General features: G+C 32.4%; 6 protein-coding genes and 1 pseudogene across 12 annotated transcripts; 3 read left to right on the top strand and 4 right to left on the bottom strand.

Moving 5' to 3' along the window:
- Positions 1-537: 537 nt before the first annotated feature.
- On the bottom strand, positions 538-2,560 carry LOC114398957. The gene is made up of 3 exons (XM_028361047.1): positions 2,248-2,560; positions 1,917-2,002; positions 538-1,797 (listed from the first exon to the last, which is right to left on the bottom strand). Exons 1-3 carry the CDS (start codon positions 2,317-2,319, stop codon positions 831-833), a joined length of 1,125 nt encoding a protein of 374 aa, XP_028216848.1. The 5' UTR covers positions 2,320-2,560; the 3' UTR covers positions 538-830.
- A 3,656-nt stretch (positions 2,561-6,216) lies between these two features.
- On the top strand, positions 6,217-9,756 carry LOC114398850 (annotated as a pseudogene).
- Positions 9,757-10,635: 879 nt separating this feature from the next.
- Positions 10,636-14,545, top strand: LOC114399852 (protein NRT1/ PTR FAMILY 5.2-like). The gene is made up of 4 exons (XM_028362069.1): positions 10,636-10,893; positions 11,283-11,500; positions 12,075-12,634; positions 13,458-14,545. The coding sequence occupies exons 1-4, from the start codon at positions 10,761-10,763 to the stop codon at positions 14,359-14,361; spliced, it is 1,815 nt and encodes a 604-aa protein (XP_028217870.1). The 5' UTR covers positions 10,636-10,760; the 3' UTR covers positions 14,362-14,545.
- Positions 14,546-14,923: 378 nt separating this feature from the next.
- LOC114399851 (BRCA1-associated RING domain protein 1-like) lies at positions 14,924-21,516 on the bottom strand. Its single transcript, XM_028362068.1, has 13 exons — positions 20,496-21,516; positions 20,318-20,371; positions 20,130-20,200; positions 19,559-19,654; positions 19,107-19,453; positions 18,756-19,010; positions 18,508-18,608; positions 18,099-18,285; positions 17,895-18,001; positions 17,413-17,503; positions 16,959-17,124; positions 15,819-15,937; positions 14,924-15,522 (listed from the first exon to the last, which is right to left on the bottom strand). Exons 1-13 carry the CDS (start codon positions 20,582-20,584, stop codon positions 15,178-15,180), a joined length of 2,028 nt encoding a protein of 675 aa, XP_028217869.1. The 5' UTR covers positions 20,585-21,516; the 3' UTR covers positions 14,924-15,177.
- Positions 21,517-25,114: 3,598 nt separating this feature from the next.
- Positions 25,115-37,602, top strand: LOC114397928 (phospholipid--sterol O-acyltransferase-like). 4 transcript variants are annotated; one of them, XR_003663484.1, is made up of 17 exons: positions 25,118-25,491; positions 26,210-26,345; positions 26,457-26,601; positions 27,138-27,307; positions 27,404-27,480; positions 29,829-30,042; positions 30,134-30,308; positions 30,841-30,940; positions 32,497-32,591; positions 32,855-32,906; positions 33,077-33,148; positions 33,596-33,764; positions 34,708-34,812; positions 34,888-34,972; positions 35,261-35,350; positions 36,759-36,883; positions 36,996-37,602. XR_003663484.1 is itself a non-coding variant. In XM_028359996.1 (16 exons), the coding sequence occupies exons 1-15, from the start codon at positions 25,225-25,227 to the stop codon at positions 35,340-35,342; spliced, it is 1,917 nt and encodes a 638-aa protein (XP_028215797.1). In that variant the 5' UTR covers positions 25,117-25,224; the 3' UTR covers positions 35,343-35,350; positions 36,759-37,602. The 4 variants fall into 4 exon arrangements, 2 of the variants coding, with proteins under 2 accessions (XP_028215797.1, XP_028215796.1); XM_028359996.1 differs by having other exon boundaries at positions 25,117-25,491; positions 30,161-30,308; positions 36,759-37,602; XM_028359995.1 differs by having other exon boundaries at positions 36,759-37,602.
- Positions 37,603-40,067: 2,465 nt separating this feature from the next.
- LOC114398478 (rho GDP-dissociation inhibitor 1-like) lies at positions 40,068-43,857 on the bottom strand. The gene is made up of 5 exons (XM_028360684.1): positions 43,337-43,857; positions 42,906-42,969; positions 42,605-42,826; positions 41,221-41,345; positions 40,068-40,294 (listed from the first exon to the last, which is right to left on the bottom strand). Exons 1-5 carry the CDS (start codon positions 43,556-43,558, stop codon positions 40,226-40,228), a joined length of 702 nt encoding a protein of 233 aa, XP_028216485.1. The 5' UTR covers positions 43,559-43,857; the 3' UTR covers positions 40,068-40,225.
- A 1,142-nt stretch (positions 43,858-44,999) lies between these two features.
- LOC114400731 (protein NPGR2-like) lies at positions 45,000-52,381 on the bottom strand. Of its 4 annotated transcripts, XM_028363346.1 has the most exons (7): positions 50,129-50,399; positions 49,413-49,708; positions 48,592-48,844; positions 46,678-47,894; positions 46,431-46,584; positions 46,244-46,309; positions 45,424-45,550 (listed from the first exon to the last, which is right to left on the bottom strand). In XM_028363346.1, the coding sequence occupies exons 2-6, from the start codon at positions 49,668-49,670 to the stop codon at positions 46,290-46,292; spliced, it is 1,902 nt and encodes a 633-aa protein (XP_028219147.1). In that variant the 5' UTR covers positions 49,671-49,708; positions 50,129-50,399; the 3' UTR covers positions 45,424-45,550; positions 46,244-46,289. The 4 variants fall into 4 exon arrangements, with proteins under 4 accessions (XP_028219146.1, XP_028219148.1, XP_028219145.1 ...); XM_028363345.1 differs by lacking the exons at positions 46,244-46,309; positions 50,129-50,399 and adding an exon at positions 52,165-52,381 and having other exon boundaries at positions 45,000-45,550; XM_028363347.1 differs by lacking the exon at positions 46,244-46,309 and having other exon boundaries at positions 45,000-45,550; positions 46,492-46,584; positions 50,129-50,398.
- Positions 52,382-60,948: the final 8,567 nt, after the last annotated feature.

Here is a 60,948-nt window from a genome sequence, read left to right as displayed (position 1 = left end):
GCCAAGGTAATAATAAGATTGAGTTAATAAACATATAAGTGGTTGGTAGGTCTCATCATTAATTTGAACTAAAATTTCCAAGGTGTGTATAGAGCAAAGAGAATCTTGGGTGTATGAAATATTTTTCAACCTGAGGAAAGGTCGAAGCGTTAAACTAAGTTTGAAATACAGAGAAGCGATAATAAAAAGTCAAAACAGTATTTCAGGGAGTATAGAGACTTATAGGCAAGTCTTATCCCAGGGAGTATAAAAAAAAAAATGGTAAGTCTTATAGGTTAGATCAACCATTTTAAAATATATGAATTACCCTATCTAATTAAATTAGATTTTTCTTGCCTAAGCCTGAGTTATTATTTTAGTACTAAATAAAATAGTCTACGGTAAATTGAGCCGAAGATCATAATAAGTTTTTCTTTTTCAAGGTTACTTAACCTAATTCAATGCCTTCATATTATGTCTCAGGGTAAGTTATGTTCACCCTACATGTAACGTTGTTCTCTCCCCTATAACTTCATCAATCATCAGCTTGGAAGAGAATGCGGAGACAGTGCACAGTGCACAGATAAAAACTACATGACAAATAGTATATCCAACCGCATATTACAAAAGAAAAGCAAACAAACACACTATCACATTCACAAAAGAATAAAAAAAAATGCACCCCCAACACAGCACACTCCACAAAATCACATCATTGGAAGCTTGTCTAACATTCACAAGGAACAACTCTCTCTCTCTCTAATACTGTCTCAGATGGAGCTGAGTGCCAATTCACTCTGTTATTCCGCACAATCAAAATTGACCCTCCCCACCAATACTTGATCCAAACTTCACTTCAAATGTACCCTTCTTGATCTTACTCGATTTGCTGAGCCAGAATCCTCGGCATAGCCCCCAACACTGCCTATAATGGGCATCTCATCCTTTGGTGATTTTCTTGGCGAAGAAGAAGCGGAAAAATGTTTGAGCTCTTCAACTGTCAATGCACCTAAAATAGGCCTATTTTCATGGCTCACCACTGAATTTGAGCCTTGTGAGCTGCTCCTCTCCAGGGTACCCACGTACAAACCTTTGCTAACAGGTGTAGTTTCTGATGAACCCAGCCAATTTGAAAGGCTAGCATCAACCGCGATTTCTCGGTTCAACTTCTTAGGAGTTTCTGCAGCAAATGCAGATCTAGACTCTTGATTCAAAACCAAATTCTCCTTCTGAGACGCCAATGGGGGTGCCCTTTTAGCCTTAACTGCTTTCCATTGAGTGAGGTTCTCCACAGGGTTCATCACAGAAAGAACATACACACTCCTATCTCGAACATTTGGGTTCAACCCAATTGACTTCAAATCCTTATCATGCATTAGAATTGGACTTTCCACCTCTCCAACAACCACTTGATTATCACCATTTCTTGACCTTGAGTACACTATTCCATCTTCAAAGTCCTCTTCCACTTCATCATACTCTTCTCCCATGTCACTATCACCACCATCATCATCCTCATCCTCATCCTCATCAGTAACATCACTATCCCAATACTCCATTGCTCCATCTTCATCATCACTACACGTACAATTGTGGTACCTATGGTTTGTAGTGTAAGACCCCGCTGAAGTCACCGAACTTTCTTCAGAGTAAGACTTTGTTCGGCTTAACTTTTCAACCAAAGCACTTTCCTCTCCACCCTCTTCACTTTTCTCAAGTTGGAAATCAGCAACTTCATCAGGCTCGTACGTTTTCACATTGACATCAAAAGTTACTTTCTTTTTGGGGCTCACGTTTATCTGCTCCAAAGGTTTAGCCCTAGACCCCAAACCCATTTATCAGAATCATAAAAAAAAAACTTCAATTCCAAAATCAAACATGCTTTGTTGTGAGGACAAAAATTACAATATTAGAAACTCAATTAGTAAATTACTTACTGGACTTCTTGTGATGCAGTGCCAATTACCACCGTTTCGGAGTAATCCTGAATAGAGCATTGCTCTAACCTGTCTCTAGCGAGTCGCTGCAACAACATTGAAAAGATTCAATTAGGTTAGAAAAATGCTCATCAAATAAGCTCTGTTTGGCCAATTAAAAGAAAAAATCAAAAGCCAAATTGAGAAAGGTGCAAGTGTTAAACTTTATAAATAATAATAACGATTAAGGCCTTTTCCATGCAGTTTCGGATCAAACGAACAAAAGGGTAATGGGATTTGAGAAAAAGATAGAAGCTTTGAAGAAGAGAAGGTAAAGGGTATTTGTTGTTACATGGTGATGGTGTGCCTTGCGCCTAGGTTTTGTGCTCTTGGAGGAACCAAAGCAATGAAGAAAACAACCCATTGTTGAGCACAAGAAGAAGGCTAAGGCAATAAGGTCTTCATGTCATGGCAATGGCATCATCCACAAACGCAGAGGGAGTGTTTAGACTTCAGAGTGCAAAGCTCTTTCTTCAAATTGGAAGTAGCAATTTTGTTTTATTTATTTGATAATAAAAAGAAAAAGTGGGAGAAGTGACCGTTGTGATGACAGGCTGTAATGGTTGTAAGTACATGCAATGTTTTGTTGTTTTTATGTGGAAACTGAAAGAAAGAGAAAGACCAGGGAGTTGATCGTTCGGCTCGAGGAGGACACTGGAAGAACAGTGACTTCAACTATTTATGCAACGTGTTCTTCACCTAAACTCCAATTTCTAATTGTATCAATTTTTTTCATTGTTTGGAATTCATTGATACTTTAATAAAGTGTTCATAATACTTACTGTACTGTGGAATAAAAAATTTATTTATGTTCCAAATAACAATAATAAATAAAGAAATTTAGAACTATTCTTCGAGTGTGTGTGAAAAATGTACGCCTATCCACATTTGAGATTTGAGATTGATGTTTCTACCTTTCAGGACACTAGACTGTTATTGATTTTTTCTAATTACTTTGCTCTTATTTATAGTATTAAAAAAATAGATTTAGATTTTTAAAAAAATATATTTAATTTAAAATAATGTCATATCTTTTTTATTTTAAGATAAAACCAAGCATAGTAATCGTTATTGTGCATTTGTGATGTGCCGCGTTCTCTAGAAAAAATTCCAATTTCTAGTTGCGTCAATTGGTAATTGAATTCAATTACGGACCAGTGTCGAATTACTTAGACTAGATTATTTTTAGTTGAGAAATCTAATATCTATTATTATCTAATAATCTGATATTAAATTTAATCTAATCTAATATTTTTTGTGAAATAATCTAATATAGTCCAATTTAATTTAACTAATCAAATCTATCTATAATTATAAATTTATGAATCAATTTATAAGTTAAAATTACATGTGTGGTGATTCAATAAAAAAGTTTCAAGGCTCAGAATACACTTATAAGCTACAAAGAAGATTGAATAACATATATTTATGATATGTTGTTTCGTCAACATTTGATTCAGTTATGAAATATTACTACATTCATAAGTTTTGAAGAGTGAGGTTAGAATTTAAAATTTAAAAATATTTCAACATACACAAATCTATTTATAATTATAAATTTATGAATCCATTTATAGGTTATGAACACACGTAACGATTCAAGAGTGATTTTTTTTCCTTCCATTAGAAATTGGTAGTAATTTATTTAATATTTTTGTCCGGTCACTATTTGAATATCCAAAATATGTTATTTGTTCTGAGTTTTAATGACATGTATGTTTTATATTTTTATGATTTTTTTTTCCATTTTCAGACCCTACTGCGCCTAGTAATAAATTATGGAATGTTAATATTTCCATTACTCCTTGCTTTGTCTATTTATTAACTTTCCACTCTCTGTACATCGAAATTCTATATATTTTACGGTTAAATGTAATTTTGATATTTTTATTTTTTAAAATTCATAATTTTGATATCTCTATTTTAAAATAAAGATATTTAGTTGTTGTATTTTCAAAATCGATAATATTAATTCTCTTATTTTAAAATAGAGATATTTATTTCTCAATTTTATAAAATATATGATTTTAATCTTTCTGTCAAACTAAAAGTATTAATTATTAATACATTAATATTAAGTATGACATTAATTAAATAAATAATTTTAAATCATATCACTAAATTTGAATCGTGATTAATTTCTTCACCGATCAATATTTTAAATTTAATGAAATAATTAAAATAGTAAATTTTATATAATTATAGGATTAAATATTTTTATTAAATATGAAAACTAAAATTATGAATATAGAAAGATAGAAACATTGACGAGTTTAATATCTATACAGTAAAACATAAAACAGTCTTATCCAATCAAATTATTTAAGATAATTACGTCAGTAAACTTATTTACTAATTAATGATTGTGTAAATCTTTTTTCTAAGATAACTATGTAATAAGTTGGTTACATTTTCAATGTTACAAGGCGACTTCTACGTGTGTGTGTGTGTGTGGGGGGGGGGGGGAATACCACTTCGATAATCCAAGTTAATTTCTTGAGCAAACCTTTTTATATTATTAAGATAAACTTTTAGTTTTAATTAAAGAATAACGCCAAAAAAAATACCTATAAAATTGCATCCTATTTCATTTCTATATTAACATAATGGTAGAAAGAATACTAAATTGTGTTTAGACTTCAAGCTATTGGCTTTAATCATGGCAATAATCCAAAATTACTGATTAATAGAGAATCAAAATGGATTACGCGCTAGCCAAATGCACCACCACCCCGTTTACTTTGTTACGTGAAAACAAACTATTAATTCTTAAAATCAAATATGTGGTCGTTACCAAAGCGTTATTTGTCTACCACGGAACACGTATCAACTAACACCAGATTACTTGATCAACCTAATCAATAGTTTCGAGATATTGTCCTAAATATATAATTAATGTAAGACTTATTCTTTAATCAATAGTTTGGAGATATTGTCCTAAATATATAATGTAACACTTATTCTTTAAATAATTATTATTATTAAAATACTTCTAAGTTCTAACAAGATGCAGTTCTAATATGACATCTTTAGTATTTTTTATTGTCCTTGTATATATTTTGCTTTGATGTACGGTTGATTTTCAACTTCGGACCATTATACATCTCGAAGTTGGACATAATTAATTTTTTAATGTTATTTTTTTTTTAATCAACATAACTATTCCGACTTTGAGCCTTTGACGCGATGTACATGGATGTATCCACAAAGAATAAATACTTATGGAAATTACAATTTTCTTATTTGAGTCTCTAACTCATTATTTTATATACACAAAAGGCCTGTATAAGCCAGTAACTAATAAATGAAAGGGGACAAAATTAACATATCAATTGTTTCTTTATTTAGGCATCAAAATCACATTACCTTTGAGAAAAATAAATCTAAATGATAGCTTATTTGTTTCACTGTTTTAGTAAAATTAACTCGTATGATTTATAGGCAGTAAAATTGATTTTGTAAGCAGTAATTTTTATTTTTTTAGTGAATAAAATTTTGCAGAACTCATTTCTTTTTATAAATATGGTTATTATTATATTTTAAAATTAATTTTATTTTATTATCCAAATAGAAGTAAAGTTAATTATTTTAGTTTTTTTAACACAATAATTTTTTAAATTAATTCATTCAATATAAAAATTTAAAATTAATTAATATATATCCAAATTAAATTAATTTTATTTTATTATCAGAACAATTTTTTTCGCTTATAGATCGTAATTTAGTGACATGTCTATTTACATGTTTAAATTAAAGTTCACAAAGCTAAGTTTAGATTAAATTTAAGCTTGTAAATTGAATTTACAAAAGTATTTTAAGTCTTACTTTTTTTAAAATTAGACTTTTAGATAAAATTTTACTTTCATACATATTTTTAAAAGATAATTAAACATAACTCTAAACTAATTTTATTCTCAAAAATATTTTTAGAACTCACCTGAAATTCAAACATACCCTATAATTTAAAGGTACAATGAGCAAAGATTGTAAATATATGGGACGGACGAGGAGAGACTTTTGGGACATTAAAATCAATGAGACGGACAATGTGTAAGAAAATGACAAAAAAGACCAAAAAAAATGTGTCTTTTATATTAGATTTATTTGGCAGTTTAGCTAATGTAATTGAGTAATTGATGTATGTTATGACTTTATTAGGCTAAGGAAACCAAAATTCTAAAATCCTATTCCTATGCCCCATATATATATATATAAAAGATGTTCAGGAAAAGCTAAAAACTTCACAAAATTCTACAGTATCATGGCGGTGGTAGAAGAAAAGGGCCTTGCAAGTGGAAGAGAGGATTACACCCAAGATGGCACAGTGGACCTCAAAGGTAGACCCGTTTTAAGATCAAATACTGGAAGATGGAGAGCTTGTTCCTTCATAGTAGGTAAATGCAATGCAACCATTGGGGCCTTAATAATGTCATGTCATTTTGAAATTGACTAGTTTAATTTGAGCCCTTTTACTCCTTCATATAATATTGTTTTCGGTGATTACTAGCTTATTCATAATTTTTTAGAGTATTATATGTCATTTTATATATAATTATCTCAAAGAGGCCACTTTTTTGTTGTCACAAATTTGTGTGTTTTTCTCCTTTAATTAGTGCTTTTAAACATTTTCAATAAAAGTAACTAAAGCAAATTATAATAACATCTTTTAAAATTTCGTGTAATTACACAAATACTTATGTTTTTTTAATCATTACATTCTTCTTTATTGGGAGTTTAGTATAAGATTTAAAGGGAGAGATTCAACATAATATTTTTAAACACATAAGGAGGTGTTAATATAATATTGTTAAACTTAAAAAGGGGATTAGTGTAGAAAAATTAAAAAAAAATAGGATTATGTGTAATTTTATAAAAATTTAGGAGATGTTGCTCTAATTTCATCAACTAATTATTTTACAAGTGACAATTTTTACATGTAAAGAAACTGAGTGTCACTTTTGAACATGTTGTTACATTGACGTGTTTATAGCATCAAACCTAGTGCAGTATCTAACAAAGAAGCTCCACGAGGGCACTGTGACATCTTCAAACAACGTTACCAACTGGTCTGGTACAGTGTGGATTATGCCAGTTGCTGGGGCTTACATAGCCGATGCCTATCTTGGCCGTTATTGGACCTTTGTTACAGCATCAACTATTTACCTTCTGGTATGAAACATGTATTGGCACACCTTAATTTAGATTATCATTTACACGTTTCAAATCTTAATTTGGAAAATATAAATTATACAAGTATCATTCATAACATAAGTATCATATTTGACAAAATCATGGTTTAGTAGATTTGAACGTGATTTTAAGTCTCAAAATATGGTTCGAGTAAAAGTTGTAAAAAAATTACTTCTAGATTATACCAAATTTTCCAACTATGTTTTCTGTAAGGGTGTGTTTCATATATATGACAAGATTGTGAACAACGTAAATTTTATCAACATAGTCATCTCCATTGGATTGTACTCGTGTATGTTGCAAAAAATTATTACATAGTCTAAGATCACGTATCCATATTCTTGGCTAATTCTATGTGATACATAACAGTTTTTCAATAAGTCAATTATGTGTCACATGGAAAATGTATGGACCACACTAACCATTTAATAATTTTTCATATATTGCAATATCTTGCATTTTAAGGAACACGGTCTTGTATTTTTCGTCGTAGGGAACGTGTTTCTTGACTCAAGCAGTGTCACTAGCAGCATTGAGACAGCCACCATGTGCTCCAGGCGTAGCAGACAAGGAATGCCAATGAGCATCGTCGTTGCAAGTGGGAATTTTCTTCTTTGCCTTGTACATCATTGCAGCAGGCACAGGGGGAACCAAGCCCAACATTACTACAATGGGAGCTGACCAATTTGATGGCTTTGAGCCCAAGGAGAGGCTTTCCTTCTTCAACTGGTGGGTGTTTAATATTCTAATTGGAACCATGACCGCCCAAACTCTCTTGGTTTACATACAAGACAAGGTTGGTTTTGGACTTGGTTATGGGATCCCAACCATTGGGCTAGTCGTTTCAGTTTTGGTGTTTCTTTTAGGAACTCCACTTTATAGGCATAGATTGCCATCAGGTAGCCCCTTTACAAGGATGGTTCAGGTTTTTGTGGCTGCTATGAGGAAGTGGAAGGTACATGTCCCAGATCATCTAATTGCTCTTCGTTAAGGCTAGTAATCTAATTGCTCTTTAAATTAGTAAAAATGCTATTTTTTGGTCTAGAACACGGGTATCTCTCCACCAGAGACCATCTAGTTCGAATTAGGTAAGATCATTTTGAGCGGCAAAGTTTTTCCTTCAAATATTTAACGCAGCTGCAAGTAAAAATGTTATTATCATCACAAATAAATATCAATCAAATTTGGTAACTAACTTAAGCAATTTGGTCTTCAAGTTGGTGTGTATCAGGCAACTAAATTGACTGGCTCAGAACTTTATTTTTCAATATTAAGGATAAATTTACCTAAATATTAATTTCTCAAACTAAATTGAAAATTTTAAAAGTTAATGATTAAATTCATTTTTGTAATATGAAAAGGATTTAAATTGATTAATAGAACTAGTATCAAAGCCACCAAATTGATGCAGTGCAGCTTCTAGAACAGCACAACAATCTTATTCTTATAACCTTGACAAGTAAAGACAGGCCAAAAATCACCATGGATGCTTTGCATTGTGACTCAAGTTGAGGAAACCAACCAAATGATGAAAATGGTTCCGGTTTTGATTACTACATGCATTCCAAGCATCATCATAGCTCAAACCACCACACTCTTTATCAGACAAGGCACCACACTGGACAGGAGAATGGGACCCCATTTTGAAATCCCTCCAGCATGTCTCATAGCACTTGTAAGCATCTTCTTGCTGACAAGCGTTGTGATCTATGACCGCCTTTTCGTTCCTGCGATCCAGCGCTACACAAAGAACCCCAGAGGGATCTCCTTGCTGCAGAGACTTGGAATTGGCCTTGTGCTACATGTTATTGTAATGCTCACTGCATGCTTTGTTGAGAGAAAGAGACTCAGTGTTGCTAGACAAAAACACCTCTTAGATCAGGACGATACAATTCCTCTTACTATTTTCATCCTCCTCCTTCAGTTTGCTTTGACAGCTGATACCTTTGTTGATGTTGCCAAGTTGGAGTTCTTCTATGATCAAGCACCAGAAGCCATTAAAAGCTTGGGAACATCATATTGCACAACCACCATAAGCATTGGAAATTTTCTTAATAGTTTTCTTCTTTCAACTGTTGCTGATCTCACCCTTAGACATGCTCATAAGGGTTGAATCTTGGATAATCTAAATGTCTCCCATTTAGATTATTATTATGCATTCTTGGCCGCGCTGAGCGCTATCGATTTACTTTGCTTTGTGGTAATTGCCATGTTATATGTCTACAATGATGATGTAACACAAACCAAAATGGAGTTGGATATGAACCATGCTTCATCTAAGGACAAAACTGAAATAAGCCAAAGTACTCCACAACCAGATGCCAAGTCCTAGGGAATACAGCTTCTCTGTTCTTGCTGTAAAGAAATTAAGCTTCAATTCTATAAGCTGTGACTCCTTTTTTCTCTGTTTATCATGCGCTTGCTGCTTGCCAATGTGCTTTTGTTGTTTAAAAGTCAATGAAGCTAACGTGAATTTTCGTGTTTCCTTTTTGTTAATCATCTCCTGCTTCTTATCATCTTATGCTTTGCTTTCTCCAAAGACGGACTATGTTTTCTTGGGTGTAATTTGTAGGTTCTAAGACAGCAAGTCAACAACCTTGTATATTTGATAGATATCATCCTGCAAGGTTTTTGTGCCTCCAATTGATTCATCATCACTTTCTACATAGAAATCTCACGTTTTTTCTTCATGTAAACATGTTAGGCTTGTCATCTCATATACCCTTAATATTTTATTCAATGAGAAATGTTAGCACCAAACCCAAAACCATCTTTTTAATATACTCTTTATTATCAACTAAAATTTATTAAAATTACAAAATTTTATAAGTCTCACTTCTTATTTTATAAGCTTTACTCATAATTTTGTAATCTTCAATAAATTATAAATAATAATAAAAAATGTATTGAAAGGAGTGTATTAAAGAATATGTTAGTAACACTCTTATTTTATTATTACTAGCAAAGCTATTAACTGACGTCAATGTTTAAGGCCGTGTATACATATCCTATATCTATATGGACGTATTTGCATAAAGAATATGCTTTCGGCAATTACATTTTATTGATCACTTTCAGTTTCAAAAGTTTATGATAGGAATAGCACTCTGAAAGTAAGAATGAAGCATAAGATAGAGACTCATGGGGGCATAATATTACAAATGACTGGTGACTGAAAAGGGAAAAAAGCATATAAAAATACATTCAGTGAAAACTGAAAACCACTTTAATCAACAGAAATTTTTCTGCCAACGTATAGCCCATGACTTTTCTAACACGTCAATCTCGCGTTAACTTCTAAGATAAGACCTAAAAATAGCTAGCCGGTCGATAATTAAAAGGTAAACACCAAATACAAAGGGAAAAGAAAGACATGGTAATTAATAAATGATAAGTACAAAACCAAATATATAAGGCTGATTTTCTTTTCTGCATTAAGATTTCTTTGTTAGTTAGCTCATGCAAATGGACAATGTATAATATTCGTTTGAGAAAGCTAAGCCTCTAAAATCAGATTCCCCGCCTTTACAATATAAAAGTTAAGCTCGTGAGAGAATTGAAGCTCAAAAAAAAAAACTTTCAGACAAGAGCCCAAGAGATTATTCAAACTCATATATGGCAGTGATAGAAGAAAAAGGCCCTTCAAGTGGGAACGAGGATTACACTCAAGATGGCACAGTGGACCTAAAGGGTAGACCCGTTTTGAGATCAAAGACGGGAAAATGGAAAGCTTGTTCCTTCATAGTAGGTAAATGAAGCCTTTAGTGGCCTTAACATCCTCAATCCTCTTCTTTTTTTTTTTTATTGTTTTAAACCACGGTATAATGAAGAGTAAATTAGGCTAACACGTTCCGTCAAATTTATCTAGATGTCCTCTTTTTTCTATTCCTACATTAATTAATCTCCTTCATTGTTTGAAATTATTACGACATTTCTTATACATTACACTACCTTTCTTTAATTGTTTGAAAAGTATTGCCCTGTATATCCTATACGAGATGTTGTTGCAAACATTAAAAAAGCACAAGGGTTGTCTACAATCTTAAGAAACCACAAATGGGGTTAGTGTAATTTAATCTATATATTATGAATTGTTATCACTTATGAATATGGAATATGCATGTTTGTTATTTATAGGGTATGAAGTGTTTGAGAGGATGGCCTTCTACGGGATACAATCAAACCTAGTGATATATCTAACTAATAAGCTCCATGAGGGCACTGTGACAGCTTCAAACAACGTTAGCAACTGGGTGGGTGCAGTGTGGATGATGCCACTGGCAGGAGCTTACATAGCCGATGCCCATCTTGGCCGATATAAGACCTTTGTAATTGCGTCATGCATCTATATTCTGGTATGAAATGTGAGATTTTTTTTTTTCAGTTTTCACCATTTGAAGACGAGTATTACGAAGTGGTAAACTTGAATTAAGAACAAAACCAGAAAAATTTGTTAAGGTGGCAAAAATTTAATTTTTTTTTTATATATACCAATCAAAGATAGTATACTTACACACTTTGTTCAACCAATTAAACTAGATCTCTTGACAATAAAAATTTAATGCATGAATCAACAATGAAGTATAAAAAAAAAATATTTTTCTTATATAAATTAATCATCTATAAAATTAAAAGCAAATTAAAACCTAACATATACCAACATATCATTAATTAGGGTGAAAATGAATTTAAATATATAATTTAAGGTCTCGAGTTTGAATTTGTAAATGAAAAAAAATATGATTAGAAGAAAAATTATACTAACTAATGTATAATTAAAATGAAATAATTATACTTAAAATTAATATGAGCAATTCTTTGAGTTGATAATAATCTTGGATAAACATTGTGGTTTTCTATACATTAATTTATTTAGACTTAACTAAATTGTGATTATTATGTGTACTTCCATGTTTTCTTTGGTCATAGGGAATGTGTCTGTTGACTCTAGCAGTTTCACTACCAGCTCTGAGGCCATCACCATGTGACCAAGGCCAGAATTGCCCACGGGCATCGTCATTGCAGTATGGTATTTTCTTCTTGGCCCTTTACATCGTTGCAATAGGCACAGGGGGAACCAAGCCCAACATTTCTACCATGGGAGCTGACCAATTTGATGAGTTTGAGCCCAAAGAGAGATCCCACAAGCTTTCCTTCTTCAATTGGTGGTTCTTTAGTATTTTCTTTGGTACCCTTTTCTCCAACACTTTCTTGGTATACTTACAAGACAATAAGGGTTGGGCCATTGGGTATGGCCTTCCCACCCTTGGGCTTGTTATTTCAGTAGTGGTGTTTCTGGTAGGAACTCCATTTTATAGACACAAATTGCCATCAGGTAGCCCAGTAACAAGGATGCTTCAGGTATATGTTGCTGCTGGGAGCAACTGGAAGCTGCATGTCCCAGACGATCCGAAAGAGCTACATGAGCTGAGCATTGAAGAGTATGCAAGTAATGGGAGAAACAGAATTGATCGGAGCTCCTCATTGAGGTTAAGTCCATTCACTTTTTATCCTTTCAAATCGACTAAAATACACTTTTGGTCTCTTATCTTAAACTTTTGGTTTCAGATTAGTTTCCTAATATTTTTTTAAAAAAAATTACTTTAATCTCTTAGAATGTCTCTCTTTTAGACCAAATTGGAGTATCTTCGACACATGTTTGAATTGGATATTTCAAGCATACTTTTGGAACCACAAACTCAGTTTGATATCATGTTTGGATTCTCCAAATATTAATTCTACTACCTATATTTGGGACAAACTTGAGTTTGGCTTAGAAGCCACAAATTAATTGTTTAAAAGTATTTTTTATTTGTATATTTACAATAAAAATATAAAGTAAAAGTATTTTTTATTGATATTATTCAAACAATATTTATTTTATTAACATATATTTGAACAAAAAATATCTAAGAAATCACGTTATAATAAAATCATTTTTATTAAACTTTATAACATTTTTTATTCAAATTTTAATTTAAACATACACTTAATATTTTATCAGGTTATCATATTAACTTAATCAACTTGGTGACATATAACAAATAATAAGAAATATCATATCAAAAGACAGTTTTCATGCCATTCAAAATTAACATCATTGATGTAAAATAATTGACAAAAATACTAATTTAATCTAATATATGCGACAAGGAATACACTTTAAGATAACAAAGTGAAATTTTTAAAACTTAAAATTCAAGCTGAAACCAGTCAGGGCGAAGAACCAAAAGTTTATCTTAGTCCTTTCAAATTCCACTATATCTGTCTTTCCATGTCACATGAATCATTTTCACACTTCTCTGCTTGCAGTTTCCTTGACAAAGCAGCTATAAAGACTGGCCAAACATCACCATGGATGCTTTGCACAGTGACCCAAGTAGAGGAAACCAAGCAAATGACAAAACTGATTCCTCTCTTGCTTACAACGATTATTCCAAGCACCTTGGTAGTTCAAGCGAGCACACTCTTTGTCAAACAAGGCACCACACTAGACAGGAGTATGGGACCCCATTTCCAAATCCCCCCGGCATGTCTCAACGCATTTGTTACCATCTCCATGCTGATAACCATCGTTGTCTACGACCGAGCTTTCGTTCCCGCTATCCGGCGCTACACGAAGAACCCCAGAGGGATCACAATGCTGCAGAGACTCGGCATTGGACTTGTGATGCATGTCTTCATAATGATCATTGCATGCTTTGCTGAAAGAAGGAGACTCAAGGTTGCAAGAGAAAACCACCTCTTTGGTCTGCATGATACAATTCCTCTCACTATTTTCATCCTCTTACCTCAGTATGCTTTGGGAGGGGTTGCTGATAACTTTGTTGAAGTTGCCAAGATAGAGATATTCTATGATCAAGCACCAGATGGCATGAAAAGTCTTGGAACAGCATATTTCACGACCACCTTAGGTATTGGAAGTTTTCTCAGCAGTTTTCTTCTGTCAACTGTTGCTGATGTCACCAAGAGACATGGCCACAATGGTTGGATTTTGAATAATCTAAACGTCTCCCGTTTAGATTATTATTATGCTTTCATGGCTGTACTTAGCTTTCTCAACTTTCTCTGCTTTTTGGTTGTTGCCAAGTTCTTTGTCTATAATGTTGATGTTACACAAACCAAATCCGGCTCGGAGATTAACCCCTCTTCATCACAGGAACAGGACAATACTGGAATAAGCCCAAGTATCCCACAACCAGATGGCAAATCCTAGGGAAAACACCACCTCTTCTTAGGAATATAAAGTGTGCTTTCTTCTCTTAGCCCTTGCCTTGCTACTTACAAGCTTGATTAATGTGAAAAGCAGTGGGCTTTGCTTGTTTAAGAACATTCCACCAAATCATTATAACGCGTCTCTGCCGAGAAAATTTCAACTGGTGTCTTTTCTTGCATGCAAATATTGAGAAAATGCAGCTTATTATCTTTTAAGTACTTCTAAGAAACATTTAACCAGTATGCAGCATTTTAAGCTGAAGTCTAAACTCAGTCTTTTCTGAGACGCTGAAATTAAGCTGGACAGAATCAAATAGCTTTTGGCATTTGAGTGTTTCTATGCTGAGTGAGTGCCAAGGGAGGGTAAGGTACATCCATGCACCTGTGATGAAAAATCATTTATTCCTACCTCTAAAACTCCCACTCATAATGAAAACTTTAAAGAAAATTAATACGAAAACATAGCATTACTCATTTAATTAATGATAAATAGTTTAGTACACCGATGCACCTCATCTAGCTTGTTGCGTGGTAGAATTTGCCTTAGCATGTACGAGGCATCATGGTCAATCTCAACTCTGAGGATCCGGTTAATTTTAAAACATAAGTACATTCAGCGTGAAGTCATTAAGACGAGGCAAGAGCAGACAAAACTAAGTAAATAACTACTTAATGTTACATAAGCATTACACCCTAACATCCAGTGACTCGAACAAGACTTCAAATAAATTCAAGCTAAATCCTGTACACGATTGATCAACTTTTGCAGAGAACGCCCTATCAAGTGATCGACAAAATATCAGCTACCTAATGCATTTTAGTAAACAAAAGGCTGCAATTTACATGCAGCGATTGATTCAAGAATCCATGTGTGACCAATGACTTGTAAAGTGTTCGCAGCTAAATCCTCTGCGTCGTTTAGCCTTTGCCAAAGAATTGAAACTTCCTCCCCCAACTTGCATCCTTGTGGGGGATCAAGGTTGTAAACAACTAGCAACTTTGAAGAATCCCCTTTGCATTCATGTCTGTGTGCTTCCAATTCTTCCTTGATTCTCAAAACAGTACCTCCCCCCACTTCAATTAATTCTTCAAGATCTTCCTTATAAGTTGACACGTAATCTCCAGAAAAATAAAACTTTAAGCCACTGAATAGCTTGGGCTCCTGCTACCACCACAATTGAAATATTAGTGAACTTAAAAAGAAGAGATTTAGCTAGAATTTTAACAATGGATATCAGAAGCCTCAAAAAGACAAGAAAAACAAATGTTAAAAGTCAATGAGTCACTACTGAGCGAAACAGAACAAATAGCCTTAACATATCCATCTAGATGCTTCAGTTGGTTGACAAGGAAAATACGAGGCATTTGACAAGTTATTTGATATTAAAAACTCCAACGGTGCAAGAAACACAATCCATGCCTTTACATGAACATCCAATGCAATGAAAGAATATTTACATTGGCCAATGCCCTAAGTCTGCCAGCTTTTGGGCCACCTTGACACCCTTGATTGTCAAGATTAATTTCATACGGTTCTTCCTCTACAGGATTTATCTCTTGCATGCATGCTTTTATCCCTACAGTACAAAATAGATGGCACCAACATGAATACAAAAATATGAATAAGAATAAATAAATAAAAAAACAGAATGTATAACAAGCACACATGAAAAGCATCATGAAAAGCATCTAAGAGTAACATCACTCAGTCATAGACAGTTAAATATGGATCAGACAGGAAAAACATTACTATATGTGCAGGAAAATAAGTAGAAAATTAAGTTTCAATCACCAACACAAATTTCCCATGTTAGCAGACCAATTAGTAGGTGGCTAGGTGCCAAATACATGCAACTAGAGTAGCAAGGTTAGATCCGTACAAATACTCTCCATTCCAATTTCCTACCGCCTACAACACATCCCCAGCCCCTGGTGCCAGGACCCCATTGTGGATCCTAGGATTACCAAAATCATTATACTTAAAAAAAGATGTTATGGGCCAATTAGTTTAAACTTTAAAAAAGTGATTTTAGAAAGTGTTTCTTAAAAAAGTGATTTTTTAAGAAGCAAATAGAAGTTTCTTTAAACAAGTAGAAAACTGATTTTTTTAAAAAAAAAAAACTTAAGACAAACACAAAAAAAAAAAAAAACAGAAAACTACTTGTTTTATTTTTTTTTAAAAAAAAAGTGTTATTTTAAATAAGCTTCAACAAAAGGAGCCTACATTATACTATATTAGTAACTAACAAGATTTCATGCTAAATTAGTGGTATTTCAAGATTTTCATGAGTAGAAAAATAAATGACTTAATTAACAAGTTTGGTTAATATGATTGAATCATTACCACAATGTCAAATATTTAGATAAGGGGTAACTTTTTACTATAGGGGTCACAATTTATAATTTGTCAGGGGAAACCAAAACACACAGAACATGATTGCCTTTGTTCTCATGTCTGCCAAAATGAAAGCCATCTTCCCAACTAAAACCCTCAAATTGGAGCTATTAAGTGACTCACCAATATTTGTCCAGAATTAAAATAAAAAATAAGCACCAACTCAAGTAAGCAGCATTAAACAAAAACCTTAAACAACTTACAATCCATTTTTAGAACCCATCGTCCATTTAGAATTGCCATCAGAACTTTCAACGTCCTGGAGCATGCTCCATGTGCATCAGTTGCTGCAATTACATGGGTGACATTTGAGGTCCAGAACTTGGTCACAGTAGCACCAACCTTGCTTGCATAATTGATCAAAAATACCTGCACCATCAAGAAGGAAATAAAAAAAAGAAAGGTCATGAAAATATATCATTTAGTTTAAACATGATACATAATGCACAAGGTGATGCAGTGTGCTCCTCAACAGGTGTACACTCAAGATTTACAAATAAACACTTATATCAAGTCAGATAGTTCAACTTATTAAAAGATTCAGCGTCCATTTTTTTACTTTTTGCAATTAAGTAGAAGTCCCAAAAAAGAAAAATGGTAAAGATATTGAAGATGGCAAATAAACTTAATGAAAGAAAGCACAACTTCCATACTAACCTTTTCTTCATTTGATAGAGCAGATCCACAAAATACCAATTTTTTACTAGCATCCTGGGAAGCTTCAAGACGATTTGAGTGATGAGATGGCCTGTATACAGCAGTTACTCAGTAATAGGATCAAACCTTGATGGGAAAATCACACTCATAATTTATAAGAGTATTATGACAAACAAAACAGTGGTACAAATATAACCCCAAAATCTACTTAATAATAATAGGTTGAGTGTGCCATTTGAGCACTCTGTTAAATATGCAAAATTCTCTGATTTCAGAGATGAACTATAATATTTATTATCATAGTAGCATGCATTGTACTTTAATTTGTGGTCTAAACTCTAAACTATTGACATTAAATTTTGAAAGTAAATAAACAAATGATTTGAAATCCTGTAAATTTATCAAAACATTGGAAGAGAAAGAAGCGAATGAGATTATAATAATGTTTAAATATATAGCAAATCACAAGGAAGAAAACGTACAGATGAGAAAAAGTGGGATGCTTCTGTGTTGCCTTTTTCTTGGACCTGATTTTCTCACATGGAAATTTGACATTTGAATGGACAGGACAGAGCAAGAGAAAATCCTCCTGAACCAGTTAATGCCCCAGAAAAGTTTAGATAAATGCAAAGCACAAGTATTTTTTAAGCAAATTTAAAAATAATAGCATTGATATGAGAAAGTACATGATCCCAACGGCAATCTGAGATGTCCATTGCACAAGGAACATGATACGTTCTTCTACAGGATTTGACATAGCAACCAAGAGCAGCTCCCTTTAGATTACATTTACTGCATTTAAGTTTTGCTCCCCTTGCCACCTCTGCCTTCAAATTCTTAACAACTTCACCAACAAAGTACACTTGTGGTGCCCTGGATTCCAAAAGTTTATACCGATTAATCAGCAAAATGCAAATAGAAAGCTAAAAGATACTAAAGTAAGCGTGTAATGATTGCATATTAAAAAGTTTTGAACAACACATGATCAATCAGGATTCGGTATCTGTTTTTAGGTGGCTTCACAAGTCATCAAATATATAGACTAGGAGGCTATAGCAACAAGCAATGCATACTCAAAATATCAAGTTAGCATACCAGTCAATGCAAATTCTATGCACAGGTATGACATTTGGTTTCATTGCTGCATCTCCTGTAACTAAGTTTCCATTTGCATAATGCAGCATTGGTCCAGTAGCCTACAAAGATTCACCATGAAGACCAGAAAATAGATTCAACAATTAGCCCAGCAGCATATATAGCATGAGGATAACATAGTTTTCAGTGAAAAGGGGGATACACTGGCAATGATAACATGCAGGAAATTGATGCACGTGAAATATTACCTCTGAGATTTTAGAGGATTGGCAAAATGAACAGATCCTTCCGGTTGGACACATGTCAATTTTGGGCAATGGTGCACCAGGTTCCTTTCCAGGTTTAAAGTCCAGATTCTTCTGTCTCTTGAGATCCCTTGCAAGACCCTCAGTTTCAGAGGCTGAACTTTCAGACCTGAGCTGTCCCATTCTTTCTTTCAAATTTCCATTTCCTGTGCCAGCTCTCTTTAGTGAAGAATTTTCCAATCTACCAGGAAGTAATGGCTGAAATGAAGAGTTTTTGAGAATGAGAAACCATGTTGAAAGAGGATTGGATCTACCATTGATTTAACTGTGTACAAACATAGTATGTTTCCTTACATGCTCACTGCCTTGATCACTGAAGTCATTATCTGAACCTTTGGTATCACAAAAGGGTGGGCTATCTGGTGCTGATTGTGTCACTTGATTCACATCCATTTCCATAACTCCACACTCTTCGCGGCCACCAAGTTCCATATGGGAAGATTGCATTGGATTGGGCTTCCCTCTCTCACGAGACAACTCAAACTCCTCTGCTTTGTCATGCACCACACTCTTGGATTTGAAATTCTTGCCAACCCCAACCTCATTTGAATTAGTTAAATTCCGAGGAAGCTTGGCAGCTTTTAAACTACTAGAAGTTGAATTAAGAATTGCTTGGCACGGCTCCAAAACCCTCCCATCACCTACATCAACAAATTTTAAAAAACAATATCAAACCAGCATCAAGCAATACATAGCTTTTTTCTTTGATCAATTGAAAAAGCTCTCTGAAAACAAAGAGGCTTTACCAGAAGAACATGGCTGAAACAAACTAGCACAAAAAGTGGCATCCAAGCTTCTATATATTGCCACCACGTTTTCCACAAAAGGCACATGCCTAACATCTGCGACCCACAATCATCACATAGGAAGTATAAGTTAGATGTCAGACCAAAAAATAAAATTTAAAAACAAAAACAAGCTTAGACCACGAGATAAACTATTAAATAGAAAAATAAAGAGTAAACCATCAATTTAGTCCTTCAAGTGTTACCCTCTCTGCAAAATAGTCTTTATAAAGTAATGAATTATAAAAGTAGTCTCTGAAATATTAAACACACATCAATTTAGCCCCTATGTTGATATACTAGTATTTTACTAACGTCTAAGGACTAATTTGAAGGATTTTTAAATAATTGAAGGACTATTTAGTATCATTTCTAATATTGCAGAGATTACTTAAATGATATGTAATATGTTTAGTTTAGGAACTATCACTTTAGGAATAAAATTGATTTCTCATTCGAAAAATAAAATAAAGCAAACTCGACAAACACACCCCGGAACTCAAGCAAGGCTTAATAACAATTATTAAGTTACCTGTTTGAGCATACGTTGCCTTACAAACAGCACATCCAGGCCCAGCCGTTATGCAATCAGCCAAACATGAACTGCCAAACACAAATTATCCAAATTTTGAATCACTTTCGTGAACCAAAAAAAAAAACACGCGCAATAAAACAGCCTACGGAAAAGAATAAGAAGAAGAAGAAGAAGAAGAAACGAACTTGCAGAACAAGTGGTTGCATGGAAGTAACACCGGCCTCTTGAACAAACTCAAACTGCAGGATCAGGCACAAGCAGGAAATTTATTTAAAGAAAATTAAAAAAAAAAAATTGCAACTGCAAAGGCTATAAAAGCGAAATAGAGTTTAAATTAGAGAGAGTGAGTGGAAATTGACGAACCAGAGAGGGCACTTGAGTTCGAGAGCGAGTTTCTGGAAGTGGAGCATCCATGGATTCAACAGTTTAGTTTTACTTCCAGAATCATCCATTTTTGGTTTTGGAAAGAAAGAAAGGGTGATGATGTAAGAGACTTTGAGATTTTATTTGGTTTTTATGGGGAGGCGGTCTTTTCAGAAATGATGTATTGTGATGGAAACGTGGACGGTTGAGATTTGTTGACTGTGAAGAAGGGCGCGGTTACGGTTTTGATTGGCGCTCAGCTACGACGACGTTTTCGTTTCAAGCGCGAGGAGCGCCAATTTTCGTTTTCGCTCTCTCAAGTCTTCGCCACTCCCCCTTCTTTATTACATGATGGAAGGTTAAGATTTTTCCCACCGTGCCAAAGTAAATGTGAACCGTTAGATCATTTCATTTTTAGATTTACGGTTTAGATATTTTCTTCAGTTTTGTTTTTTCTTTTTTCTCTTTTTGTTCCTTCTTTCCGGAACTAAAAATCGAACCCGCGCCACCACTGCACCTCCGTCAATCCTTTGCAACCACCACATCTCTGTCAAACCCGCGCCACCACCGCACCTTCGTTAAACCCGCACCACAAGGCGGTGGCTCTGCCTCCACCGTTGCGATGGTCTATCTTTGCCGTTAAACGGAGGTTTTCTCCGACAACGGCTTTCATTCGCAGCTTCCGGCGGTGATAAAGCGCTCCGTGAACCGCCCTCGCTCCTCCGTCGCCGCAATTACTGCTTTGGAACGTGCCATCGACTCGAGTCCGGAGACAACAAGGCTCAAGCGCTATCGTCTGTGCCCTCTGATTTCACAGTGGGAATTGTGAATTTCTGTTTTTGGGTTTTGTATCAATTTCTCAGATCTGAAAAAAATTGAATATTATCTTGAAAGCTCTATATCTGTATTGGATTATTTGTTCTATGTTGGGTCCTTCATTGTTTGTTGTTTTCTTGAAGGCCATGGAAAAGCAATGGTTCCATCAGTGATACAATGGTGTTTGTGATGGACAGAGGGATGGTGGAGGATAGGGAGATTGGGCAGTCGGAGAAACGGGGATAACCATGGACAAATTGGAAAAGAGAAACAAAAAAGAGGAAAAGAAAAGATAAAATAAAGAAATATATTAACCATTGATTTCAAAACCATCACATCTAACGGTCCTAATCTACTTTCGCACGGTGGAAAAAATCTTTACTTTCCTTCCATAAAATTCGTCTGATTTGGGGATGATATTCAAATTATGTAAGACATCTATTAGGGCAGTACTATGGTATCTACTATCTATTATTATTATTATTATCTATAATAAAAGAGAACCCTTATTATGATACATGTCACTCTCAACATAATTACAATTCAATATTTTTTTTCAGTTTGAAATCTTATAAAATCAATTTTACTTAAAAATTATATAAAAATAATTTTATAAATAAATATTTTTTTGAATAATATTTATATTATGTGATTGAAATTTTTATATTGAAAATTAATCTAAATTTTACTTAATCTCGCAATTAAATTGATAGAATTTGGCATTGATAAATTTGAAATCTAAATAAGGTTAGGATGACATATACGTTATCTTAATTTGACATCAATCCAACATATTGTATCAATTGAATGTTAAGCAATTATTTACGGGAAATTTTAAATCAATAAAGGTTTAAATTGAAAATATAAATCCTTTGAAAACAATTATAAAAGATTGTCACATAAGTTTATATACCTTATGTTGATGTCTTTGTCATTTAAAGGAAATTAGTGGGAAATAGTCGATTATGCCCTAATACTACAACTGATAACATTATTTGGCTGACTTTTTAAGTATGTGCTTTTAAAGGAAATAAGGAAAGTTTTGACTACAAAAATAAAGGCAATTTTATTGAGCTATTAAAGCTTTGAGTAACTTACAATCACAAAGTTGCTAGTATTGTGCTAGAAAATGCTCCACAAAATACTATATAAACGTCTAAAATTTGAAAGGAGATTTTGCAAATCATTGTTAGCAAAATACTAAATGTTAATAGGAAAAAAATTGCCAATACCAAATTTTGCATTTTAGTTGATGAAGCTCGAGAAGAGTTAAAGAGAAAGCAACTGATTATTATATTGAGATTTGTCAATGATGATAGTTTATTCGAAAGCGTTTTTTTTTTTTCATGCTTTACATGTCAAGAATACCATGACAATAATTCTTCAACAAATTTATTCCCTCCATAATTATCGTTTTCTTTCTCTTAAGAAGATTGGAGAAGTGAATAAGTTGCCATTAATGTTAAGGATAATTTTTTTTAAAAATATTACAATTAAAGACTAATTTAATGTTAATACTTAAGTTAACTTATTTTTTAATAAGTATAATTTGATCAACTATGTCTAATAAATAAGGATGAAAGGAGTATGTTTTAATCATTTTTCATCTTGTTCTTCATGTTGAAAATATTAAAGGACACGGTTAAGATGGTGGTAGTAATGTGTGGTGAATGGAATGAGTTACAATATTTATTTCTCAAAAATTGTTCTTATGCTTATTGTGCTCATTGCACGATTATAAGTTGCAATTGAATTTGGTTACATATATCATTTAGAGAAACTAAGCATGCTCATTAATTCTTTTCAAGTTTGACACTTATCATAATTATTGTTAATTTTTCCAAGATACATGGCGACCTTCAAGAAGCTCAAATTATGATTTCCAATAATGAAATTTAGATTAAAAAAATTATAAAAAATGATAGGTTTTTATTTTCACTCAACATGACGATTGCTAATAATGTATATAACAACGTGCATTGTTCTCGATAATATTTATAAAGGATAAGCAAAATTCATTAAAAGGATGATGCAGGGTCAATATATATACTTAGCATTAATTTAATTTGAATTTATTTTCATATTGTACTTCATAAAACAACCATGGAAATAACAAATATCTTGTGAAGTTTTGCAACAATAGTCTCAATATATTGTAAACATCTTGTTCAACTGCAAAATCATTGCTTCAAAAGTTAAGAAATAACAAGTGGGAGTCTTGAGAATGCCACAACTTTTTGTGCTAATAATGTTATTGATATTCCTACTTTGAGTAATCAATATTTATAAGCTCAAGATAAGCCTCGTCATGAAGTGGTGACATTTTTTTTTTTAACTATGGAGCATCATTTTTAATATGACATGTTTTCGGTTATCATATACTCTCAATTACAAGAGTTGAATAACAAGTTTGTGATCAAAACTTGGAATTATTCATTCTTAGCTCAACTTAAAATCCTTAGTTGTAAAATGTTATCCAAAGAACTTAATTGATCAACAGATGGTTTACTTGAAGATTCAATTGTAACATTACGAGTTTGATGTTTTAAAACATTATAAATTTCAAAACGTTTTAACATTTTTTGAGTTAAATAGAGCATTGTCATTTAAAAAAAAAATCATTTGATTGATGATGATAGAGTATGTCTTGTGCTGACTTTTTCAATTTTAACTGTTTCTATATAACATATTTTTCTAGTAAGGAGCTTGTGAAAACTAGGCTTCATAATAAAGTGGAACATGATTTTATTGTATATACTTTGTCTATTTATACTGAAAAGAATATTACAAAAACATTCACCACAAAATAATTTATGGATGAGTTTTATCAAATCACAAACATTAAGTACAATAAGTTTTTATTTTTATTTTTATTATAATTATTTTAATTAAATAATAATATAAAATTATTTTATAATATGTCGTAACCAGTAAACTTTTTCTTAAAAAAGTGCATCACTAAGCATATGTGTGTGTGGTGGAACCCACAAATGGTAGTTAAAATTACGCATCACTAAATAAATCAAGATACTTTTAAGTGAACTGCTTGTACTTTGTAGAAATCAAAGGAAGTGGAACTATCTGACTGAGAATTCCTGTTGTCTAACACTAACACGACGCAAATTGCCAATTGCGGCAGAGGAAATAAATCTAACCCAAACACAGATGATATGAGTTAAGTGGTCCTTAACAGCAATAGAATGTTTGCCCCAAATCCACCTTTCCCAAGCCTCCACCTCGCACTACCCATGTCCAATACACATCGTTTATGCCTAAACTTCTAAGAAGTTGCCCAGTGTCTTTGACCAGTGCCTTCGTTTTTCCCTTTCTAGAACAATCACAAAATAATAATATTACATTTATAGTCTTTACAAATAATCACTGAGGATTTTATCTAATGAATAAATTACTATTTTTCATAACTGAAATTATAGAAATTTCAAATAAGTTTATGAAACTAAAGTTTATAAATTTAATCATTTACTTTTATGTCATTTTGATGTCTACATATATATTAATATTTTTGTTTTGTTAATGAAGATACTGGTATGAAGTTATTAATAGACTCAGATCTTAATTATTATTAGTTAAATTATATGTTAATATCATTATTTAAATTACAACTTTTTTGAATTTTGGAATAATTGACAAATTACACATTTTAGAAAATTTGTCTAACTTTAAATACTATTGTAAAAACTCTGTACACTTATAGATACTAATGGTAATTTACGCTTTTTGGTAATCTTTTAAAAACCTTTGGGGGAAAAAAATGGTAAAAGTTCAGAAGAGGCCAGTAAAGTATAAGCAGAAAAGGGCCCGTCAGCTGGGATACAATTCAATTCAACGTTCAAAGGTCAAAAACCATTTCCGATTGGAATTTTCATTTATTCGCACACTCCCCAACTACCGGATGGTCAGAGTCACGTTTTTTTCATTCTTCCCTCCATCCCTCTCCCTCACAATGGCGAAAAACCCGTTACTCTGCTCGATCGTCCTCCTCGCCGTGCTCGCCGGAGCCACCTCAGACGACGGCGCCGAGCTCGACTACTCGAAGCTCTCCGGCATTATAATCCCCGGCTTCGCGTCCACTCAGCTCCGAGCATGGTCCATTCTCGACTGTCCTTACTCTCCGCTCGATTTCAACCCTCTCGACTTGGTCTGGCTCGACACAACCAAAGTACGTTGTAATCTCTCTCACTCTCGCTTCGTTTTTCTTACGTCGTTTTGGATTCTACTGCATGAGGATCAAATCTTGCTTTTTCTGAAACAAAAGTATTAAAATCACAAGAGATTTTTCTTTCTCGGCAATCGATGTTTTTGACTCTTAATAATTGTGACTGTTGTATCAATTTGTATCAATTCTGTACGTGTGTTTATAGTGACGACGACCTAGACACTAGAAGAATGAGTCTGAGAGAACATCGACGTATAAAGAGTTTGTGCATTTGCTCTGCTTGGAACGTAGTTTTAGCACGGAAATGATTCACGCACTCATATGCTACTATACACCTAAAAATAGAAAGAAAGGGATATAAAAGAGACAAGTATCGTAAGGAATCTATGATAGGTAATGTGATGCTACAAAGGGAGGCATACAGAGAAAAGATGACCGTTAATGAGGTTTTTGTACTATTGACGTGTCCATATATGATTACTTGCTTAGCACCGTTGTCCACTGTGTATGAATTTTTTTTTTGATTGGCAAATGTTAATGGTTAATTTGTTAGTCTTTTTTAGTGGGGGACTCGAACCCGCATCCTATCCCTCCCTCCTTTCTCCCTTCACCATCAAGCCAACCTTATATCTCCTGCTGTGTATGAAATTAGCTCTAATGAGCTGCGATTTAAAGAGTTAAGAGTGTGGTATGTGAGAAACTGAGAATTAATGTTTTGCAGCTTCTTTCTGCTGTCAATTGCTGGCTTAAGTGCATGGTGTTGGATCCTTACAACCAGACAGATCATCCTGATTGCAAGTCCCGTCCGGATAGTGGTCTTTCTGGCATTACAGAACTTGATCCAGGTTATATAACAGGTGTGTTTCTTTATGCCGTGTCAATTTGTCAAATATGATTTTGTCCTGTATTTGCTGTAGTTTTTGTACTTTATGGTTTGCTGATGTATCATGTACATGTTTAAATGGCAGGACCTCTTTCATCAGTTTGGAAAGAATGGATTAAGTGGTGTATTGAATTTGGCATAGAAGCTAATGCAATAATTGCTGTTCCGTATGATTGGAGATTGTCGCCCTCCAAGCTTGAAGAGCGGGACCTTTACTTTCATAAGCTAAAGTATGTCTCTAGATCTTTGCGTCATACTTGCTGTGAGCAAGACTGTTATTCCCTGCAGTGATTTGGATAAAGTGCTTGCTAGATACGACATTGTTTTCATTTGTCTGGTTTGTATGTTTTGTTTAGGGGTCAATTTGTTTCTATTATCTAATTAACTTGTCAGTGCTCAAAAGTTTTTGTAAATGTGTACATGATACTATGATAGTGATATTCTTGCTGCGTTGTCTTTAAATATGTATGTTTGCATCTATGTATGTCAAACCTTGGCACCTGGTCATTCTAATAATCCATATATACACAGCACATTGGCAGTTTTACACATACAAATTTGAATGCTCTAGTATGATATTTTGATAAATATTGGTTAACTACAAAAGGGTTGAATTCTAATAGTACTTGTACACCTAATTGCGAATGCACCTTTTAGAAAAATGTGAGTTATCTATTTATTCTTCTAAAAAAGTCAGGTGATTAGATGAAATTGTTTTGTTAGTTACCTTGACGATATTTACATAAAATTGTATTTCTCTTTGCAGAATAACATTTGAAACTGCTTACAAACTTCGTGGTGGCCCCTCTTTAGTTTTTGCCCATTCATTGGGTAATCATGTTTTCCGTTATTTCTTGGAGTGGTTGAAGCTAGAGATTGCACCAAAACATTATATCCAGTGGCTGGATCAACATATTCATGCCTATTTTGCTGTTGGTATGATTGACTTACGTACATTTGTTACCCCTTTGGGGATATTACTGATATGAATGAATTGATATTCTGATTTTCCTTCTTTGATGGTTGTCTCAGGAGCTCCCCTTCTTGGTGCAATGGAAACCATTGAAGCAACACTTACTGGATTCACATTTGGTCTTCCTATATCTGAGGTTACCTTTTAATTTATACAACTTCTCTTTTCTTTTGCATAACCGACCTCACCTATCAGGATAAATCTTTTGTTGTTGTTGTTGTTGTCTCTTTTCTTTGGCACTTGCTTGTTTTGTTTGTTAATTTATCTAGGCTAATGCTTGTCCAATATTATATCGGTTTTTCATTCTGGTATTGCCAAATTTCCATAGCCCCTTTTCTGGCTTTCAATATTTCTGATACCCTCTTCTTGGGCAGAGTCTGAACTATAATATAACTAGCAAAGGGTAAATTGTATAGTTAAAGTTTTTTTCATTATATTGCTTGGCGTAAGCTTGCTTGGGAATGGTCTACGTATGTTTATAAATACAGAAGAGTAAAGTTATTTGATTTATATGAATAGTTGACTAAAACAACACTAGCAATAAATACATTCACACAGTGGTTTTTAGGATGGATTTTCTAGTGTAATGCTGTATCTGCTTTTTGTTTTGTGCTTCACTTGTCCAACATGCAGTTGTAATAGCTGGTGCTAAGTAGGACTGTAAATTTGGAAGAGAGAAAGAAGGTCTAAAAAGACCAGAAATCTAAATCAAGAGGATGTTAATCCATAATTACCCGATCTCTTAAATCTTAATGGTTATAGCACCCACTTACAGAATTTTTTTGCAACTTTTCTCATTATGCTTTTGTCTTAACTGTTATAGCACCCACTTGGGAGCTTTGCAATATCCCATATCTTTAACTTTGGCATCCTTCCGTTGCTTGCACACTTCATCTGCTTATAATCTAACAGCGTTATAGAATTTCCTTATCCATCATTATTCATTATTTAGTGGTCTTTTCTTTACTCTATTATCTGATTGCAACATATAAATTTGTTAATTTTCATATGTTTTACCTATTGTCATGCTTCTAAATTTTCATCTACATGATGGCAACATGACATGGGATAGATTTGCAAAGTGACCTATACTTGCATTTGAAATGGGCTTAGTGTGTGTTTGGATGAGCATTGATAAAATTGATTTTGTAAAACTGATTTTGATTAAAATTGATTTCAAAGTGATATAATTTATGTTTAAATGTTTTTATTATAAAAGCAAGTTAGCACCAAAACTCTGTAAAAAAATTTATCCAACACAAAAGCTACCAAAAGTTGCTTCAATTAAGTAATTCTGAAATGTTGAGCTACTTCTTTTGCTGGAATCCCATGTGCTTCCAAGTCCTTTCTTACTTGTCTCAAATTCAAAACCCTTTTAACACCAAATTGCTTATAGAAAATCTTTAAGATAACATGAAACCTTCAACAATTGGCTATCATGCTTGTATATTAAAGAATACTTGTAGTGAATATATTTGATATTATTAGGATAGATAAATATCTCGTACTTTTTATATTATTAGGATAGACACTTGCAGCTAGTAGATAGGATCCTCCTATATTTGAAGGCAAGTACAGGAAGAGGACTCTTATTCAGAAGAGAAGGTGCACTATTCATGGAATTGTATATAGATGCAAACTATGCCGGGTTAAAAACAAAATGTAGTTGTTCGGTCTAGTGTAGAAGCAGAGTTTTGAGCTATGACATGTTGTATCATGAGGTGTAATGGATGAAGATCATTCTCTATGACCTCAAGATAAAGTATGAAGACCCTATGAGGCTGTTTTGTGATAATAATCAGCTATTAGTATTGCCCACATCCCTGTACAACACGATAGAACCAAGCATATTGAGATTGACAAACACTTCATCAAAGAGAATTTGGACAATAGTCTTTTAGCCATAGCCTACATCCTTTTGGGGCTATGGGGCTCCAATTGGCAGATGTATTCACCAAGGGAATCCTTACATTGAAATTTCAGAAACTTACTAGCAAGTTTGGAATGATTGATATCCATTTACCAACTTGAAGGGAAGTGTAGTAAATCTGTTTGATATTATTAGAATGATAAATATCTTGTATTTGATTATTTTCCTTCTTTCCTTTTCACGTTGGTATCCCTATTTCCTTCTTTCCTTTGATTATTTAGCCTATTACAACTAGTCTTCAAATATACAGAAATATATTCAGTTCTTCCTTCTTTTTTATTTTAGTTCTTTTCCAAACATCTGGCTGGATATTCCATAGAAATTAGCAGCTTGAGTTCTTAGCTGTGCATCATGATTGTCAGGAAGTGATTGAAGTTACACCGTGTTGTTCTATCACTGTCTGAACCTAGATGTTTACCAACTCCTAGATAAACATCAAACTGCTATCGATTAATAGATGGATTTATTTTGACATATGTCTCATGTTTACTATTTCATATGCAGTTTTATTCTTGTCTTAATGCATGCTTATCATAATTTTTTTAAGGTATCAGGGAACAGCTCGGATGATGTTCAACTCCTTTGGTTCATCATTATGGATGATGCCTTTTTCCAAGTACTGTAGAACAGATAATAAATATTGGAAGCATTTTTCTGGGGGAAGGCAAGTGGGTCCACCAACATATCACTGTGATGAGCAGGAGTTTAAGACAAACTTATCTGGGTGGCCAACAAAAATAATCAACATTGAAATTCCCTCAACTCGTGGTAAGATTGATGATTCTTTTACTTTGCTAGTGGGCAATCAAGTTATGGTGCTTTTGGTCCCCAACTGCCTAATTGTAATGTCTGTTTTCAGCATTTGATGCATATCCTTCATTCTCAGAAATACCTGAGGCCAACTTGTCCAGCATGGAGTGCGGACTACCTACTCAATTATCTTTCTCAGCTCGGGAAATATCAGATGGCACCTTTTTCAAGGCAATTGAAGATTATGACCCAGACAGCAAGAGGCTCTTGTACCTGTTAGAGAAGTTAGTGTTATCTCATTAATCATTAAAATATATTTTGCTAGAATATTTTGATCATTTTATATGAAAAGCCAAAAAATTGAGACTTCTGAAGCTTCATTTTTTTTGGAGGGGTGCTGCTAAGAATGGCCATCTAATTACAATGTCAAAAGGGAATCATCAGACTGAAAATATGCTCTTACCGTAGGATTGTTTTGAATATGAAACTTAAGCTCTTCTTCCCCAAACTAAATTTTAAATTTATTTATAAATATCATTACACTTTTGAGCTTTAATAAGGAACTGTAAATAGGGTGCTTTCATTTACAAGGAATTATGATTATGAATAAAAACATATCTTCTCTAATATCTATTGCAGTAGCTGTCCTGAACTGTTGGTTTTGACTATGTTTTGTTGCTAATAGTGAGTTTTCATTTCTATTCTTATTTACTTTTTTTTTTTGGATATTCTTTTACTTACATGTTTATATTGTTACTTGTAGTTCTACACTTCTACTATTGAACAGGCATATGCTTAAATGCTTTAATGTTTCAGATCATATCTTGGCGATCCTGTTCTTAATCCCCTTACACCTTGGGACCGGCCACCAATAAAAAATGTATTCTGCATTTATGGGACTGATTCAAAGACAAAGGTATAGTTTCTCCCTACAAAATGGCTGTTATTTCTAGTGTCTAGCTTAATTGCAAATACAAAAGAATTTTATTTAAATGAATGCTGGTTTACACACACACACATAAAGGGTAAAGGGTTTTTACAGATTGCTTGTGAAGGGTTCATTCGAAGAATTTCATTTGTATTAAATATGTTTTTAGTCCCTCAATTTTGGGGTTTGTTTGTATTCATCTTCCGAATTAAAAATTGATCTTTTTAGTCCCTCTAATTTGAAAAAATGTTTGTTTTAGTCCCTCTGTCCAAATGCCCTTGTGCCCAAACGTTGTCAGAATGAATACGTTGAAAGGAAAACATACATGTGGTAGGACGTTTAATAATAAGAACGCAAAACCAAAGTGGGTTGTCATGTAATGTAACTATGTAAGCGACTTGTAATCCATTAGCTATATAAACAAAGTTTTTAAAAACGTTTGGACAGAGGGACTAATTTTTTTAAAAAAATTACAGGAATAAATATCAATTTTAAGTTTTAGGGACTAAAATCATATTTAAGCTATTTTATTAATATGAATTTAATTTAAATGCACTAATGATCTAAAGAGTATTTACACTTTCATTCAATCACAAATTGCCATGTATGATAAGTTTGTTGACTTTTACAATAATTACCTTAAAACCCATACCTACCATGGTTTTTAATTTGTTGATAATGTAAATTTACACAGACAGTGACAGTACATAAAATTAAACTCTCTGTACATATTGTTGTAGTTTGTTTGAGTTGTGAACTCTATCGCAGTCGTGTTTTAGTTTATCATATTTGACATTGCTATTTTATTTTATTTTTGAAAAAGTAACAAATATTGGCACAATACGTATGATGCACCTGCATACAAATAGTGTGCTTTATTTGGTTTTGAAAGCTGTAAAGTTCACCAATCTTTAGTTCTATGAAATATCTACATTTGCTGAAGTCACATCACAAGTACCAGTAGATTTTGTGATTTGACCATTTTATACACCTCATCATGCTTATTTTCTACCCTTTACATTATTTCTTTCCCTCATTTTGGTTTAGCTATGTTCAGAAGCGGCCACATGTAGGAGAATATACAACAAAGAAGCTTGTGATAGAGTGGGAATGAATTAATAAAAAAAAATTAATCTTGTCTCTCCATACCTTTAATATTTTAAGTTCTATTGAAAATTCAAAACATTCAATGCTTTGAATTCTGGTCTTGCACATTCTAGACAGACTTTTTATCTGTGATATATTCTGGTCTTTGCTTCTTTGTGCTTATTGTTTGAATACTGAATACTTTCTAGTGGTAAGGGGTAACAATGGTATAATGACACCTTAATATCTTGCAGTTCTCACAGCTAAAATTATGTCTTATTTAACTATAAATTATGTCAATTGTCAAAATCTTTGTATATTAATAATTTTTTCCCGATTGTCAACATTTACCTGTATCCTGAAATTCTTTATTTATACAGTAAATCTTTGGGGAATCCGTTGATCAGAAATAGTGTTATTGTGAATGATAATTCCGGCATCTTGACTTTAAAAAATAGGTTGGTTACTACTATGCTCCTAGCGGCAAGCCTTACCCTGATAACTGGATCATTACGGATGTCGTTTATGAGTTTGAAGGATCTCTAATCTCAAGGTAACTGTCAGATCTTTCAGCCTTTCAGGGGTGTTGGTTTTTGTAGTTGTAAATGGAATCAATTTTTTATTTTCGGGGAGGGGGGGGGGGGGGGGGGGGTTTAAAAAAATTTGGCATTAATTTTGCAAAGTAATATTATCTTTTGATAAAGCAATGTGTACAATAGGGAAATAGTTATTGCTATTACAGTTCTTATTTGTACATTTTTCTGAATATTCAATTTAAACTTAAACATGTTAAAGTGTTTTAGTCTCAACTGTCAGGTCAGGGAATCTGGTTGAAGGGAACCCTGGAGCAATAAGTGGCGATGAGACGGTAAACTTAGTTTATGTTTCCTTTACTGTGGTTGGGATTATATAGGAATGCATAATGTATTTATCGACCATTTTTCCTACTTTTGTACTTCCACTGTTTTTGGAGTTGCAATGTGTTAGCATTACATCTACATTCAACAATTGGACTACAATAAAATCAATTATTTACAGGTGCCATATCTCTCCCTTTCCTGGTGCAAAAACTGGCTTGGACCGAAAGTGAACATAACAAAAGCTCCACAGGTATTTCGGTCTAAAGATGGTGTGTGAGTAGTGTTTGATTAAGACATTAAGTGTGATTATGTTTTTTTTTCAGTAATGTTTTTGGGATTAAGTTAAATACATTTGCAAATGTGTGCTATTAAATTAAATTATTAGTTTGCTGGTATGTACAATATTGAATTATTGCTGCGTGTCTTTATTTAGACAGATAGGTGTGTGACCATAAGTTGTAAGCCATAACCACATAAGAAGTCCTTGATGAAAATGAATGATATTGATAAGGAGACCTTGGAATTTGTTTTACTCCAAGGAGACCATGGTTGTTTTTTTATTCCCCCCTATCCGCTTTTCTATTGTTTGTATTTTGTAATTGTATGTGTGTCACATCAGATTCCAATTTAACTTTTTTGCATGCATACTAATATTTGTATCACAATCTTCATATTTTTCTTTGATTGGACTTTTCAGTCAGAGCATGATGGCTCAGATGTACAAATTAAATTGAATGTGGAACATCACCATGAAGAAGATATCGTTCCAAACATGACAAGATCACCAAGGGTGAAGTATATAACATATTATGAAGATTCTGAAAGTCTTCCTGGAAAGAGGACAGCAGTTTGGGAGCTTGATAAAGGTGCATGACTTGTCCTTGGAGCTGTCATAGACTAACTGATGATTTTATTCATGACTAAAATAGCGGCGACTAGATTATGAATTTGTCATGATTCATGCCCATGTAGGCTATGTTAATTCGGTGTAGATGAGTATCTTGTCAATTTTCTAACTGGATTTAAAAGTCAATGGTCACAAAATTAACACTTAAAGAATTCATTCACTTAGCAAAAGAAAACCCAGGGAAAGTTTTGGTTAAATGTATTTATTAACCCAGGAAAGGGTTATTTATCTGCATGTGTAATTATTTATTAATTTCATGATAAACTATAAAGAAAACCCTTAATTTGATCCTCCAAATTTGTACGTGTTACTTCATCAGTCCTTCAAAAATTTAGTCATCAAATTAGTCCCTCAGAAATTTAAATTGTCACCATATTAGCCCTATAAACATTTAGTCACCAAATTAGTTTCTCAAAGATCTAAAGTATCATTATATTGATCCTTTATAAAGGATTAAAGCGGTGAAAAAAATATTGAGTTTAATTTGATGGCAAATTATATCTGAGGGAGATCTAAAATGTCACCATATTGGTTCTTATGGAGGAACAAAATGGTGATAAAAAGAATCTTTGAGGAACTGATTTGATGATAAATTAAATCTTTAAGGGATTAATTTGGTGGCAAAATCTTTGGAGGATTAAAGTGGTGGCAGAAAGAATCTTTAGGGGACTAATTCGGTGACCAACATTTTTGAAGGAGTAATGTGGTAATACATAATTATGAAAGACCAAATTGAGGGTTTTCTCATAAATTTGTTTTATTGGTTAGTGACTGCTACTTTTAATGGATGAGCAAAAAGTATGGTCTCAATATCTGCAAGGCTACAAGGACACATAAAAGTAATCAATTATGCAATTGACTACAAGGACACATACAAGTAAACTGACACAATATTCTTGTAGCAAATCACAGGAACATCGTTAGATCACCAGTGCTAATGAGGGAATTATGGCTTGAGATGTGGCATGATATCCATCCTGATGCAAAATCAAAGTTTGTAAAAAAAGGTACTTACCACATTTATAAACAATTTTAAATATGAAGCTTAGAATCTTTAATTACTTTACTTTGTTCCATTACAGCTAAGCGTGGTCCTTTAAGAGATGAGGACTGTTATTGGGATTATGGGAAAGCTCGTTGTGCATGGCCTGAGTACTGTGAATATAGGTTATTTTCTGTCTCCTATATTTAAGGTTTGATTTATTTTTTTGGGAGGATTATGATTTTGGAAATCTCAGCATGCATTTCCAATTGAGGAAGAATTAACCAGTTCAGAAATAATGATAATTTTATGATCACAAAATGGTTACTGGTTAAGTTAGCTGAATTACAGAATTAATCATAAATCCCAACATTTTTGTATAACAAAACTTCGTAAGTTGGAAACATTTTTATCCTTTTACTTTTTTTTCTTTTTAATTCTTTTAATATGTCAGCTGTATCATAACAATGCAGGTATGTTTTTGGTGATGTTCACTTGGGACAAAGCTGCAGGTTGAGATATACTACAGCTGAATTGTTGTCGCATTATTTGTAAATAATAAGGTACTTCTACAATGTTCTTTATAGCTGTTCTCCTTTATTTGGATTGAATGTGCCCTATTATATGATTTTGAGTAGGGTAGACTTGAGAATAAGTTAGTTAAAATTGCTCAATTGTCAATATTCTCAGATTTACCGAGTCCTTGCCTTAAACCTTCAATTACTCATTCAATCTTTTGGTTATCATTTTCTCCTTTAAAGTCATTCTCTTGACTAATCTGACTTGCTATTGGTAGTGATTTGCATAACTAATAGACTTGATGTGCAAACTGCATATTTTGCTTCTTCAATAACTTCTTTTCACTGTTACACAACTTGAGCTAAATCTACACAATCTGCTGAAGTTATTAAGTTTAGTTGTATCTTTTTGGGATTGTGATGGGCACATCTTGTGCTTCCACACAGCCACCATTAATAATACTTTTATTTGTTTCTTCTAAAAAAAAAAGAAACTCAAAATCTTAGATAGAAGGCACATAAAAACCAGTGGGTGTAAGGCAAAAATAGAACATAAAAAGGCAGTGAAGTGTGTGTATATATATTTAGAGAGAGGACGTATCATATGAGAATGATCATCTTATGTGAGAATGAAAATGACTAATCTCAACCGTTTGATTAAAATGAAAGGTCAAGATTAAAACATTTTAAATTTAAATTAAAACTTCATTTAACAATAAAATCTCTATAAGATTTACCAAACAGAGAATCAAATATCTTAAAAGATTAATTTATGACGTCATAAGATATCTCAAACCTATCATCACCATGATCATCATCATTATCGTGAGTGTTTCCGTCACAATTATCATGGCTGCCACAACAACTGCCACCATGATCGTCAACCGCCGCCACCACCATGACTGTTGTCGTTGTTACTATCGCCACCACCACCATGATTGTCACCATGACTGTCGTTGCCACCAACATGACCGTCGTCAATGGCGACAGTTATGTTGGTGGCGACGATAGGGTCATGGCGGCAATCGCAGAGATGGTTGTGGTAACGTTTAGTTGTGGCAGCGTTTAAAATATTTGATTTTTTGTTTGATAAATCTTATAGAGATTTTATGGTTATATATATATATATATATATATATATATACAATGAGTTTCTTACCAAATAATAAGAACAATAATAATAAAATAATACTTTTCATAAGGCTTCGCATTGTGAAGAAACTTATGTTGGTAAAGGTAATATATATTGTTCTCGGGAATGTCAAGAATCTTGCTTTCTATTCTTATCTGACATTTCATATCTTCAATCTGTAGTCATAATATTATTTGGAACTAAAATCGAATGCGTAGACTAATGGTGCCTTTTTTGTCTCTCTTTATACTGTTATTTCAAACTTTAAGTTTTTTCACCCCAGGTACTGATATGATTACCTTCTGGCAATTTTTTCTACAGGATGACACGCTACATATGAATACCAGAATTACTCCTTCATACAACCATGACTTTTGGAGTTTGGCCATTCTTTGACATTGTATACTTGTGGGGGCACTGTATACAAGCAAATATTTTGTTTGCTGGTTTAGAAATTTGACTCAACTTCTGAACTCGTCTATTATCCACTTCACAATTTGCACGGTATTTCTTGGGCCAGATCGTAATCAATGTTGTACTATACTCTGTTACTAGCAGCGGACACTTCTCACCGATATATTTACTGGTGGCATCTGATATGCGTCTTCATATGCTCTGGAAAACGAATTTCAGGTTATTTGCCTTCTATTTGTTCAAACATGATTTGTACTGCTATTCTTGGTTAACCAAGTGATCACTTCCCACTTTGCCATCCATGATAAGTAATTGGCGAGAATTATGATGGATCTGTAGAGCTATATTGTTCAATTGGTTGATAGTTTTCATGATCTAGAAACATACAGGCTATAGTGATATACTGATATGCTAAATCCATTGTTAGAAAAAGTTGACATGGGAAGGGAGAATACAAATAGTGTAGATGACAGTAGTACGAAGCTGAAAACTTTTGTTCTCTGATTTCGTAACAATTACATTCTTTCTCTACATTTGCCAATGTCAACTACTTATCTCTTTACTTTAGATTGACACCATAAATATGTGATTAAACTTAAACCTCTGTCCGTTTAAGATGTATGATTCGAAAATTGATGATTATGTCTTAATGGTTCAGTTTGATGTACCCTTCCCAGGAACGGCTAAACAATTTTGTAACGTTTTGATAAGCTCGTTTGTGAATAAGATTGTTTTTCCCTATTTGCTATCATTTTGGGTGTATCGTCTACCGGATCTTTTTTATGTTCCCTCAACAAGGGAGTAGAACATAATAATATTATACAATGTAAACCGGGACAACGAATAGATTAATAAGTATACACCGATGGTGCAAACTTTTTACCGTGTTAATCAATTAAAAATCAGATTAGATATATTATTATTAAGGTTAATAAACCTACCATTCGTAATAATTCATGATAGTGTAAAAATATTTTATATTGTTAATGTGTCTCCTATTTTCTCAACAACTAAATGTGTGTTTGAAAAGCAGTTGAATACAACCACAACGGACTTTTAGATTAAAACTACAGTATAGTTGCTTTCAAATTTTTGCATTGGCACGCACAGTTTCGCCATTCAAGGCTTCAACTCTAATCCAAACATTTTATTAATACTACCATTTCTTTAAAATTGATCAGTATTTCCTCAATACTAATCCTTGTTTACTCAATTGAATTTCTGACACTAATAAATACTTCACTGCAAAGCATGTGTTTGATAATTTTTTACATGATCTTATAGTCGTATTTAGATTACAAAGGTAGAAATGGGTTAAGTTTGGCTTTGCACAGCTTGAGTTTAACATGTATCTCAAATTTAAAATTTGATATTGACCCATTTACCAAATAGATATTTATTTTTAATATTGGACATGACCTTATTAAGAGGAAGAGAGACTCAGTAATTTATGTGTTTGTATTGCTGTTTTTTTAATTAAATTAAAATTTTATTTTAATAATATACACATTATAGATCGATGCATGTTAAGTAAAAATTTAATTTTAATTAGAAAATAGTGTTACGAGTATATTAAGTATTAAGTTTTGTCCTTTTTAAATTTCAAAAGAAAAAGTTTTATCCTTTTTAAAAGTTTGATCTAACATGAAACTTTATTTAAAAGGTTGAATTATAGTAAAGACTTATAAATAAGTTAAAAAATTACCTCTAAATAGATTAATGAATCTAAACTAATATAACATTTTAAACAAATTAACAAAACTATAACACCCAAATTTTACATTAAAAATTAATGCCCTTAATTACACTTTTACTTCAAACATACAACAAAATTACTAAACTTTCAAAATATATGTTTAAATCATTATGTACCATATTTGATTAATTGACGTGACTTCTTTTTTATGAATATACTTTAAGATTATTGAGCATTTATAATGTATGATTGCTTAAATGAATTATGTGTCTTAAATGTGTAAACTCTATAATATCACAAATTTAAAAAATTTACATAAATACTCTAATGCTAAAGTTGGTAGAGTGATTAACTTGAACTACATTAAATTTTATAATTAAAAAATGATTCTTTAATATATAAGAATGAATTAAGGAATTGTTGTTTATATAAACAATTCACTTAAGCAACACATTACCAAGTCATATGATCCAATGATAAAAACTTATTAAGCAGCTTTTTTTTAATTTTGATCAACTCATGAAACCCCATGCCAGAGATGCTCTAAGTGCTTGATGGCTCTGAAATTTAAATAAGACGAGACATTTTTATTACTCCCTCCGTCCGAAAGTAATTGTCACCCTATATTATTTTATACAAACCAATAAAAAATAAATAAATGAAAAAAATGATATTTTTATAAAATTAATCTTATATCATCATTAATTTTTTTACGTTTTGCAATTCATCATTAATATATAAAAGATACAAGTAAAAAAACGTAATTAATATCATTTTAAAATTAAAATAACAATTATTTTAAAATATTTTTTTTCTTACACAACAATTATAATAGAACGGAAGGAGTAATATTTTAACAAAAATTTAAATTAAATTTAGAAATCATATTTCACATTTTCTAACTTTGAGAAAAAAAAACACGAGTTGGAGAAATCAGATTCTTCTTTCTATCTTTTTTTTTTTTTTATAAAGAAAATACTATTAGTGCATATATAAATCATAGATGTTAATAATTGATTACAAGCAATGTGGAGTGGGAATTAAGTGTGAAATTATATTGGTACGTGGAGTGAGAAGTGTGAAATTATATTCATTTATTGAAAGATGATTGAGATTATGGTAAAATATATGTTCATATTCAATAATTAATGAAATTATTAAAATCTTAAAAAGGTTAAATTTCCAATCAATGATTATGGACCTGTTTATTTAAACTTATTTTTTTAAAAGAAAAACAATTTTTTTAATAAAATAAGCTATTTTATGTTTTTTTTATGTGTTTGTCTAAACTATTTTTTCTCAAAAAAACATTTTTCTACTTTTTTTAAGAAATAAATTCTATTTGATTCTTAAAAAAATACCTTTTTAAAAAGTACTTTTTTAAATTGTTTTTTAGTTTAAACAAAAATCCTATAACTCTAAAATTCATTCTCATTTATAAGAGCAAATGTTCAAAATAGTCATTTTCTAGTTCTTACAATAAACCATCACAAGTTATCAAAAAAGAAAAGGAAAAAAAAAAAAAAAAAAGAGAGCCATCAGAATTTCATAACGGAGTCCATCCCCTTTCTGTGTATTAGGAAACAAATACAAAGCTGTAGCATCCATAACACATGTTCAGAAATATAATTAAGGATTTTGGGAGGATATATAAAAACATGGTGTCAGAAAAACCGGACTAGCTTCTCTTTTTTATCTCGAATAAATATTTGAGTTCCATGTGACACCTTCTGTCATCATCTTCAAACTGTAACACAGCAACCAAATAGGAACAAGTTTATCCATCTCTAAGGATCAATTGCACAAATTATACGGAGTAAACCACAATATTCTTTCTAATAACTTGACAACTTGAGCAACTAATGGAAACTCTTCACATTTTCAAACATTTGGATTTCAATTTTGTAATAGCCTATAGCAGATTGAAATATGGTGATTGTAAAATACATAATGAAAATTAAACAATCAATCCTTTTAGGTGTGCTTGGTTGAGCATGTGGAAAGTGCAAAGAAGGAAGGACATGGAAGAATTTAAAGGTAGTATGTTGTACTTTTTCACTTCGTGCCTCTGTTGTACTCTTAACAAATGTAAAATGGACCTAGTGCGCCCTAACATCGATACTAAACTTCTTGGCTGGTCTTAATGTATTTCTTATGAGGATAAAACTCAGTCTCTATGCTGTAATGACCTCACAGTAATAGTGAAAATAGCAGAATTGAAAATTATTGGATCCCATATATTAAGTGGTTGTTTGGTTGTTTTACTTTAGAGTGGAATTGTGTGGGTCCCACATTTTCATACACTACTTTAATTCAAATATTTCTTCTCAATTTCATTCTCTTCCACTCAACCAAACCAGAGTTTTGAGCAGAAGGTAGGAGTTTTCAGATGCACATTGAACAGAATTCCTAAAATTAAAGGAATGAACAGAATTGCGGATGTTCTGACAATGTTAAACAAGTTTCAGATCATACATATCTGTATAAAACTTCACAACATCAACAATACTTGATAAAATTTTATTACCGAAGCTATCCAACAAAGCAGGGAGTGAGCATATATTGTCTTCCAGATTGAAAATCCACTTTGAATAAATTAAGAAAAGCCACCACATATATTAAAATTATGGGCAAAGCATCCAGTTGGAAAATGTATTTTTTACTTTCCCATACCTTAAGTTTGGCTGAGTAAACACCCCTTGCAAGTGCACCGGAAGGAGTGGTGTCCTCCTTCAAGGCGTATACATATGGCTCCTTTTGAGGAGCAAAAGCACCCAACATTCCTTTGCTCTGATCAACTGAGAAAACCCAAGAATAAAATCAAATTATTATGTAATACATTAAAAAAGACACCATTACCATTTGCCCAATTTCTTACAATATATGTCAATAAATAAATGCAGTAATTCAACTTAATTGTCATATGCAATTATGTTATCACTTTTGTTGGAAAGCTGCCTTAATTGCGGTGACCCCTTAGTTGCGCCCTCTTTGAAGATTGCCTTAATTGTAGTCTTGTGGTGGTGATTTAGTCTCACATCAACTAGAGATATGACTAAAGTAATGTATATAAGTGGAACACAACCCTCCCCATTCAAGCCGGCTTTGTAGGATTCAAACTCACATTTTAAGAATTTATATGCAATACCATCCACACCACATAAAATTTCTTATTCAAGAAAACCAAATGTTGTTTGACAACTAATAAGCATTAAACATAGTTTGAGACCTTTTCTTGGGGTTAACCCAGTGTTTTAATATAAAGTTCTGTGCTACTAAAACTGAATTAAAATTCAACTCCTAGAAGGGAGAAAGCCCTACCAGATAGCATTTACTATTCTCCATCTCCAGGCTAGCTGCCATGTGGTGCTCCCCTTGTCTCCCATTATGGGGTTAATAAAGCATAAAAACAGAACGAGAAAGGACCTTAATGATCACTAAAAAGGCAATCTTTTAGACCAAACCCAGACTTGAAGGATGTTATATGGATAGATTAAATACTTAGCACTATTATCAACTGATTCTCAAGCATACCAAAACCTTGAAGCATGGATACTCTTCCTGTTTGAGGTGTTAGACAAATTTTTGAAATTGAAACCTACAAAACACATGTCAGACACTCCTCACTTGGTGTCCAATTAAAAGATTATATTTTATTAGCTTGGACACCAAGTAGACACCTTTATATGGGTTGGATGTCGGCTTAAAATTGTGTTTATGTGTGGTGCATGTGTCAGAGTGTCCATGCCAAAGTTTGTGGTTTAAGGGGGGTGCACCCTGGTGTCATATTTTGAACATTAGTTAAGTTGGAGTGTTGGTGGACATCATTCAATTAAGGCTCTAGACTCAAAAAACTCGTGAGCTTATTCTCTAAAAGTTAATATTGCATTGGGAACTGTTTGTATTGCCCTATAAAGGTCAGGAGCAAGGTTTAAACTGAGTCATAGAACAAAATATTACGAGTTTCAAACCTTTGGTTTTTAATAGTGAATATCATAAAGCTACATATTCTAAATTATCTAGCAAACAGAAACAGAGAAAAGTATTAATAGTGTACCTTGAAGCCCTCCTTTCCACACAGTGTTGGAGTATGTCAAGCCAGACACAATGTTGTGCAGAACACTAAATTTTAGCTTAAGCTGATAGCGAGACCCCTCCCTGAGAGTAAATAGAGTACAGCCATTGCGATTTTCATCCACAGGTAGAGGAGTGACAATTTCACCAAAATCCTCAGAGAGAATTCCTATGGAGTGAAATTTCACTTCAGGATCCAATTGACCTGTAGAAGGAAAGAACTTGAATAGAAGCAAGCAAAAAGTTCTACAAAGCATAAAAATGGATAGTAAAGAAAAACAAACCATCTATATCACTTTCCAAGCAACCCAACAGCTTCTCTTTCCATCTCCTTAGGCTTTCGTCCTCCTACACAGCATAATTAACCTCAAAATCAGAAAGAAAAAAATACTAGTAAAATGTAAAAATAGGTATTCTGTAGGACCTGTAGGTACATAAGTAGAAATCATTTTATTAACCAATGATGCCATTATCCTATGAGATATAACCCTCGGATATCATATGCAGTATTTAAAAAAAATAAAAATTCAATACATTGTGAACAATTTAGCCCTGGTTTCCTGAAAAGGACATAATCACAAAAACTTAGTTCAAGAGAGGTTTCTTAACAAACCCCATTCAAAAACCAGAAAAAAATTCAATCTTCCCACTACCCTATATCATACACCATCAAAGAAGTTCGGGAAAAAAAAAAGGGGGTGAGGATCATAAAAACCTTGTCCCGTTCGATCTGTTCCTTGAGAGAAAGAAGAGGCCCAGGAACAAAAAAACCATTTTTGCTATCTTCAATGGCTCCTTCTTCCTCCTCCTCCTCCTCCTCCTCCTCTTCTTTATCATCATCACTCGCTTTTTCAGTCATTTCAAGTTTCCTTCCATCAATCCCAGATGAAGGCCCCGCTTCTTCATGTGCTCTCTTCCCATTACCGCCACTCTCCATCTCTTGAGTTCTTCTTCTGTTATGTTATCTGTTTGTTTGTGTGTGGAATTTTGGCACAGTATTCAAAGAGACAGATAGAGTGAGACACAGCAGAGCAGTAGTAGTGGGAGTGGCACATAACATCACCCTGTTTGAGTGTTTTGTCTTTCTCACTTGCAAGTGTTGACTGACACAAGCAATTTAGGGTGCATATGTCGGTTTCAGTTTCAGCATTTTCATTCACACTTGACCCCACTCTGTCGGCTCTCTCCTTTGGATTTTGAATGTTCCCAGCGAGTTCCACCAATTGCTCCAATTTTTACGCACTTTTCGCCGCTAGTAACGTTAGAGTATTTATAATTTTCTCTCTTCGCTTCAGATTCTTCTTGTCTTTTCCTTAAATTACATAAAAAAATGTTGTCAAAATATTATTTGGTGATAGAATTACTCTTTTGCAATTTGGGACCTTCCACAACATTTTAATTTTCAACTATTGAAAGCTATAGTGACACACTTTTCCGCATGTAATGGATTAAAAAGAAAAAAAAAAAGATTAATACTAGTAACATTCAAAATTGTAATTTCCATTAACTCAAAAAGTGATTTATGAAGGTTTATCAATAGTATCAGATTCTTTTGCTTTAAAAACTATTTGAATGTAACACAATTTGTCTTTCAAAAAAGCAGGATGTTTGATTTTAAAGAATATAGAATATGATATTGTAATTTGAACCTATCTCTGATAATAGAAAAATAATTTATACAAATAAAAAAGTAGATAAGGAACATTTTCTTTTTGTTTTTGGCTTAACATATTTAATTATTAAAATATGTGAGATTAAATATTTTAATGAGTTAGAACAAAAATTAAAAAGAACATAACTGATTATTTTGTAATCCTATCTATTTATCGTGTGAAATTAGGATGATAATTCTATAGAGAACTTTAACAAAAATGAATAGATTTATAATAATTGTAATTTTTTTATTGTGCCCTTATTACACACTTCGGTTGAATCTGGTACTCGACACTCGACAGTGTAAGACAGAATATTAATAATAGATATGCTGGACTGGATCATGAACAATTTTTTACAATATTTTTTTTTCTTTCAAAATCAAAAGTGGAGAGTCTAATCCGACAGTAGCACGTCCTCCCCTGTTCTTTTACAGTTTTTATGAGTAGTTTGGATATATATCACCTTTAGGTACCATTCGGTATCCGTAGAGTGAAAATAAATGAAAATGAGATGAAAGTTTTAAATTTAAATTTCATCTTATTTTACTGTTCATTTTTTTCGCTCTCTTTCTCCACAAATGAACCAAGTTTTATTTGGATGCATTCCATCGTGTTTAATGTTAATTTCATTTAAATATTTTTCGAAGACGGTGCTCACTGCTCAACCTTGAGCGACAACTGAGAGAGGACAAAAAAAGCAGCAGCTCACAGTTACAAACAAGAAAAACCAAACATGAAGCATGCTTTTCTTATTGAACAATGAGTGTAAGTAACACATTCGCTAACAATTTAGGTGGATCCTACTAATTTGTGAATAAGACCCACCAAATAGAAAACGAAACTCACCGGACCTTTACCTAACAGGAGATAGTGCGTCACAAAGAGTGTTAGGGAAAGTGTTATATATATATATATCATCATCATCATCATCAGATTAAATGACAAAAATGCTTGCAGAGTCAGTCATCTGAAAGGTTCAACTGGTGCCGATTCTTCAAGAAAGTTTGCTGTCTCAAAACAGTCTGCAGCTTCTAGAATTGTACCCTCATCCTTGTTAAAAATGCCAAGATTATACCAAGCAGAAGCATTAAATCTGTCATGCCGTAGTGCATCCATCAGAAAGCTTCTGATAGCAGGATTTGATTGATTACTGCACCGTCTAAGAACCACAGCAGTAGAGATCAAGCTAGGAACATGTCCGGGATCAATGCTCAAAGCATCGCGAAAAGCTTTTATAGCCTCTTTGTAAAGGCCCTTTGCTTCGTACATTGTACCTGTGAAATCATCGAAAAAGTCCTTTATATGCAAATGTGAAAGTTAACTAAATATAAAACTTTACTGCATATGGTAAAATGAAACAGATACAAGCATGAGCAACGCAACCAAAGCCCACTAAAAGTTTTCTGTAAGATATGTAAAAAGGGCTCCAAAGCCTTCCTTAAATGACCTACTAAACTCTATTCTCACACCCATCAGAACATATGTACACTCACTGTTTGTCTGATTAATGATTATAAGCAAAGGTTTATCAATATAAAAAATCTTCCATCTTCATGAATTTCAATAGTGAAAACATGAAAGAAAGTAAAAATTCCTAACGAAACTATTTTATCGAGGATCTCCCTGATTCAGACTGGAAGTGAACATAATGAGAATACAGATAGGCCAGAACTTATAACTAATTTCATCTTTGATCAAACAGTTCACTCTAGTATCCAATAACATCACCTAAATTATGACCAAATATTAACAATTAGCAATTCAACCAGAATAACTTCATGCTTTATTAATTTTTATTATTTAAAGCACCACTGAGCATGCATGCTTTAAAGATGCTACTAGGTGTACATCTGCAACTTTTGCCGAGGGAATACTTTTTGAATTATGTTATAGTTGTGAAATAAGCATAGGTTAGTTTGTAAAATTTGGAGTACGATAGACCTATGTAATTGTTTTATAAGACATACTTTGCTTCACAGCCAAGCTTTGTGATGTTTTGGCACCTCTCTGCATCTAACTTATTACATAGCTAGCTGTAAACAAAGGATACTATTAAGAATCCAGACAATATCTGCCAGTTGTTTCCATGTGATTATAATCAATTATTGTCCTTTACAAAAATCATAAAACTCAAAGATAAACCATATTAATTACCTATTGCATGACATCTAGAAGCAGAGTATAGTTTGATGGCTTTAGATTTCGAAAGACACACCTCTGCATCATGCCACCGTGACAGACTTATGTACACATAAGCAAGATCATGCCATATTTCCACTTCCATGTTCCTAGCATGATCTATGTAGTCCTGTTACAAAAAGTGTGAGAAAAAGGGGGTAAGCAGAAAAACAAGCAATGTCTCCTCCGTATTATAAATCAATCAGCATTAAAACCAACAAACCTTATACAGCTTCTTCTTTGAACCAAAAGTTTTTCTCTGAACTAGGAGAATAGCAAGAAGCTGAGTATAGGTTTCAATGGCACTCTTCAATTGGCCCTGTGCAATTTGTAGTTTAGCTTTTGTTCGCAGTAACTCTCCTTGATCCCATATTCCAGTCTGGTTCAAAGCTTCATCGACAATAGATTCAGCATCCAAAAACTGTTTTTGAGCTGATAATATCCGGGCTAACAATAACCACCCTTTAATATTAGACCCAGCTTCCAAGTTTAGAAAGCATTTTGCATAATGAAGTGCAACATCCAACTTCCTTTGCTCTGCACATTCTAAGCTCAAGTAGTATATTACAGGGGGATTCCTCATTCTGGTCACTTTGCTTGCAGTTTCCAGAGAATGAAGTGCCTCAGATTGTTTCTCAACCCTCTCAGAATTAGAAATAGCAATTTTTGAGTGTGCTGAAAGTGAAACACCAAGTAAGCAACTGGAAAGACTTTCCAACTGATCACATCTTCCATCCAAGTTCTCAAGCACCTTGCAAGCTAAGCTTGCCCCATCTTTTGCAAGATCAGGGTTCATGCTACAAATCTTAGAAGCCATTAACAAAGAAGGAACATGTTTTGGGTCCTCTCTACTACTCAGCAATTTCCTAAGAAGATTCAGTGCTACCAAGTCATTACCTGCACCATAATAACAAAGAGATAAGGCATGGTATCTTTCTCTTCGATTGATAGTCCCAGGGAGTAATTCTTCCCATTGATGGGCTAAAGCTGTCAAATCCCCTGAAACAGATAGAGCAAACGAAAGGTGGTCCAAAATTGACGGATCCCATTCAATTTTATTTAGAGATATTTTTCTCAGCAAAATCATTAAAAGAAGAATAGCCTCTTCTAAGTTGTTTCTGGGTACAAACGAGCTGTCCATATGGGAACGAAGATTTGAAAGGATTGCTTCCCCTCCACTATATAGAAGAAAAACAACAAATTCTTTCTGAATCTTTGCTATGGTTTTTGCATCAAGATTCCGTCGGTGAAGGAGTGCACGACGGTAAGACAAAATAACATCACGGGGAGAATCAGCAAGTTTCCACAATTCTGGAAGTAGCTCAACTACCTTACTCAAAGTCTCCTGCAATTTACCCTCATCACCGAAGTTTTGAGGCAAGCCTTCAGGTAAAGAAGACTCAACTATGTCCAGAATAACTTTACAAGTTTGGGCAGCTTCTGCAAGAAGGATTAAAAATATATGTTAGACAACATTTTATATCCCTATGTAAATCCTAAGTTTTAAAATTTCCCTTAAAGAGAAGAATGGGTAAAGCTGTCCCTTCAAAAGAAATTTTAAAACTTGGGTCAACATTCAAACCTCTTCTATCTTCCTATGTAAAACCCAAGTTTCAACATTCAAGCTTCTGGGGTGTTTGACAAAAAGTATAAAAATACTCATGTGACAATCAAAGCAGAAAATCCTAAGTCAGGGGTATACAAAAAAATGATGCTTTTTCTATTTGAAGTAAAAGCAGAAGTAGAAAAATTGTTTGAAGTCAATTTTTTTGTGTATTTGACAAAGACCAAACAAACATTCCATTCAAACATGAATGGCAGATTATTTAATACAATTATTAACTCAAGGGACAGATCAATGGGGTGTGCAGGGTGAAAAAATATGTCAAGTTAATCTGAAAAGCTACTGTAAGCCCCATTGCGAAGGGAAGAAATTCCAGAGGAACACTTTGCATAGCAGTGCATGACAACAATAAAACATGCACATTAACTCCCATAGTTAACGCGAAGAAATATAGCAATGTCATGTCATCGTGCATAATTGCAAATCAAAAGGAAAATATGCATGAAAAGCCTCAGGTTCCTTGAAGTTAAAGAACAAAGTGCAATTCTATGAATCAACAAGCAGTGAGGGTACCTTTAAACCTCCCCAGAACCTGCAAACATTTTGCTTTTAGGAAAATTGCTTCCAACAGTAATCCAGCCGTGTATATGGACATCGGAGGAGTAGCATAATAATGGTAATGTTTCTTACGGTGTTCTCTGCTTTTGGCAAGGGAAATTTTCATCTTGGAAGTCACAGCACTTATATTTATCCTCTCATAAACATGTAAAGCAGCTTCTATATTTCCTTCCTGATATTCATCTTTTCCTAACAAAGCTCTTGCTTCCTGCAGATTTCAGTCATGTAGCAGATTGCATCAAGTCAAAATCTCCAATAATTAGATTATCAAACAACTACACACGTCAGCCATGATCTGAAAGTAACCATGGCCCTGTTAGCGAGAAATTATTAGGTGGTCTTGGTCCCAAGTAATCTCCATTTGTCACACAATTGAGTGTTATTAATTCTTTCTCGTAAATTGAAAAACTTGCATATATGTCACACATGATTCTTATGCTGAGACCATTGGTACTTGATGGTCCAAGACTACCTAATAATTTTTCCCTGATGGCACACACATGATAAGAAGAACCAATCCGTTGAATAACCAATAGTTGAATTGACACTCAGAGCTCTCAACTATCCACAAATAAAAGTGAATGGAGATATAAGGTGATTTAGATGGTTAAGGGAGAAGGGAAGCTCACCGGTTCGATCCCCTCTATTTACAAAACTAACATTTGCCAATAAAAAAACAAAAACAAATAACCTAACAAAAAATCAAATGGCATTTAAAGTAACTATTCAGTGTATCATCGAAATGGACAAGACAAAGGATTTTGAAAGAAACCAACCTCATTGTCCATGATGTCCATGATGCCACTCTCACGCAAGGACAATTCGGCTTCATCCATGTTCCCAGAACCCGACCCCATCATCTCAATTTCTCCGTCGGGGCCAGAACGCCCACTTGCCGTTGAAGAATAGAATTCCCTGATTGCAAGAGAATCAGAAGAAGGAACCGTTTCATCTTCTCCCTTCAACGGCTCCCTCAGGCACATGCACTTCATCATCGTCTGCAATCTCCTCCCCTGCCTAGCCCTACTCCCCATGATGCCGCCTTAATAACCTCTCCTCCGAAACAACAACACTGTCACACATTTAATTCAAAAAAACCATAATCACCACCACCGTCTCCTAACTCCAATTCCAATTAATTCACACCGAATTTTCTGATTTCGTAACCGATACAGTTTGGTTAGTTTCCTATTTTGCTAGGTCCAATTCGATTGGGTTTTAAAATGAAACTAATTAAAAAAATCCTGATAAGGCTAGATTAGACCGCGATGTTATTGGAATTAATTAAATCAACCAAAACAATTAAAATAAAAGAAATAACGTCACAAAATTGAAATTCACACACAATTCCTCAATAAATCATAAAAAAATCACGATAATTATAACAAGAAAATAATCCTACATAGATTTATCGGTGAATTTTCTGCTGAGGAAACAAGTAAAGAATGAGATGAAAAAGAAATAAAGAAGAAAAGAGAGAATAATGAATTGCCTTGTGAGTTAGAGAAAGAAAAAAAGCAGAGAGTTGAGGAATGGCTGGGGACAGGAACAGTAACCGCCATTGCAGAGTGTTTTCTACGATCGAAGGAACATTTGAATGCTCTGAGTCAACAAAAGCATTGAAGCTTCTTTCTCCTCTTTAGCTTTTCCTTTTTATTTTATTGACATGAAAAACTCGGAAACTGCGAGTGGTGTTTGCGTTGGCAATGGGAGAGATTAGAGAAAGTGGGAAGCGTATGCGAGAAGGCACGAATTTCACATATAGTTCGAGTTCAAGGGGAACGGAATCGCATGTGAAAAGTTCGTTTTGTTTTATGGTGGGTCCCACGCTTTTATAAACTACGGAGGCGCCAAGATGGTTGCTTGCCACGTGGCGCCAGTGTTATTGCTGTGTTCGCTGGCAGTGGAACCGCCCTTAATTAGAGTGTTCCAAGGACTAATTCTGACCAATTTTGATCAATTTTATAACTTAATTTGATTTGATTGATTTGGTATTTTTTTCATAATTTTTTTAAATTTAATTCAACTCAATTCAATCATGAATCATGGGTTATGATTAGGTCAGCAGATTACTAATTTAAATTTAATTTTTTTTAGAATTATTATTTATTTCATCCAAATATCAAATATAATTAATGTAATATTATCAAATGTTTGATAATAATAAAATTGATTCATTTAATATGATCAATATAATATTTTAAAATAGACTAATACAATTTAAAATAAAATATTTTTTAACGAAATTTTATTATAATAGTTTGAATTACAACTATTTCTTATAAAAAAAATTTACAATAAGTTTTTATACAACCAATTTTATTAAAACAAATGAACAAAATATCATCTATTAATACTATAAACATGAGAGAGAAAATACATATGAAAAAAAGTGAAACAATATATCTAAGAATAATACTTTAAAAAGTTTAACACCCAAATAGTTACAATTGTAACACTTGAAGTCCTAATATTAATCGTATTTAGCGTCAAACCAAACAACTTTACAACTTTTGATCGGTCCAATTTTGATGAAATTTATAAATCTAAACACATGACTTAACTCGTACATTAACAGTTTTGATTGGTTTGATTCGATTTCGATCCAAATATATAAATGGTTTAACCTAAATTATTCATATTAATTTTAATCAATTCAGATTCAGAAGTAACCTCTATCGATAAACATCTTTACCATTAACTATACTTTATCCTTTCTTTAACACCTAACCACCTTCTCTAGTTAATTGAGGTGACAGAGGAAAGAGAGATTTTGATGTTAAATTTTTTATAAAAATTAACTAGTGTGTTAGAACATTGGTCAAAAGAATAGAATTAAAACAATTTTTTTATTGAAATATATATAATTTATTTTATATTTTTTTATGATTCTAATAATAAATATTTTTTCTTTTAATATTTTCGTCTTTTCTCATCCACAATGACAATTTATGTGATTGATTTATTTTGTTTTAATATGATAAAATTAGTGAATATTTTTTAACTCATCTTTATATTGTTAAATAATATAAAGTTGATTGTATAAGCATAAAATATTTTTATACGATATTACTCCGTTTTATTTGTTTGACTTACAAATAAACTTCCTTTTTAGTATTTGTAGATTATAGGTGCGGTTATTTATATGATGTACGGTCTGTAAAATAACATAGCCCTATCGAGTATATTCCTAGTTTGTGGTTGAAGTTTTTCCCTTATTAGCAGCACCCAAGATGCAGAATCAATTATTGATCCTTTTACCGTAGTAGTAGTTGCAGCCCTATTAAGCATTTTACCTTGCTTCTATGCTTCTGATTTAGATCTCACTTTATACCTCCAACACAAAATAATTAGGATTAAGGAATATGGTAATTGGTAGTCACTAGTAGTACATGATTTAATGAAAAAATTACTCCCTGGTCTTGGATTAACAACCTCTTTATAGGTTGATTGAGGTTCACAAATTCAAATTGAACCAGAGTTGGATCATAGCTATGATTACAAGTTTGGTTCTGATTTGAAGGTTACCTCTAGTATTCTTGGTTCTACTGTTGACTTTGGTTCTGATTAAAAGCTTGTCCTTACTTTGCTCCCTCGGGCTTTATTTTGTGATTGGTTCTGATAATATCCTCTTGCTTTGCAAGTTATATGCCACAAGTCTCTTGGTACAATTCTTACTATTATGTTCAAAATAGTGGCACTACAGATCTACTGCATGTGTTTATTTTTCACTTTCCAACACAACTCCACGTGATTAGAACAAAAGACTGAATTCGCGTTTAATGGAGCTTCAAACTGAAAAACAAACAAACAAAACATACATCTAATTGTTGTGTGTATCCCCCTCGGAGCTTGGCTATATTTGGTTCTCCATTACGTTCCCTCCTTTTCAATTTTTAGTCCATCAATTCATTGTTCGAAAACTGGTTGAAGTATAGGCTTATCATTAGTTGTTGTCCATTTATCTTGACCATTCATAGGGGCAATAGTTTGGCCATAACATAATTCATATGTCTCTCTATGGTAGAGCCTATGTATATACCTCTCTAGAATTTCATGCTCCTAAGTAATGATAGCCACAACATGCCTACAAAAAAAACTCACTTGATTGCAAGAAGTTTCATGAACATGAACGACAAATAAGGTTTATAATGAACTTATCAACTCATCATATGTGTCACCTTAAACTTTAATTTACCAACCCAAGTGGGTTTGTAACGATATGTTAGTGGAATTCTTGGTAGGGTGCCAAGGACTAAGTGTGGTCTTTAGGTCAACATGGACTAGTATAAAAATTAAAAACTGTGTTAATTTTTATTTCTATCCCTTAATCTCCTTTCAAGTCGCTTAATCGATCTAATGTATTATAACATTTTTTCTACTTAACCTTTTTCATATAAAAACTATGGATCATCGTCCTGAATAAAATGAAACAAGTTTTTGAAAAGGATTTGGGAGTAAGCCCATCACAATGGAATAACTCGGGCCATAAGCAACTATCTCACCCAAAGATTCCGGGCCTTACTTTCTGCACGGCCATGGCTGCTCCCTGCACTTCCCAATTTTCAGGATATCCCTAAACTACCCTTTTATTGTTTTTTATTCCAAAACAAATATTTCCGAAGCATATAAACATAGTTATGGAAGATCTTTTCCATAAATATGTAACATGTGTTCCGGAATTCAATTCTTTTAACACTTTATTTTCGGAACATGTATTCTGAAAGAATATATTAACACAGTTATGGATGATCTTTTCTAGAAATATATAAGTTGTGTTTCGGAGTGGTTGTTCGAGAATTATATTTTGTTAACACCCCCATTTTTGGAATTGGTATTCTGGAAGCATATAAACACAATTATGGAAAAGCTTTTCTGGAATTATGTAGCATGTGTTCTGGAATTATATTTTCTAATACTCCATTTCCAGAACACGTATTCTGGAAGAATATAAACACATTTATGGAAATGATTTTCAAAAGTATGTAGTGTGTATTCTGGAATGGTCATTCTGGATTAGTATTTTTTTTAACACCCTCATTTTCAGAATAGGTATTAAGGAAGCTTATACACACAGTTATGGAAAAGACATTCCGAAAGTATGAAGTATGTGTTCCATAATGCTCATTCCAGAATAGTAGTTTTTTAACAATCTCGTTTCTAAAATAGGTATCGTAAAAGCATATAACACGGTTATGGAGAATGTTTTCCATAAGTATGTAGCAGGGGTTCTAGAATTGTCATTCTGGAGTAGTATTTTTAAAAAACTCCCATTTTCTGAAACTGGTATTCTGGAATCATATTAGCACACTTATGGAAAAATGTTTATGGAAATATGTAATATGTTATGACACTAATATAGTCATTAATGATCATTTTTGTCCACACAGGTATTAGGGCATGCAGGAAGCACAAAGGGACGTGCAGGAAGTAGCGACCCAAGATTCCAAGCCAGTTGCATAACAGTTTAGACATAATAACATTAGAAGATCCAAAAAAAAATAGCATATTGCTATTTGCACTACCCATGTGGTGCCTTTTGTGATATTCCCAAAATACCCCTCAGCAAGAACCAAACAAAAACATGTTTTCATTTTGTAAACACGGGTGAGAAAACACAATTAACAACATAATCATGATTTTATTGTACAAATATGTAACGGAATTACAATTTTATTGTTAATTTTATAAATTAAAAAAAATTACACATGTCTCTCTTAAAATTTAAGAAAATTACACATATCTTTCATGAGGTTTAAGAAAATTAGATATATCTCCTCTAAGATTTAAGGAAATTACACACTTCTTTCTTTTATTTTTAAAACTTACACAAACCCCTATATATTGTCTAAATATTTGAGAATAACAAATCATACATTATCTATTTTTTATTTTCACATATTACTTTTTGACTTATAACAAAATTCAAAGTATATGTTATTTTAAAAAATGTCAGATTTTAGTTTTTTACACTAATTTTAGTTTGATTTATATCAGTTTTAGATCAGTTCGTTACCGATTTCCAATAATCCTTTAAAAGTACCATTTAAAAAAAAAAAATACCAAACCGGTCACTAGACTAATTTTATGCAAATCGATTCTTCTGGTCCAGTTTTTAAAATAATATTAAATCGAAAATACAAAAATTATGCAGTACACTTTTTTAAGTAATTTAAAATATATAATAAAATATATTTGATATTATTAATTAATACTCTAGCAAAACCCCAAATGATAAATAATTTTTTTAGTAAATACTTTTACATTTTTTTAATGTGTGCAATGTAATTAATTACTCAAATTTACCTCAATACTTATTTTTAATTTTTATTTCAATTTAATTATTATATTTTTCTTATTTAGATTTATTAGATTCACTTCCAATCACATGGGAAAAAAATTTCCTTTCAATTAAAATAATAAATCTTTCTCTTTTTCTCATTTATTAAATAGATTCCTTTCCTGTAATATTTTTTCATGCAAAAAAATAATTTCTCCTTTTTGAAAAAAAATAATATTTAAATACCATAATTTTATTCATGAATTTTTCATTCCTCTAATATTTTTCCTCCAAAAAAAATAATTTTTCCTATTTCTGAAAAACAAATCAAAATAATATTCAAATTCCATAAATATATTCATGGATTTTTTTTTATTTGCTATAATATTTTCCCTAAAAGAATAACATCAGCGTATCGCTAACTTAAAGAATTTTCATATTATAAAAAAAAACGTAAACATTTTTCATATTATAAAAAAACGTAAGCATTTTTCATTTCCTGGCGTGAGCATAATTATTCCACTAACATAGTTTCAATATAAAAAAAAAATTTGATTCCAAAAAAAAAAAACAATATAAACTTTATAGTTAGGAAACTAATATAGTTTCAAGACATATTTCAAAAACTTAATCTAAAACTTGAAAAAAAAAACAGGATTTAAATTGTGGTATTTTGGGGTTGTTTGGCTGTTGTATGGTCATAACTTTCTATGTCAGGGGAATAGGCATTGATACCCATGTGAAATGAATGCTTATGTTAGGTGTTTGGTGATGTTAGTTTTTTTTAGGAAAAATATTGTAGTAAATGAAAAATTCATGAATATAATTATGGTAGTTTTTTTAAGAAAAGAGAAGTTACTTTTTGGATGGAAAATGTTAATGGAAATGAATGTATTTAATAAATGAGAGAGATTTATTATTTTGATTGAAAGTGAATCTAATAAATCTAAATAAGAAAAAGATAATAATTAAATTGATTTTTTTTTGTTATGTAAGTGAAAACAGAAACGAACAAAACCGAGTAAGGAAAACTAATCTCTTGGGAAAACATACTCAAAGAGTTTGCCTCTGAAGCACCAAACTTAGCCAGGGCATCGATACTTTGATTTTCCTCCCGCAACGTATGTTGCATGATACACGACCAGTCTTTACTCAACCATCTCTTCATCTTCACTCTTCAGCAACTCCTTCCCATAATAGTTAAATTGAATGAATCATTATAAATAAGTTTTAATCTAAATTAGGTAAAATTGAGTAATTAATTTCTTTTATTGCGAGAAATGTTACACACAATTGAAAAATCCATATTTTTTATAAGCATGAGTCAGATATTTAATCTATGATCATATGTTTAAAAGATAAAATTATTTATCAATTATGTCATATCATATTAGTTGTTTAATAATAATGATTGTGTAAGAAAAAAATTATCCATAATTGTTATTTTAATTTTTTTAATATAATATTAATTATTTTTTTCACTTATACTTTTTATAATATTAATGATATAGATAATAAACTAAAAATGAGTAAATAATGATAAGATCACTTTTGTAAAATTAATATTTTCTTTTATTTATTTATTAATATTTCTTGATAAGTGGAAGATAATTTGTACCATAATTACAATGGAACATCAATATTTTTTTAATGCAAAATTGTTTTCTTAACCATTGTAAAATTCCTTAGCATCTGTCATAATTTCTCGCAATCTAATTTGTCTGTTTCATTCACGGCACTTGGCGGATTCTTCACCACTTTTTAATTAATTAAACGCATTTACAAACGTGGTCAAGACACAAGGCTGCTCTTTTGGATTTCACTAATAAATTATAATAATTATATAATAAAATCAGTAAAGAAATGCACACACCTTAACAAAATAATAATAACAATAATAATAAATTTCATTGAGAGTAAAACATTTATAAAAAAGAAAAAAGAAAAAAGGGAATCCATGAATCAAAGTATTAAAAGTCACATGGCACTGGATACATCATACATCAGCCTGAGATATAAACAAGCGGTTGCATGCATGGATGCCCACATGGCATACGCAAAAGCAAACCCACTAATTAATGAGTTCTTTAGAAAAAAAGAAAAAAAAAATTCAGATTTCATTTTCTTTGCCACTACCATTAGTCTATCTGCAATCGAAGTCAATACGATGGTACTTGTTAGGAATCTATAATTATTAGACACCTTTTATTGGGGTAGTTATTAGGAAATGTTGATGACATTTAATCAATCATAACTAGGCATGGCACCCGCGAGGGAAAGGGACGGGGTGGAGGTGAGAGTACTTTATTGCTTCGTCCCCAAGCCTTATCTTGCTCCTTGTCCTCACTTTCTGTAGGATATTTTTTGTTTCGTTCTCGTACTCTGACTTTTCACGGGAACTCGTGGTATCCCATTTTGTATTAAAAAATTATAAAAAAAATAATTTTTTTTTGTTTTATTTCAATTTTTCAACAATAATAAATTTAATATTTAATTTTAAGTTTAAAATATGACTAAAAATACCAAAATAAATCAATAATAATAATAAAATTACACAAACATAAAAACATTTAAAAAATATCAAAGTACATGTTAATCCTCTCCGCAACTCGGGATTAGTTTTAGTATCACATTTTTTTAATATGAAGATTCTATTTTGTTAATATAAAGTAACATTTATCAAAAATTATAAATTTATGTGTAGAGTGTATTAAATGATGAGTGTAACTTATGTAAATTTGTAATTTCTCTCATGACAAATTTTAGTTAATAAAAAACGTGTTAAAAAAGTATGTTGTTAGTATTTATTTTTTTGGAATATTATATGCATAAAACTTAGCTAATTTTTTTGTGATATTTATGTTTTTATTTTATTAAAATTGAAATTTGATTTCAATAAATTATGTAATAAAATTTGGATTAAAACATTATGCATATTACTAAATCTGATAAAAGAACAATACAAAAACAGCATCTACAAAATCTTATCTAAATTTTATTTTTAATATATTCATACGTTAAAATTTTCTTATATCACTGTCATCATTCTTATTGTATCAATTCATCTCTCTTTTTTTATTTTTCTTCTTCAACCAATACATCTCAAAAGTCAAATATAGATTCTTGATAAAATTAATTGAAAAATTATCTAATAATTGAAAGTTAAAAAATTATTTTATTGAATTATAAGTGTTTGTTGAAATTATCTATTGAAGTAACTGAAAAGTATAAAATTATATAAAGGATATAAATAATATAATTTTACCTTAATTAGAAATGATTAAAAAAATCTAATAAATATTTTAAAACAAAAAGGAAATAAATATAAAAAGTAAAAAATATAGGGAGGAAGCAATAACGAAAGATGGTACCCTGAAATGCAATGTAGATGTAGTTTCAATTAGCACTCAAAGTACACAGGAGCTGGAATATACGTTCGTGATCACGACGGCATAGTTGTGGGCATTAGAACTGATGTGAGAGAGGCATGTTTATCAGTTGCGGAAGGGGAAGCGTGGGCTCTTGTGGAAGCCACATCTTTCGTTTCTAGCTAGGGGATGCAAAATGCTGCATTTGAAGTTGATTGCAAAAATATAGTGGACATGGTGACGACCAATTTTTAAAAAATGTATGAATTTGATGCATATCTTTCCAATAACCTCAAATTTGGAAAAAGAGAATCAAGCTCAGATCTAGAATAGCATCGTAGGGGACCTTGACATTGTGTGCATTCATAAAAGACTTCATTATCATTGCGCTTAAAGCATGAAGGGAACCTTGTTGTCATGTTCACACTCATCGATGGTAGACTCCATCAACGTTTCCAATGAACACTAAGATATTCAAGATCTCAACGCTCGAAATTAAGAATTAGGGTATGAGATTCATGTTGTGGCGAGCAGATATATGGCGATGATAAGGCTTATAGTCATCATGGCACCATCGTCGTGGTTGTAGCCTTGGACAATAAAAGTCATAAATCAAAAAGAGAAGCAAAGACATGATTTGGTCTCCCACCCTAGTTTTTATCTATATTAAATACGATAAAATATATCTACTCATAAATGTACGTGCATGTTTCATTATCATATACATGTTTATTAAAATTTAATATTCTTATGAATTTGCTGTAAATTCTTTTTATGTATTTGTTTAATCAATAAAAGTTTGATAGGTGAGTGAAATTTCATAATTTTTTTAGTACATGATGAAATTTCATAATTTAAAAGCATTAATACAATCGAGTATACATCTTAAATCTTTGCTAATATCTTTTATTAGTTAAAATTTACGTGATCAGTCTCATTAATTTAAGAATGTGATTCCTTAAATAAAAAAATAAACTCGCATATTTAGTTTAATTTACATAAATTTCACCAGATATAAAAAGAAAATTAGATAACGTGTTACTAATATATTTCTCACCATATTTATTCCCTCTCGCACAAAAGGTTTTTAAGTTAATGTATTTGAATGTACTTTACTGCGTAAGTTTTGATGGGTCGTTGGATCCCGGAGTTTGATGTAAGAAGTATTTGGTATAGGAATAAGGGCGTCGCATTTAGAAGGGTGTGAAGTTCAAATTTTCAAAAATAACAATTCTTGAAAAAAGTTTCCTAATCAGAAAATAGGTTTGAAACAATATTTATAATAATATAATGAGCAAATTATATAATGTTAGGAACTATTGCAATATTTGATGAGAATCTCTACCAGAGTAATCAAACCCAACTTATCAAATTGATTGACATAACTTGCCAATCAAGAAAACTATAGCCAAAACAGAATAAATAATCGATGTAAAACAAATCTAGCAATTTTTTTTTTGGTATATAATAATGACAATCAAACAATGCACGTTATCCCAATGCATTGCCTACACGAAAGTTTTTTTGTTGCAATTGGTCTCAGACTTCATATTATATCAACAAATTTCAATCCATTTAAAAATATATATTTGAAATAATTTGTCTGAGAGAGTATAACATTTTATGAATTAAATTTAGAAACAGTGTTGAGTTTTTTTATTAAAAATATTTTTAAAAAACAAAATAATCTATTATTAATTTTACATTTAATTAAGATATATTTCACTAAATGATTAATTAAAAAAATAAAACACAAAAAAAGAGGAAGCAGATGAGTGAGGATACACAGATTGTCTGGATATGCGTACCGTTATACCTTAAACTTGTTTAATTTGAATAGTAAAATAAATTACTATTATTGTTTTTTTAATAATTTTTTAGATTTGAATCAGTTGAGGAAGGATTGTGCATTTCAGCAGAGGTTGGGGATGGGAAAGATACACTATTATGGAAAAACATGTGGGTGGGAGAGGGGAGATTATACAGGTGTGTTGTGTGTTTGCGAACCAACCAGTTGGCTTAAAAAGAAAAAACTCCACTCACATTATTTTAGCTTTTGTGTCTTGAAATGCGTGTTTTTTTGGGTGAGTTTCAACACTTACCCAAACACACACATGATATAAGTGGATATATTTGAATATTTGAACTGCTATACAATATAGCAGAAGATAAGGAAGTAAAGCTGGAGGATGGTAGAGTGCGGTGGATGGAGTATGGGAGTCAAAATGGAGATGGAGGCGGCCTCTATTTCAATGGGAACAGAAACTACTGGAACAGGTGGAAGAAATATCAGTGAAATCAACTTCAATTCTTCAAAAAGATGTGGGTAAAAGGGGTATCTTGGAAGGTACAAATGTTTGTGCATGTGGAAGGTAGCTCTAAACCATATATATATAGTCTCTTGAAAATTTGATACACAAAAATATAATTGATCTCAGGGAAGGGACGTATGTGACAGAGTATTAGAATGTAGAAGCTACTACGTACCCATTAATTTGTTCTTTGAATGTACAGTGGCTGCAAGAGTGTGGGAATCTTGCTTGAAATGGTACTGGGGAATTACTACGTATGGTGAGACACAGACATCCAAATAAGTTTAATTTCTTCGATTTATGGGGTTGGTGGATTGTGAGAAGGGTACTGAATGTCAGTGTGATTTGCTGT

Source organism: Glycine soja, chromosome 19 (genome assembly GCF_004193775.1).
Source record: "Glycine soja cultivar W05 chromosome 19, ASM419377v2, whole genome shotgun sequence".
Lineage (NCBI taxonomy): Eukaryota > Viridiplantae > Streptophyta > Magnoliopsida > Fabales > Fabaceae > Glycine > Glycine soja.
This window is presented reverse-complemented; position numbering and strand designations above follow the sequence as displayed.

Coding starts and splice junctions, on each gene's coding strand:
- LOC114398957 (XM_028361047.1), bottom strand. CDS start 2,319: ATGGGTTGTTTTCTTCATTGCTTTGGTTCCTCCAAGAGCACAAAACCT. Junction 2,003..2,247: donor GCAAGGCACACCATCACCAT/GTAACAACAAAT, acceptor ATGTTGTTGCAG/CGACTCGCTAGAGACAGGTT. Junction 1,798..1,916: donor ACTGCATCACAAGAAGTCCA/GTAAGTAATTTA, acceptor TTTGGGGTCTAG/GGCTAAACCTTTGGAGCAGA.
- LOC114397928 (XM_028359995.1), top strand. CDS start 25,225: ATGGTCAGAGTCACGTTTTTTTCATTCTTCCCTCCATCCCTCTCCCTC. Junction 27,481..29,828: donor TTGGTCTTCCTATATCTGAG/GTTACCTTTTAA, acceptor TTAAGGTATCAG/GGAACAGCTCGGATGATGTT. Junction 33,149..33,595: donor ACATAACAAAAGCTCCACAG/GTATTTCGGTCT, acceptor TGGACTTTTCAG/TCAGAGCATGATGGCTCAGA.
- LOC114398478 (XM_028360684.1), bottom strand. CDS start 43,558: ATGGAGAGTGGCGGTAATGGGAAGAGAGCACATGAAGAAGCGGGGCCT. Junction 42,827..42,905: donor CTTGGAAAGTGATATAGATG/GTTTGTTTTTCT, acceptor TTCCTTCTACAG/GTCAATTGGATCCTGAAGTG. Junction 40,295..41,220: donor TTTACTCAGCCAAACTTAAG/GTATGGGAAAGT, acceptor GCTGTGTTACAG/TTTGAAGATGATGACAGAAG.
- LOC114399851 (XM_028362068.1), bottom strand. CDS start 20,584: ATGGATGATTCTGGAAGTAAAACTAAACTGTTGAATCCATGGATGCTC. Junction 19,454..19,558: donor GTTTCAGCCATGTTCTTCTG/GTAAAGCCTCTT, acceptor TTGTTGATGTAG/GTGATGGGAGGGTTTTGGAG. Junction 19,011..19,106: donor GTGATCAAGGCAGTGAGCAT/GTAAGGAAACAT, acceptor TCTTCATTTCAG/CCATTACTTCCTGGTAGATT.
- LOC114400731 (XM_028363345.1), bottom strand. CDS start 49,670: ATGGGGAGTAGGGCTAGGCAGGGGAGGAGATTGCAGACGATGATGAAG. Junction 47,895..48,591: donor GGTTCTGGGGAGGTTTAAAG/GTACCCTCACTG, acceptor TCCTTCTTGCAG/AAGCTGCCCAAACTTGTAAA. Junction 45,551..46,430: donor TTCTAGATGTCATGCAATAG/GTAATTAATATG, acceptor ATGATTTCACAG/GTACAATGTACGAAGCAAAG.
- LOC114399852 (XM_028362069.1), top strand. CDS start 10,761: ATGGCAGTGATAGAAGAAAAAGGCCCTTCAAGTGGGAACGAGGATTAC. Junction 10,894..11,282: donor AGCTTGTTCCTTCATAGTAG/GTAAATGAAGCC, acceptor TGTTATTTATAG/GGTATGAAGTGTTTGAGAGG. Junction 11,501..12,074: donor CGTCATGCATCTATATTCTG/GTATGAAATGTG, acceptor CTTTGGTCATAG/GGAATGTGTCTGTTGACTCT.